Source organism: Ochotona princeps, chromosome 4 (assembly GCF_030435755.1).
Source record: "Ochotona princeps isolate mOchPri1 chromosome 4, mOchPri1.hap1, whole genome shotgun sequence".
NCBI classification, from domain to species: Eukaryota; Metazoa; Chordata; class Mammalia; order Lagomorpha; family Ochotonidae; genus Ochotona; species Ochotona princeps.
This window is the reverse complement of record NC_080835.1, coordinates 16,309,220-16,380,046: the sequence shown is the minus strand read 5'-3', so window position 1 is coordinate 16,380,046 and position 70,827 is coordinate 16,309,220. Positions and strand designations below refer to the sequence as shown.

At 52.8% G+C, this 70,827-nt stretch overlaps 1 protein-coding gene and 1 long non-coding RNA gene across 3 annotated transcripts; both read right to left on the bottom strand.

The window, feature by feature from the left end:
* Window positions 1-43,612: 43,612 nt before the first annotated feature.
* On the bottom strand, window positions 43,613-57,905 carry CHST1 (carbohydrate sulfotransferase 1). Of its 2 annotated transcripts, none has more exons than XM_058663127.1 (4): window positions 57,457-57,905; window positions 47,069-47,161; window positions 46,609-46,738; window positions 43,613-45,761 (listed from the first exon to the last, which is right to left on the bottom strand). In XM_058663127.1, the coding sequence occupies exon 4, from the start codon at window positions 45,717-45,719 to the stop codon at window positions 44,481-44,483; it is 1,239 nt and encodes a 412-aa protein (XP_058519110.1). In that variant the 5' UTR covers window positions 45,720-45,761; window positions 46,609-46,738; window positions 47,069-47,161; window positions 57,457-57,905; the 3' UTR covers window positions 43,613-44,480. The 2 variants fall into 2 exon arrangements, with proteins under 2 accessions (XP_058519110.1, XP_058519109.1); XM_058663126.1 differs by having other exon boundaries at window positions 46,609-46,709.
* Window positions 57,906-59,058: 1,153 nt separating this feature from the next.
* Window positions 59,059-60,010, bottom strand: LOC131480070 (uncharacterized). Its single transcript, XR_009245233.1, has 3 exons — window positions 59,867-60,010; window positions 59,651-59,757; window positions 59,059-59,178 (listed from the first exon to the last, which is right to left on the bottom strand). It is a non-coding gene; the product is annotated as an uncharacterized LOC131480070 (long non-coding RNA).
* Between the last annotated feature and the right edge of the window lie 10,817 nt (window positions 60,011-70,827).

Below are 70,827 nucleotides of genomic sequence, written 5' to 3'. Positions count from 1 at the left end.
CCTCCACTGCTTTCCCAGGTTGTAAGCTGGGAGCTGAACAAAAAGTGGAGCAGCCAGGACACGAACCAGCATCGCTATGGGATGCTGGCACTGCAGATGGAGGATTAGCCAACTGAGCTCCCACGTGGGCCCCCTTTGTGGGCTTTTTACCTCTCAGATCTGGTGCCCACAGACTATCCCTTCACCTGGGTATGACATGAAGGTTTGCCTTTCATCTTACTTGATCAAAAAGGGTTTCAAAGGAAGTTTCCTTCTTCACAATTCAGCAAGAGTCCAACAGAACATGAAGCCAACAAGAAACCTGTACTTTGAGAACCAGTGACCTGACTCTGGTTCAGGCCATCAGCACCTGTGGTGGTCACTTCTCCCTCCTGGAGGGTTGTCACGCCCCTCACTCATGCCAGATCCTGACATCTGGCACACAGCAGGTACTCAGGACTTTGTCCTATGAATGGAAACTTGAGCTAGGGGGAGGGGCATGGACTCCTAGCACAACCAAGGCTGATTTTTATTTCTCTCGTTCTTTTTTAGTAAAGAAAGTGAGTTTTCTTTGAGTTTGCATGGGAAGCACATGCCCTCAGCACCCTATTGTGGAAGAAATCAGCCTTTATTGTAAAAACAATTGTGCCAAATTTAAAGCAGGGATTGAAATCAAGGCGTGTTAAGTGTGGTCGTTAATACATCAGGCTTTTCCTTCCCATTGAGCAAGGCAGCTATTTCACGCCACTCTGCCAGCTTGCCTGCCTTCCTGTCTGGGGACTGGGGAGCTGGCGGGAGGAGGGAGCCTCTTCCAGGCACCAGGAGGTTTCTGAATCCCAGGGGCACCAGGCTGAGAAGGTGAGAAACAGAAGCAGCCTGCTTGAAAGTACAAGAGAGGCCAGATGGTCCCTGGGGGTCTTTTCATCCGTACCTCCCCCACCCCACCCCCATCTGCAGAAACATTCCCAGGCAGCGGCTCACACTCTCCTGTCTTTTAAATCAGTTGCGGTCATCCAGTTCTCAAATGCCTCATGCCTAAAATGAACGCAGGAGTTGTGAAGAGGGAGTGTTCTCCGTGGAGCAGGGCTGAGCAGCTTGCTGTCTGCACCTGCCATTGCCTGTAACCCACACACCGACCCCCTGAGGCTCATTGTCCCACGTCACAGGGGCACTTGAGAAGGCGGGTCAGCTCTGGAGATGGGGTTGTAATTCCGATCTGGCCGCCACACCCACCTCCCTCACAGGACACACCCAGATCTCCAAAACTGCTTTGGGCGAGCAGAGTCCCTGCAACACTGGGAGAGGGGACAACCGGGCAATGCCTGAATTCCACGGGGTCCCAGGGACGAGGACAGCACCAAGAGGAAGACACCACGAGTGCCTGCCCACCCACAGCCCTCAGACCTCCTTCAGAAGGGCTGTGGGTGGACTTCAAGCCCCAGAATTGGGGGGTCTCAAAAGGACCAAAAGAAGGGAGACAGCTGAAAAAGAAGGGTGCACAGATAGGCAAGTAGGGCAGACTTGAGCGGAGCTCCTGGCTGCAGTCCAGGAGGCAGACATTTAGGGGGAAAAGCATCTGAATGCTTTGGGAGTGTTTCTCTATCTCTATCTCTGTATCTCTATCTCTATCTCCTATTTCTTAGAATAAATGAATAAACTTAAAAAAAAACCAGTCTAGGGACCCTGCTGCTCCCAGCTAGATCATATTCACAGGTGTATTGAGGCGATGCACCTGTTCGTCCTCCCAGGTACTCTAAGAGGGAGGAGCAGGTCATCTCATTTTGCAGGTTGGGAAAGCAGCTGCTCACACAGGGAGACCCTTGACTAAGGCCAGGCAGCTCAGAGTCATGGGAAGCCACCTTCAAGTTCATGGCGAGCCTAGAAAAGGTTCTGGCCTTGCTCCCACCCCATATGTTGCCCATTGTGTGCTCAGCAGTTCCCAGAGGCATCAGAGCCCTGCTGATATAGTGCCCTGTTACTGGGGACCAGGGCTCTGTGGACTCCCCTCCCCTCGGTGCCTGACACAGGGCAGCTATCATTAGCATCCCTGCTCCCTAGAGATCCTCCAGAGGGAAAAAAAATGGCTACATCCATATTCCAGTGTCCAGCTTGGACAAGGCATGTGGGGAGCACTCTGCAAATGTTTCATGGATGTCCCGGCAGCTGAGAGAAGGGACAGAGGAAGTGTGGCAAGCTAGCCCAGCTACTGGTGGCCTCTCTGTCCCGTCACCCACCCTGACTCCATTTCCACCCCTTAATCGGATGCCCAGCTCAACGTGATCCGCTCCTGGCCAGGCCCCTCCCCGGGATTGTTTTGTGCAGCGTGAATTGGAAAGTCGTATTGGATTAAGACCCGCTCCGCGCCTGTCACCCGTGTTGGGAATGCAGCCCAGGAAGGCCTCGGTATCTAATAGAGATTTGCTAATAAGATCTGAGGTGGGGAGCTGTGCATCCTATTAACGTGGGGGAGGGCAGGCCTGCCTGTCTGTCTGCTGGAAAATTGCAAACACAATAGAAAAGTCGCTTATGAATATTAATGAAACTGGAACAATGCTGAGAGAAAATGTTGACGTGAGGGGGAAGCCGGGAGGGGGCTGGAGGAGGAGGCCCCCCTTCACTCCCACCCTCACCTGTCTCTCCAGAGCTGCCTGTCTGAAGGGCTGCCAAGGCTGGATTAAGAGCGACCAACAAGGCGGACCCGGCAGGAAGGGCCTGGCACAGGGCCGGCATCCTGCCCGACTCAGGGACCAGCATCCTGCCCAACTCAGGGACCAGCATCCTGCCCCTAGGTTCTTGTCTGGTGGTCAGATGCAAGGAAGGTATGGCAAGTGTTTGAGATAGAACTCAGGCCCCCTTCTGTTGACTCCCAGCCTTCTTGGATACAGCCAACATCCCTTTGGATTCTTGCTTCAAACCCAGACCTGTCCCAGGGAGGCCATGGGTTCTAGGACTCACAGACTGAGATGGGGGGTTGGGGAGGGAGAGGAGAATCCTTAGTGCCCCACCACCGCCATCACCAAGGAACATTGGAGTCCCAAGGAACCTTCCTGAGCATCCCTTGCTCCCAATAGCACTTTCATCACCACATCCTTGATGGCCTCAGGCCCAGGGGTTGGGAGGATCGCAGGTACTCCCAAGGGATACCCTACATGCCAAGGAAGCTGGGCATGGGGCCACAGGTTCCAGATCTCCTGGCCTCCAGATTGCAGCCTTCAAAGCTGGCACAGCCTGTAAAGGCAAGTGAGCCAAATGCTTCCTCACCAGGACATCTCAGTCCAATGGACTGGCAGCCACTTATGTGTGCTTATTGGTACAGGCCTCACCAGATAGGCTCCAGGTAATGGCTGGTTTTTATTCTGCCATTCAGTGAAGCAAAGGCAGAGACCCCGGCAGGATAAAGACCACGAGTTAGAAGGTGTGCAGGAGAGGAGCATGCAAAGGGTGCAACATAATACCCCAACTGTCACGCTTTTGCTCACTGTCAACGCCAGCTACAAAGTCCAGCCGTTGGGCAGGTGAATGGCTGGCAACGTGGAGCTCCAGCTCCCACACTGGAACACGGAGCTGGAACACTTGCCTCACAGAGTCATGAAGGAAGATTGTATGGGGGGCAGGGAGCAGGGTGCGGGGCATTCTGGCACCCAGGAGGTACCCCATGTCCTCGCCTTCTTTTTCTTCTGTGGGGGTGAAGTCTCCCAGGGAATCTACCTCCTCAGAGTGGGCTTAGAAGCCAGGCCTGGTCAATCAGAGTGTGGCTGCTGCTGGCTACAGGGATTGGTTCAGGGATGGGCAAGGATCCTGATTGGGCTGATTGGAACCAATGGAACTCAGTTTGAAGACTTTGGTGCTCCCTCAGGTAAGGTGGTCAAGTGGGGCCAGGATGTACAGCCTTCTTGTCCCTGTGGAGCTGGTGGCTCTGGGAATGAAGCCTCAGAAAGGAAAGCAGAGCAGGGCTATGAAGGAACATCAGACTTCCAAAGGCATTCATTGGGCTCCTGAGTCCAGCTGCACCTGAACCCAAAACCAACCCCTGGGTTCTCATCTACGACACAAGCCAGCATGGCACATTTTCTTTTCAAGCCAGTTGGGTTTAACGCACTGGTGCAACGGAAGGAGTTTTAACCAGTTCAGTGGATCCACGCGTAGACCCCCCACAGTAGACCTCACAGTAGATCCCACCTGAGCCTGAAACTAACAGACAGCCCTCCCCCACTTCCAAACTGCTACACCTGTTCAGCTCTAGCACCCAGTGGCCTGGGAGGTGACAAGCCTTTGACCCCAGGTGTTTCTCAGCCCTCAGCTGGAATCCAGAGGTGAGCTTGGTTCTCCCCCACCAGCTCTGGGAAGGAGGTCCCCACACAGTCACCTGCACCCCGCTCTGGGCCTGGCTACCAAAACTCCACATTTGTGCCATGGGGGCAAGGCATACAGCCCAGGCCACCCTCTCAAACTGATGGCTCATGGCCAAGTCAGCAGGGTCTGCCCAGCTTGTGCTTATACTTACATCTTATGCCAGGGGTTCTTTTTAAGATTGATTTCTTGGAGGGCTGCGGGAGAGGACGTCTAGCTCGGATCCCGAACCCAGTCCGCCATGTGCCCATGGCTCATGGCGGGCTGGGCCCGGACATGCCTGGGTGCGGGGCCTGCTTCCTTCTGGGGTGAGTACGCCGAGGGGGGAGGCCTCCATGACTGGGAATGTCCGGGGCCCACCCACCACCCTCATTGGGTGGTGAACGGGATTGGGGAGGGGCGCAACCTTGGGCCTGCAGGATTACACCTCCGGCTGCCAGAGGCGAGCCGAGGGCTGCGGGAGAGGACATCTAGCTCGGATCCCGAACCCAGTCCGCCATGTGCCCATGGCTCATGGCGGGCTGGGCCCGGACATGCCTGGGTGCGCCATTTGGCGCCAGGCTGTGCCTGCTGGCCGCCCGGCCGGGGAGCTCTGGGGTATTGGACGTCTGAATCGCTGCTGAGATAGCTCTAGAGTGACCCCACTGTTTCTGGGATCTGAGTCAATCCTAAAGATTCTCAATGCCAGTAACTCTTCCTTTGAAGAACTTCCAATCCCTTAATAATGCTGAGCTTTGAACACCTATCAAGTAAAAGATAAGCTCCGGCTTGTCTAGCAGGCTGGCACCTAATGGTCCTCGGAGCAACCACGTGCAGGTGCGTGATTTACGGCTAGGAACAGGCCCAAACTGGGATGCCACAGCTGGGATGAGGTTCCCACCAAGGGGTGTATGTGCTGGAATGGGGGCTGCGTTCTATCTAGAAAACAGTTGCAGTCACCCGAGGCACTTGTGTGGGCTGGGATTGGATGCACCAGGCCGGTTCAGATCCCAGCACCATCTGGTGTTATGGAGAAACAGGGTAGATGTGGGACTGACTAGGCTGGGTCTCAATCCCCTTCTGAGCCATGTGTGAGCTGTATGTGGGTATGGACGAGCCATGGCTGGGCTGAAACATCCAACAACAAGAGTCAGAATGGGGTGAAAGCCAGCCAGGAAAAGCCACTGTTCCTGCTAGGACAGGACGTGAACTGAGTAGGGTTGGCTCAAGAACCCCCTGGCAAGCGCAAAATCTGGCATTGGGAGGGGTTCTGATGGAGGAGCCTGGGCAACTCCTCTGGCAGGACACAGTCCCTGCAGGTAAGCGCGAGAAGCATGATAGGAAACAGCCCAGAATAGGCCATGGAAAGTTTCCCACTGGCATGCATTCGGCATGGGTCAGGAGCAGACCAGGCTGAATCAGTTCATGTCATCCTCTGGCAAATCCGATCACCAGAACAGAGTGTGGAATGGGCCGGGTTTGGTTGCGACAAAACCAGTACACATTATGGAACGCCAGGGCGTGGTTGCCTGTACTGGATATGAATGCAGCACCCATCCAGCACATGTGAGATCCAGGAAGGGAGGGGCAGAGCTGGCGGGGGGGTTAAGGGGCTGGTCCCCTCGCTGGACAGCCACTCCCACTGGAGAGCGTGGGCTGGGATAGAGACAGACACGACTAAGCAAGGCTACAACACCTGTGCGCTGCATGTGGACTAGATCAGGGCCACAGCATCAGCTGGCAGAAGCTGGCACTGGGGACTAATTCTGTCGAGTCAAATCACAGGACCACCTAAAGAGTGCATAAACCGGGACAGAGAGACCTGGGAGGGAAAAAATGGGTTCCCCCTTCTTGGGTCACTATTCCCGTGGGAGGGCATGAAAACTAGGACGGGGGCTGGGATGGCTAGATAGAGAGGTACCCAACAATATCTGTGAGGGCTGGATGGTTGAGTTGGTTAGATAAAACTAAGCTTTAATACCCATTGACAAGTACCAGAGCCAAATGGGATGGGGGACAGATTGGTCTTCTGCTACACATACTGGCAAACCAGGGTAGGGGGCAGTCTGGTGGGGGTTATTGTGGGTCGCCCCAACTAGGCTGCAGCTCCCACTGGTTGATGTAAGGGCCGAACCAGACTGGACTGCAACACCCATTGGTTCCAGTGCAACTCGGGACTGAAAACAGAACCAACACAGCAATTGCAACCACCAGCTGATCAGGGTGATGGACTGTGCCGGGCCCTGTGCTTGCTAGAACATACAAGAAACTAATCTGGGAATACCTCAAAGTATCTTTGGAGATCTCCCCACTTGAACTGCTGGACTCAGAATTCTAACCAAGAAAAGACAGAAGACAGAATAGGACAATCATTCATCTCAGGTACATGTTGGCAGCGAAATATGGGACAAATGGAGACTTCATGATGGACCATATCAATCAGTGGACCACCTCATCGAGCGAAACTGGCAGTGACTCATAACTGGAGAACTATTAACTCCACTTGAGCACATATCTCAGAGCATGCCCCACATCCGGGACTTGGGGTGGGCGGGAAACCAGGTGGGGCTTCTCCCTCAATATCCCCCTTTACCTCAGATACATGATGGAAACAATATGGACATAATAGCATTGCCCACCTCCCTATCCCCCTGAACCTTTTTTTTTCTTTTTCTTGTTTTTCCTTCAACTATAGTTAACTATGTAAAGATTGTCAACAACAATACAATAAAATGGATAAAAAAAAAAAAAGATTGATTTCTTGATTTCAAAGGCACAGTGACGGAAATAGAGGGGGAGAGAGAGAGAGAGAGATCTGCCATCCACAGGTTACTCACCAAATGCTTATCACAGCCAGGGCTGCTAAAGCCAGCAGCATGAAGCTCCATCCCAGTCCCCCATGAAGGTGCTCCAGCATGGCCTTTCCAAGCGCATATGCAGAGGGCTGGATTGGAATTCAAACCAGTACTCCCAAAAGGAATGCCAGCAACGTGTTAATCCAATGTGCTGCAAACCCAGCCACTCCTCACAGGTCTTCAGGAGAGAAAGTCATCTTCTAGCATGCCCAAAGCCTGCAACTCCTTCTCACCTCACCCCTTGACATTTCACACAGCTCTGTGGCCTGCCTGGGCCACTCACCCACCCACCCTCCTCGGCTGGAAGGTATCTGAGCCTGCACCCCTGGCTGAGACTCTCCTGCCTTCGCTGCAGAGCTTCATGCAGAGTGCCTGATTCTGTGGCCAGCTGTTTCTGGCTTGCAGGGCTACAGGGCAGGAACTGGGGGGTGGAGGGGGACTATGATTAGCTTCAACACACACACACACACAAGCCTGGGATCCAAGTTGAAGGCCCTTCCAGTCCTTAGGCCTGGCTCTGGTCTTGTATGAACTCCAGAGCTTTGCCTCCCTCAGATGCACCTGTTCTTTGCAGGTACAGCATTGCGATGAGGGGACAGGGAGTGGGTGGGGGAGGGAGGGAGGCCATCCCACTGTGCCCTGGACCTGGAGAAGAACTTCTCCGGGCAGCTAGCCCTGCAGATCTGTCCACTAGTTTGCATTGTATTTGTGGGATAATTACTAATGGCACAGATCATTTTTATTAGCTGAGCTGTCTGCATTAAAATGATAGATTTTTTTTATTAAAAACATCCAAGGGAGCTGCCGTGGTCACAGCAGGAGAAGGATCATTGTCCATTTAGTTTAAGAGCAGATGGTTACCAAAATGTTCAATGTAAATACATTGGGGCTCAGGCCTAGGCATTAGGTAAACCTGTCGAAAATTTCCAAGCCTGGGGCCCGGCAGCTGTGGCCTAGCGGCTAAAGTCCTCGCCTTGAAAGCCCCGGGATCCCATATGGGCGCCGGTTCTAATCCCGGCAGCTCCACTTCCCATCCAGCTCCCTGCTTGTGGCCTGGGAAAGCAGTCGAGGATGGCCCAAAGCTTTGGGACCCTGCACCCACATGGGAGACCCGGAGGAGGTTCCTGGTTCCCGGCATCGGATCGGCGCGTACCGGCCCGTTGCGGCTCACTTGGGGAGTGAAACATCGGATGGAAGATCTTCCTCTCTGTCTCTCCTCCTCTCTGTATATCCGGCTTTCCAATAATAATAAAATCTTTAAAAAAAAAAAAAAAAAAGAAAATTTCCAATCCTGCTTCAAGCTTCCTGCCCTCGCTGGTTCTCTCAGATGTACCCTGATCCACGGAGGGATTATCACCCCACCCCAAACTTCTCAGAAGAATCTGGACTGCAGATATAGAGGCTGGCTAGGGACTGATGACCAGCTAGGGTTCATCCTAGAACTTGGGGCTCTGCCCCCAAGCACAGCCTGACAGCAGGTGCAAATGGCTAATGGCGTTGGAGGTCAATAGCAGGGCAGAGAGAGTCAAGGGCAGCGGCTGACCACGGAGCCATGAGCCTGGTGGACCTTGACCTTTCACCCCAACATCAAGGGCCTTGCCACAGCTTCCAATGATGCTTTTCATTGAAAAAAAAAAAAAAAGACTTTAAGTTATCAGCATGATTGAGGAACATCGAGTTAAACCTTAAACAGATTTCTTTATTGTAGGTTTCTCAGCACATTTACCCTGTTAATGCAGATTTTATTTCCCCTAAGGGGGCAGTTGTAAACAGTTGTCTCTCAACTTAATACCCACTGAGCCCTTTTTTTCCCCCAAGGTGCATTGTGGGGGGTTGGGGAATGCTGGCTGCTAGGTTTCACCAAGGCCTCAGTGTTCTCTGCTCTGTGTGCCCTTTTTTGTTTTAGACAGCCCCTCCCTGGCACCCGGCTGGGCCTGAGTATCCAGGGATACCAGAATGCAGCTGCAGTGAGCACTCCACCCCTGGCCACTGGCCTGGCCCGTGGCTGCCTGTAGAGGTTTCCTGCACCTCTGCCTGCCCTGGCACTGCTCTGTGTGAATACACTTTCCACCCATACTGGCAGCTTCCCACCCCCATCACCAGGAGCCCTGGGTTTACTTCCTCACATACACACCCCTAGCCCCATTCCCTATCCCCATCCCCACCCCACAAGGAGCAATTCTCAACCAACAAAGGGCAGGAGTCTCACCTCCAAGGGGTGTCCTGCACACTCAGAGGTTGTCCCCACAAGGCTGAGTGCCCACTGCCCATGGCAGTACCTCCTTGACTGGCTCACCATTCACCTGCATCGTCCATTCCCTGCTCACCCACACTGTGTTGATTGTCCGGGGTCGGGGAGCCACCTTCCAAATGAAAGCGCCCAAATCCCTCAGCTCAGGTTCTGCTTTGTGGGCCACCCAGACTGAGACAGCTCTTGCTTGCTTGGATCTCATCATCTGTTGGCAGAGGCAGCAAGAAATGAATATCGAAAGAAGCCAACCAATGGTCACAAATCGCCAGGGGAGCAATGAGGTGGGAAAAACCCTAGCAGCAGAGCGCCGTGTGGAGGCAGGGAGCTAATTCTGAAGGGTTTGAATACCGCTCACTTGGGACCAGCTTCAGAGGCACTGAAGACTCAGTGGCTACCACGAAGGAGACAAACAAGGCCCCGATGAGAGAAGCGATAACAGAAAAGTTTGAGGGAGCAGGGGAGAGCAGTGACCACATGTGTCAGACAGAGACGAACCTGGTGCCTGGAACTTCACCCCACCACACTGAAGATAAGCTCTACACCCCTCATTCAGACTACAGTGTACAAGCTTGATATACCTGTACACAATCTTTCTACAAAAGTGACGTTATTTGCTCAACATTAACTCTTGGGAAAGATTAGGGGTCTTTCAGGTACTCCCAAGGAATTTCTTATGGATAACTGCTTACTTTACCAACAAGGCTGTACTAGCCCATTGCCACCAATTCTGGTGTTGAGATGAGCTATCCCTACCCAGCTGATTGCATGCCACCTGCAGGGCCTTCCACGAGATCTGGGGAGGAACTTGACAGCTTTTTCATTGGTTATATGGCTCTCTTTCTGAAAGAGGCTGGCCTAGGTGCTGGTAGGCTTACAGAGATGCAGAGAAACAAGCAGACCTAGAGAGAGAGAGAAAGAGTGAGTGTGTATGTCTAGAGCAGAGACCGCCAACACCGACCAACTCTAATGAAATTATTGATGATTTTTGCTCATCGGCAGATGACTGTGTTTTCCCAGTTTTAACTCCTTGAGTACCTGCACGTGTTCTCCAGAAACACCAAACTGCTTGCAATAGACCCCAAGCTGGCCCAGCACATCCCTGCAGGCCCCTTGTGTCACAGAAAGGGGGGGTTCCCGCGAGCCCTTGGGACTCATGATCCATGAGCCAGCACTCCCCACCCCTGCCCTGCAGGTACGCCCTTCCCTTCTCCTCAGCCTGGCCCAGAGCATAGGAGTCTCAAGTCAGAGTGGGAGAATATTGAGCTCCAGAGTGGTAATGGGGAAGGGTCCATGGATGATGCCCCAGAGCAGCCCCAGCTCATCTGTGGGCTAGGATACGGGAGTGTCTGGATTGGGAGAAAACTCCTGGCGGGTTGACCTTACTCTGCGGTAAGTATGTGTTCCTGAGAAAATTGCACTCAAATTGAATTTTTATAAATGGAATCCTATTTCAGCCATGATTTACAACACAATTTCCCAGATACTTTATCTTCATTTTGGAGAAGTGCTCCTCACACTGCAGCTCTAGAAGTCCCCTTCTTTTTATAGGTCCTGAGAACATGCCCATCAGATGAGTCCTGGGAGATCAACCCTGTCCAGCCATTACAGGTAGGGGAAGCTGAGGCCCAGGGCAGAATAGGGACTGAGTGTCACGTGCCTGCCGGGTCCCAGCGATCACTTCCCTTCTTTGAGAGCATCACGCAGCCTTGACTTGTAGCAACACCATGAAGTGGGGCTGGCATCACCACTACATGACAGAGGTGGAAAATGAGCTTCAACCAGACTAGCCAGTAAGAACCTCCATCCAGCTGGCAGGCAGGTGGCTCTACAGTCATGGTGCCTGCAAGGGTCTATGGGACCAGCCCTTCCCTGCTTCTCGAATCCCATCCTGCACTCACCCCACAGTCACTCATGCCTTTTGAAACGGCTCTTCCCTCTGCCTGAGCTGTATCCCCCTGTGGCCCCCATTCACACCCCCTGAGTTCTCTTTGATTCAAGCTACACACCTCCAGCAGCTCACACCTGCCTCACTGCTTTAATCTTGGTGCTCCCTCATCGTGACGTGGAGTCATCTGAATTCATCCACTTGCTTGTTTGCTGTCTCCTCCACAAGAGTGCGGATGATGATGCCTCAACTGGACTCCCTGACACCCACAAGAGACCCAAATTGAGTCCCTCAGTCATAGTTTCAATACGATCCAGCTCCAGTTGTTGTGGGCATTTGGGAATGAACCAGTGATTGATTTTCTCACTCTCTCGCTCTCTTTTAAATAAACAAAAATTGTATTAAAAAAAAAAAACCTTATCTGGGAAATGACAGAAGAAAAGATATGTTCAAAGGCCTAGTCCAGAAATAATCCTTGCTCTTGAAAAGACTTTTCAAGAACCTCAGAGGAAGCAAAATTCTTCCCTTGAGCACGCACTCATATCTCATCCATGCTGCCAGCACTGGGCTAGATCGTAACTCACCGGCTGGGCTCCCAGTAGCTGCCTTCCTTGAAAGGTCAAGAATAAGGCTCAGTGATAGGGCCTGCAGGGTAATTGTAGGCATGAATCATTGTCAAGAGCCCTTGGTGTGTGCCCTTGGAGGAAGATCACAGCACCCGGGCTTTAGGCTTGGCAGTGAGCACCACAGCATCCATGGAAGCCAGGCTCCAGGCCAGATACTTCTACCTGATGATCATGCCACAGCATAGCTGTGTGTAAATCCACTTTACAGATTGGAAAAGCCAAGGCTGAGAAGATAAGTGACAGTGTCCACATCACCCCCTCTACATGTTAACTGAAATTTTAGACCATTCCTTTATCATGAGAATCATGAATATGTTTGGTTTAAAATTACCACAGTGCGAGTTAATTTACCACTTGCATTGTGCGACAGCAAGTGAAGCTGCTACTTGCAATGCCCAAAGCACTAGTTTGAAGCCTGGATGCTTCACTTCCCCAACCAGCTCTCTGCTCATGTTCCTGGCAAAGCAGCAGATGATGGCTCAAATGCTTGGGCCCTACAATCCACATAGCAGACCTGATGGAGCTCTAAGCTCCTGGCTCTGGCCTGACCCGGTCCTATCACTGTGGATATTTGCAGAGCGGGGAGTGAATGAGTGGCAAGTAAATACCTCTGTCTCACTCTTTCACATTCTGTTTTTCAAATGATTAAATAAACATAATAAATACACTTATCATCTATGTATGTGTTTTCTAATTGTCTCGCATGTTCATTCTTCCTTTTTCCACTTTCCCTCCATTGGCTTGAGTATTTTTTCATCTTATCTCCACCAGCTTCCTAATTATGATTCTTGTTTTATTTTTGGTGCTTGTCCTAAAGCTTGAGAGCTTCAAGTTGTTGGGAAAGCTGGGAACAGGGTCCCTGCATTTCTAGCCCATGTCCTTCATACATACTGTACATTTTACTTCCATCTGGATTATAAAACACACCACACAAATAAATCATCTTCTAAGGAATATTATCTAAATGTTTTATTTTCTTACATATTTAAAATATGAAGAAACAGAGATCTTTCATCTCCTGACTCATACCCTAAATGCCTGCAACAGTCAGGGTTGGGGCTGCCCTGAAACCAGGAGCCTAAACTGCATTCAGGCTTCCCAAATAGGTGGCAGGTGCCCAACAGCGTGAATCAAAACCACAGCCTCCCTTGTGTTTGCAGAAAGCTGGAAGTGAAAGCAGGGATTTGAACTAAGGCATCTGATAAGGGATACAGGTCCTTGAACAACATCTTAACCACTGTACCAAGCATCCACACTGGTTGAGGGGAGCTTTTCAAGGCAAAACTCTGATGCTGCTCCTTCGTGGGAATCCAGCCTGCCACCTAGAATCATTTTTGTTGTCCCAGAAGAATTTCCTTCAACAATTCTTATTGTGTGCTACAGAAATAAAATCTGCTTAAGTTTGGTACATCTCAGATTATATTTTACTTAAATTTTTGGAGGATATTTTCAATGGATATGGAATTCTTGATTGGCAGATTTCCATTATCTTTTGACTTCCATAGTTTCTGACAAGGAATCTGTGCTCATTTTATCTGTGTTTCTCTGGTTGCCTTGAAGATGATCTCTTACTTAGTAATTGTGTGTGTGTGTGTGTGTGTGTGTGTGTGTGTGTGTGTGTTCTGTTTGGGATTCATGAACTTTATTAATGTGTGAGTATGCAGTTTCCAACAAATTTAGAAAGGCCTTAGAGTCTCATAATTCTCCTCCTGGATGTGTTCCCAAAGGAAATGAAATCAGCATGTCAAAAAGACAACTGCACTTCTGGGTTCATTGCAACACCCTTCACAAAAGACAAGATACAAAACCAATTTCTGTGGGCCACCGGTGATGGGCAGGTAAAGAAAACATGATGTGTACTCACAGGGGAACACCTTCAGCCATTTAAAACAATGAAATTCTGTCGTTCATAATCACATGGACACATAGAGGTCCTGGTGCCAAGTGGAGTAAGGCAGACACAAAAGGACAAATGCCATGTTGTTTCACTCATTCCTGTCTTAGAAGCAGAGAATAGAGCAGTTCTTAGTAGAGACTAGGGAGGGGCTGCAACAGAGCATGGCGGAAGATGGGCCAGCAAGTACCAGATGATAGTAGGACAGGAGACGTTGTGGCCATTGTCATACAGCGCAACAGGGCAGCTGTGACTATAGTGACATGGTATAACAACATTATGAATGTTAGGGAGACATGACTGAGACTATGACTAGTTTAACCTGATTTGTTACATAGCATGACCATGCATCAAAGTACCACAATGTACCCTGATATGTGTGTGTAATTATTATGCATTAATTAAAAATAATTTTTAAAAAATCGAGTTTGGGGCCTGACATGTTGGCTCCATGGCTAAATCCTTGCCTTGCACATGCCGGAATCCCACATGGGCACCAGCTTGTATCCCAGCTGCTCCACTTCCCATTCAGCTGCCTGTTCGTGGCCTGGGAAAGCAGTCAAGGACGGCCCAAAGCCTTGAGACCCTGCACCCATGTGGGAGACCCGGAGGAAGCTCCTGGCTCCTGGCTTCAGATCAGCTCAGCTTCAGCTGTTGTGGCCATTTGAGGAGTGAACCAGTGGATAGATCTTTCTGTCTTTCCTCTCCATTAATCTGATCTGCCTTTCCAACAAAAATTTTTTAAATAAAATATTTTTTTAAAAAGTCAGGTTTTTGCTCCTCCCATCATCTGGAAAGCAGATAGTGGGTAGAGGCTCTCATTCTTCCCCTCAAGACTCCTGGAGACATAGGTCCTGCTTGGAAAAGAGGGCATTGGTGCAATTGCTGCCAACTGCTCTGCCACGACTCCAACACCCTCGCACACCTGCAGCACCTGCCATGACAACTGGAGCAGGGCACCACCACCCACAGACCCTGGAGCAAGAGAGCTGGCAACAGCCTGGAGTTTACTTAGGATACACATACAGGCGGAGCTCTGTGTCTCTCCTTGTAACAGCAGATACTATGCGTAACATGCTCATCGCATGCCAGAGCCCATACAGCAACCTACCACATGTCACAGTCCAAAGAGTCCCCACACAGAGGTATCACCAATCACAAGCAATAGGGGGGAACTGGAGCTCAGAACAGTCCATCATCTCCCCTGAAGTCACAAAGCAAGTGATGAGCAAAACCTAGAGTCAGCCCCTAGCTGGGCTGCTCCAAAGACAGGGGAATCAGGGAACGAAGGTCCTGCTCCCAAGCAACTGTCCCATGTGTCTTCCTAACCTGATTAAGGGGTGTCTAAGGCAAACTTGGGTTGAGGCGGGTATGACTGTCTATAACTGCTAATCCAGTTTCTAAAGAAAAAACGTGGGTTTTTTTTAAATGACTGGGAAAGCACAGAATATCACAGATGAGAAAGGGACAGTCACCACAAGTCCCTTGTGTGAATGATGTTAATGTTGAGCTAACCCTGAACCTCCAAACCCCTGTCCTGGAGACTGCAGGGTCCCCTAAATGTCGCTCCTCTACCACGAAGGCTGATTAGCTTGTGACAGAGCACAAATGCCCCCCAGCCCCTCAGGCAGCACATGGCTTAGGCTGCCCAGGAGTCCACAATGAACAAGAAGATGCCTAGAATGGGGCCCAGGGAAGGAGATGATATGGAGGAGGCAGGGCCCATGCTGGAGAGGACGAGATAATTCAAGCCCCTCCCCGGGTGCCCCAAGTCAGAAGAAGGTCCAGTAATGGGTTTATGTCATCTGGATCTCCTGTCCCAACCCCCAGCCTCAGGTCCCAGGAGCAAGGGCTGGGGCTGGGTGGGGGAATGAAGGGGGAGAAGACATCTGCCATGAACAGAGCTACTCTCTGCACAGGGGAGCAGGTGCACTGGGGGAAACAGGGAGAAGAGGTTGGATGTGGACACACCTGGAGCAGGAAGGGTAACACCAGAGTCCTGACAACTCCAAAGAGGCACAGCAAGGCCCCAGATGGCCACAGGAGACAGACAGGGAGAAGGAGCAGAAGGTAAACAGCCAACCAAGAAGTAGCAGAGGCCAGGGCGCCGGGGTGGGACTGCAGCTCTCCAGAGTTGGAGAAGCCTCGGGGAGGCCCATTGTCCAGGCTGCTCTGTCAAGAAGCAGTGTATTCAACAAACCAGCCATTCAGTATACACACTGTCTTTAAAAAAAAAAAAAACTACCAATGAATGATCATCCGAAAGCTTCCTCTAGATGCTTCCTCTAATGGGGAGATCACTATTTTAAAAGGGCAGCCCTTTGCACTGTGGGGTGGCTGGGAGAGCATGCCGCCTGGGATCCCTCAGTGCTAGGAGTCTGCACTAGCCTTAGCAGCAATGTTTCTTCCATACACAGCTGTCACCGGCAGATTAGTTGATGGATTGGGGTTCAGGCTTCCTCCTGCAAGCCTGACACACAGCCGAGTCTGTGTTCAGGGTCAAGGCTTAGCGGATGTGTACCTGGCCAAGGCTAAGGCTCCCAGCTGTGTTGAGGTCAGAGATCCACGAACAGGCTTTCTGCAAGTGAAGCTCCCAAGCCCTCACAGGGGTCATGCGGCAACCTTGGCCTTGTTAGCATACCACTCTCCCAACCAGCTGGGCCCATCTGGCTTCTTAGGGATGCAGACATGAGGCTGAAGGAGCAAGTGGGGCTGAAAGAGCATGGCACACATGCCTTTAAGTGCCTCTCTTGCTCTGGCTGCCCTTCAAGGCTCTGGCGACCAAGCCACACTTCCTGTAAGGACAGAGGGAGGCAGGTGGGAGGACAGGAAGGTCCTGGTGGGGCGGAGATGTGGGGAGATTTGGTGGGGAGCAGAGGAAATGGGTGTCACGAGGTCCTGCCACAGGCCAGCTTGCACCCAGCTGTCACACCCACCTGTGCCCTTCGGGTAGATGCTTTCCATGTCACACTCCTCACGTGTTTCCCCGGCGGAAGAAGGAAAGAAAGAAAGAAAGAAAGAAAGAAAGAAAGAAAGAAAGAAAGAAAGAAAGAAAGAAAGAAAGAAAGAAAGAAAGAAAGAAAGAAAGAAAGAAAGAAAGAACCACTTCCATCCCATAACCACATAAACAAACTCCATTTCCCAGCCCTCATCCAGCAGGGTTCACGTCAGCAGTCTGCCTCTTCCTCCAGGAGCCTTTCTCATCCCCTCCTTCTACACTAATCACTCTGTCTTTGGACTTGCTTGTTGGGGCTGCTGGGGCATCGATCTAATCATTTTATGACACTCTGGGGTCCTTGAGGGTGGGGCTTATGTCTCGTTCCTGTCTGTATCCTTGTCATGCCCAGTTCTTAGACATAGCAAGTCCATGGGGTTTGCTTATCACAGGGAAGGATGTGTGGAGGGGGGAAAGCATTTGTGTGTGAAAGGATGGTGTCAGAGTCATAGGCAGAATCCCAGGATGCAGTCCTGAGCCAGAGGGTAGCGGACAGGATGCTTGTTAAGCAGTGTCCTTGAGATCAATACCTATGGAAAGGAATGGCAGGAAACAGGAACAGGCAAAGGGCAGGCTGAACCACAATGCAAGCCCCGAACAGCTTTGGCCAATGCCTGTGGGAGCTCTGCAACTAAAGCAATCCTCAGAGCTGTCCTGCTGGGCAAAGCTGACCTCCATTCTTTATACTTGTACACTCAGTAGTCACTGGATGCAGCCGACCTTGGAGAAGCACATGACCTTGAGCCATGTATCTTGTTGCAGCTGGGATCATGCCTGAAAGAACTGTCTGCCAAAGGCGCTGACCCCAGTTGAGGCAGCAAGGCCTTCACCATAAGGGGAGCAAGCAGCACATCATAGTGGTCACACCCAATGGAACTATGGATGATGAAAAGTGCATGGCTGGCTATACAGATGATTGGCTGGAGAGAGAATCGGTCCATAGATAACGTGTGAATGGATTGGATGGATGGATGGATGGATGCATGGATAGATGGTTGGGCAAATAAGTATCCAGATGAAGAATGGATGGATAAATGAATGGGTAGATCCACTGAGGCATGGATGATGGATGACTGAATCCACACACATGCATGAATTCACAGAGACTGCCGGAGTGGATGACCAACAATGGTGGCAGAAATAGATGTTTTCTCAAGTTTGTATGCCATTTGAGTAACCAATTATCCACCTGCTTCTTCCTTCCCTCTGGAGCAGATTCAAGGAGGGCACCCAACCAGCAATCCTGACTACAGTGAGACAACTCTCCAGCATGGTCACACAATTTCTAGGGCTTCTTGTGGATTGTCATGACCACATGACAAGCACAGGAGTGCAGAGAAGCAGCACAGAGCTATTGCAAACTCTGCAGCAGACAATGACCTCCCTCAACCATAAGAGGATGGGTGAGTCTGACCACCTACAGGGTGTTCACCTGTCACATGAAGGTCAAATTTTCTGCCACCCTTGCACCTGGAAAGACACCACAGACTTCGGCCAATGGCAGCATGCAGCCAGGCTTCTACTGTCAGTTTCCACAGCTAACTCCCCACACAGCTCCTACACAGCTCAGTAAGGGGGAGGGCACGTTTTCAGAGCTGTCTCAGACCTCAGGTCAGCTTTTCAGGGCCACAAAGACCAATGGCATCCAGTAGGAGCCAGTGACATTGGCCAAGGCCTTTGTTACTCCATATCTGGGGATTGGGGTGGCTTTTATATCAGGTAAGACACAGTCCACAGGTTCATGTGCACGGTGAAGGAGACCCAAGCCTAGGGGTGAGGACTCCAGGGATGGCGTCTTGCTCTCTCTCCCTGGCCCACTTTCCTCTGAGCACATATATACCACAATACCCTTCCAGAGCCTGGCCACCTGGCATAATCTTCTCCCAATTGTTTTGGTCTCTGGAGGGAGCCTAGAGGTGATGGAATACTTGGAGGGTCTTAAGACAAGCAAGAGAACTCATCTCACCTGATTCTGGTGAGAATCTCTCAGCCCCTACTCACACAGACTCCTCCCTACCCCCTCTCTGCCTCTTCTCCTTCCCCTCTTTCCTCTATTTATTTTTCTTCTGTTTTTCCTCCTTTCTTCCTTCTCTCCTCCTCCTCCTTCTCTGCCTTCTCACTCTCTCTCCTCTCCCCAAAGGAAGCCATGTCACAAGCAGCTTCTTGGAGAGACCCTCCTTCTGCAAAAGATCATGGGTTTCCACCATAGCTCACACAAGTACCTTTGTAATTGGATCCTCCAGCCCTGGTCAAAGCGGGGATGACTTCAGCCCATTGTTGTCTTGACCATAGCCTGAAGCAGAACCAACCACCAGCTCTGGATGTCTGACCTTCAGAATTCCCCAGAGACTGTTGTCATCAAAGTTGTTTGAAGCCAACAGTCTGGGATATATGCCACCCCATTCACCCACTTGCAGAGAGGAGGAGTGGAGAGGAAGGTTGCTGGCCCACAGGACAACGTTAAGCCACATGCCTGCAAAACATGCTTTTGGCACAGCGCTGGAGACACCACTTGGGACATCACATGCAAGTCCCAGTTGGGCTTCCATTTCCAGCTTCCAGCTAACGCACACCTCAGAAAACGCCGGGCAGTGGCCCAAGGACTCAGAGCCCTATCATAAGTGTGAAAGACCCAGGTGATGGAATGTCTATTGTTGATTTGGGTCTGATCCGGACCTGATATCATTTGTGGGCATTTGGGGCATGATCCAGTGATGAAGGATCTCTCTCTCTCTCTCTCTCTCTCTCTCTCTCTCTCTCTCTCTCTCTCTCTCTGTCTCACACACACACACACACACACACACACACACACACATACAAATTTTTGAAAATTTATTTCCTCCTCCTCAGCCCATGTCATCTGACACACTGGTCATTCTAAAATCTGGAGCCCAGGAGCAAATTTTGGGGTGCGTCTGCTCATCTCCACTGTGCCTCAGGAATGAGCAGAGGCTGAGGCCTGGTCTCCAGAGGCGTCTCAGAACCTGAGCACATGCTGTACTTGATTTTTGGAGAGGTCTAAGTAGAGGCTTAAGGGAAGTAAAGCCCTTCCCCATACAGCCCCTGCTCAAGGCTACCCTACATAGTCCAGCCCAGGCTACCCTACACAGTCTGGCCCAGGCTACTCATCACAGTCCAGTCCAGGCTACCCATGCAGTCCAGCCCAGGATGCCCCACACAGTCCAGTCCAGGTTAACACACAGCAGTCAGCTACACAGCAAGTACTAAAGCTGTTAGCCTTCCCGTACTCTTTTCCTTGAAAACCTCACTAGAGATCAGACCTTCCCGGCCTCTGACCCAGGACCTTCCCCACCTCTGTGTGTGGGAGCCTTCCAGCTATTGGCTAGAGATAGGTTTCTGGACACACTCCCATGCGAATCCACCCTCTGAGGCCAAATTGTAGCTCAGGAGCCAGAAGCTGTGACGAATCTCCTGGCATCTTCTGGGTGAACTGGCCAAACATGAACTATGTCCACCAGTGCTAATAGGTAGCGGTGGCAGTCGACAGCATCACTGTCCTGTGCAGTTATCTCGGAGTGATTTCTCCCTTCTCTATCCTCATTCAAGTCATTGATCAAAACGCACAACAGATCAGGGTCAAAGACAAAAACCAGCGGGCAGACACCTGCCTCCCAGTGGACAGCGTGCCATTCATCAACTCTGTGTGTGTTTGGTCTGATCACTTCGCCACATCTGCACCTCTCCCGGTTCTGTTTCTCTAGCACCCGGTCCAATACTTGGCTGATTTTTTTAAACACAAACAGATGAATATGGGCAACTGGACAGCACCTGTGAGAAGAGGATCATCTAAGCATCACACACCCTCGGTACATGCACAGCGCCACACACAGTCTTCCCCATGCTCGGCCCCCAGGCCCTCACCCCCTCCCCACTCCCTCCACCCCTGCCTTGAGACACTGGGGCGACACTCAACAGAACACCTGGCGTCATCCATGTCCATTCTGCTAAAACAGAATGCCTGAGGAAAAAAACTGGAAAAGAGCTGACTTGATTATGGTTCTGGAGCCTAGCACACGGCACCAGCATCCTGCCAGCACCTTCATGTTGCATCAGTCCCATGCAAGATAGCAAACAAGCATGACAGGTGAGAAGGATCAGAAAGGAAATCAAATGTATATTTTTAAAATATATGTATTTATTTTATTTTTATTTGAAAAGCAGATTTACAAAGAGAAGGAGAGACAGAACAAAAAGATCCTCCATCCACTGGTTCACTTTACAAATAGCAGCAATGTCCACAGTGGAGCTGATCTGAAGCCAGGAGCTTCTTCCAAGTCTCCCATGTGGGTATAGGGGCCCAAGGACTTGGGCTATTCTCCATTGCTTTCCCAGATCATAAGCAGAGAGCCGGATTGCAAGTGGAGCAACTGGGACTAGAACTAATGCCCATATGGGATGCTGGCCCCCACAGATAGAAGCTTAGCCTATTACTATATCCCAGGGCTCTGCCTCTAAATACATGCTTTTTGTCAGGAGTCCATTCTTGCAGGAATAGCATTGATCATCTCTTAAAGGCCCTGCCTCCCAGTTTGGTTATGCTGGGGGTCAATCCCTAATACATGATCTTTGGGGCACTCATCAAACCTGAGCAACCCCGCTACCCTTGGCTGGCTGATTCTACAGTTCATAATAAGGATACTAAGGAAAGGCTGGGAGGGAGAAGAGCTTAGGGTTTCTTGCTGGCATGGTCCATTCTGTCGCCACTTCGCTATGTCCCCTCAGGGGACCCCGTGTCAGCTGGGTGGTGCCCCCTGGAAAGTCTGAGCCCCCAACCTGCAGTTCCAGAATCTATCTTCTCAACCTCTGCCCCTTGATTTCTGTTTATAGAGACAACAGCATCCTGTGGTTATTGCTTCTGCCAAGATGCCACGTGTGACCTCTATGAACCAGATCCCTACAGGGTGCAAAGACTTGGCCACTGTTTTTCTTTAAAAGAGAAACAAAAAGCAATTGAACTTGAACCTGCTCAAACTTCTAGCTCCAGCCAGCAGTTCAAACCAGAGTGTTTGGTCCTCATTTTTTACCCGGCAGTAAACAACTCATACAGGTGTGAAACCGTGTAAATTGTGGTCATGGTGTTTTCATGCAGAGTGAAACATTGACACAGTGTCTAGAATTTGCTTCAAAATGACAGGGAGGGGTGGAATGGGTGAGAGGCCATGGTTGGGAGAGAAGCCAGGTGGGTCACCAGTGAGACGTTGTTGAAGTGGGGAGATGGACACATTGGATTGGTTCTACTGCTCTTCTGCTCTTGGCATTAATCAATCCTGCAGGGTTTGATCTTGGGGCAGTGAGCTCTCTGCCCAGCCCCCATGCCATATTTGTCCATGTTTGTACTTGATTTGCCATTCTCAAGAGATGGGACAAGAGCAACAGTAGAAGACAAAGACTTCAAATATAGACTTATCTTTTAATTAAAGGTTTGTGGGGAAAGGTTTGCTGAAGTCGCTAGTGCTGCCCAAGGGAGACACTATGCCATTTGACAAACAAGCTGTGTTCTTTGTGAACCCAGGCTGGGCCACAGGCCTGCCTACTTCCCAACCCAGATAAAAGCCTCATCTACAATCATCCTCCTCATGCTCTGTGTAGAGGGGAGTGTGCTGGTTTGTGGTTTTTTGAGTCTACCTCTTTCTGTTGAAGATTTATTTATTTATTTGAAAGGCAGAGTTGCAGAGAGAGAGAGATCTTCCATTCACTGCTTCACTCTCCCAAATACTCACAACAACTGGGGCTGTGCCAAGAGCCTGGAACTTCTGGTTTCTCACGTGGGTGCAGGAGCACAAGCCCCTGAGCCATCCTCTGCTTTCCCAGGCACGTTAGCAGAGAGCAGGATGGGAAGTGGAGCAGCCAGCACCACAGACAGTAGCTTCACGCACTACACCACAGTGCCAGCATCCACATGCTTCTTCCTTCTGAGAAGAATGGCGTCTGCTCCTCACCCACAGGCATGTTCAGAAACATTTCCTAACAGTGAAGTCGCAAGGACAGAGACGATGCAAGGTGACCCTGAGCCCTCTGCTCAGCCTGAAGCCTGAAGCAGCCAGGTTCACCTGGGGTCCCCCAATCCATAGTTTTCCTACCCTGATCAGTCCCAAGAGGAGGCACGGGACTGAGAAAAAATGAGCAATTCCATTCTCCACCACTGAAGGCTATAATTTCATGTTCCCCAAGGAGTATTGGACACAAAGCATAAATGAAACAGGAAAAGGGGACCCACTGCAATGGATGGGCTATATGGATAACGGACAGCATGAAACCCAAGGCAAAGCACCTTAAATAAAAACAAAGAGAGTCATTTGCTATTGACAAAAGTTACGATCAATAATGAAGCCACGGTCCGGTCCATGAACTTTAATGCAGCCAAGAATATAACATCAAAATACATGAAGCATAACTCTTACGAGTGTGAGGAGAAATGGACAGAACGCAGTGGTGATGGGAGACATTAACCAATCCCTGCCCATTCACATACGATCAGGAGGCAAACCTCTTTGAGCACGGGGAGGCAGAGATTGTGTTAGTAACAGCAGAGCAACCTGCAAACAAGCACGATATCTTTTGGCCAAGTGTTGGTACTTAGGAAAGTGATCCTGTACCAAGCCACAGATACAACCTCCTTCAAAATGATCCAATTCCAAATAATACAAGGCAGGCTCCTTTCTCTGAGCAAGTGTGATAAAATCAGAAACAATACATTCTAAAAATGGGACAGCTTTCTGAGAAAGCCTTCAATTGGGACTTGTGTAGACACCCATCTTCTAACCCAAGCAGTGACCCCTTTATCATTGATTTTCTTGTTGCAGCAAAATCAACTAAGAGTCCTTGTTTTTGCCTTGAACTATTTAGAAAGACTCAGCTCCTTGGACTCTGTGGATTCCTGACACTGGCTACACATGCGGTCTAGGGCAAGCATTTACTTTTCTGGCCACCCAGGGTCCATTTTGCCCTTTCCAGTATTGGGGGCTTGGTTTCCTTCTGGGGGGTGCCCTCCCCCAGTTTCAGCTCACAGAAGGAGCTGATGTTAACCTTCCTCTTTGGTGGGCATGGAATACCACTACGATCCATCCAAGTAGTCCATGCCCTGCCCACAGCAGCTAGTCCAAGAACGACCACCTGACTCAACCTGCCCATAATACATTTGCTGGGACTACTGAGCTCTTGGGAGCAAAATTCTGGAAGTACAGCGCCACTGGTACCTGACCATTCTAACAGGGGCACCCATGTGAGAACAGAATCACCAAGGCCCCTGTGCTGTGTAGCCCATCACATCATCTAAGCCCTGAATCAAACCATGCCTGAAACAAGCCCTCCTCCTGGACTTCAGTAGAATCCTCGTTTGGTCTAATCCACCTTAAAGGGAGCTTTCAGTTCCTTGTAACAGAAAACTCAAGCCACACTTGCGTCCTTTCGTTTTGTCTGTCTTTGAACTTGCCCTTTTAAACCTGGTGTCTCTATTCTCTGTTCTTTCTTCAATCCCCTCTAGTCATCTCAGGGTTGAACAGTACAATTTGCATTTTTTTTAAATCTCCCAACCCTTTCTGAATGAGTCTTTCCCTCCAGCATGCCGGGTCGCAGATCACTTGCATCCACCATTGAGTGTGTCTGCCACTCTCATTGTGTTACAGTATGCTCAAATCTGTTCATCTGAGACAGTGTTTTCCACCTGGAGATTGAAGAGGGTAAATTCTTTGGCAGCGACTCCCTTTCCCTAAGAGAAAGAGCGGGGTAGACAATGGAGACGGCACTGGGGGGTGGGGGAGATGGACTCGAAGGTTAGGAGCTCCCAAGGGTTTGTCAAGCCTGCCCTGGTAGAACTTACTGATTTCCCCTGCATTTTCCAGGGTGGGAAAAAGCATTAACCTTTGGTAAAAGAGAAAACTAAGGCTGGGAGTCGTGATGCGGCTTGTCCACAGTTCCAACGGGGCTGGCATCCAGGGCTCTGACTCTACAGCAGGAGTCAAAGCTTCTTTCTCTCTCTCCTGCACTGAGGAAGGTGGGCTGCCAGCCTTAGGAAGTCCCAGCTACAGCAGGGGTGATGCAAGCTATTCCTGTGAGCCCCCTGGAGATGTGGAGCTTCATGGCAGGACAGTTGGGAGCCTCAGGGGGCCAGGTGTCCATGGGAAGACTTGGAGTTGCCTAACTTTTCCTTTTTAAAAAGCAATGGTAAAGACTTTCTGAGTACCTCCTGCTATGCCCAAGCCAACAGAGCAGTCTGGATGTTCTCCATGATCAAGGACGTCCCCAACCTAACACGATTCCCCTACCCATCCCTGATTTGTCTGTTGAGATCCAGTCCACAGTGTAATGGCATCAGACAGCTGGGCCTTCAAGAGGAGTGAAGTCGGGAGATGCCAGCCATCACACATAGAGCTAGCACCCTTCTTGATAGCCCCCTTGCCTTCTTTTCCCAACCCAAGATGCCATAAGGTAGCAGTCAGCAACTAGAAGCATGCCCACCACACCAGGACCCACCCATGCTACCAGTCTAGCCTAGCACTTCAGAGATGTGTGCTGTTTGCAAGCCACCCAGTGTCTGGTATTTGGCTTAGCAGACTCCAGAAACTAAGACCACGCTCCCTCCTGGTCCTCCTCTATCTTCTTTCCAAGAGCTCCTGTACTCTGCTCTGAAAGAGTGATAGTCCCCCAGGACTGAGAATGGTGGGAGACACCAAACATGCTGGGCTGCCTTTCTGCCTCCTCGCATCACACAGATCCCACTGAGATGCCTGTGCCAAGGACTCCAAGCAGAGACTGCTGGAGGAGGAGCCAAGACTTCACTCCCCACTTGTTGATGTAACCCTGCCCCTGTCTGGGAGGCCAACGAAGGAGGTGTCAGAATCCCAACTTCTGCACAGTTAGGGTTCATACCAGTCTGGACCTCCAACTCAGAGGATACTGGCCTACATCCAAGGCCCTGGCTTTTGTTTGACTGGCCAAGTGCTCCATTTCCTGGCATGTTAGGGTTGAGAGAGGAGAGTTCAAAGTGTAGCCAGCCATATGGTTTGAAGAATGCAAGGCCCTTCAAGTACAGGAAGTGTAAGTCAGTTTTCATCAAATTAGGTATGCAAACAAGCCACTACAGAAACTCTCTCCTAGGGATAGATCAGTCAGGAGGCTGTGGGCTGCTGGAGGGAGGACAGGGGGAGGAGGAACGGAGAGGGAACGCCCAAGTCTGTGTTTGTCCATCAAGGAAAAGAAGAAGGCACAGCTCCAAATGGGGAGAGGGCTGCTTGCTCAGTGCAGAGGTGGTGCGACCTCAGGAGCCACTATAAAATCCAAAGAGACCAAGCAGGTCTCCAGGCCCCACCTCAGCCTCAATTTATCTTCAGTGATGAACCCCCCACCTCCAGAAAATGTGCAGTCCAGGACTCTCTTGCAGGAAGGACATGGGGTCCCTCCAGCTGAGTGTGTCCTCTTCAGCTGCCATCAAACTCCAGGTCACACCCTGCCCAAGCCCTGGCCTACATCCATTGCCTAACCACAGAAGTGGGTGGACAGGATAAAGACCTGGCCACCTTGGATCTGCAAACAACTCTGTTGTACCATTGCTAGCTGCAGTGCTGGCCTGAGGTACCTCTGCAGCTACATGCAGCTTGCCACCAACCCCTCTGCCCTGGTCCTGCTTTCTCTCCCACCCCTCCATGAATGTTTCTGGGGGCACTCAGCAAACAGCCCACACACTAACTCATCTCTGAGCCTGCTTCCTAGACAGCCCTACTGAAAACACTACTTGAAATAGGAAGCTTTGCTTAGAAAACAGCAAAACAGCACAACAAAAGCATCAATGGCGAAGATGATTGGCTACATTGTGTGCAACCTGCCAGAATATAGCAAACCACAGTCAGATGGGCTCACCTCTGCTCGAGTCCAAACACGCAATGACAGCAACCACAGAGTTGGTCATCAAACACAGCTGGCCATGGTAGCATGGCTGCCCAACCCCATATACCTCATGGTTACACAATCATCAGGAATTCTAATTTATAACGTGTAAGGTTTGGGGAATTTTCTTGCCTTAGGATATGTTTTCTCTCTTTTTTTATCTTTTGAATTTTTTATTTTTTGATGGTGTTTATATTGATCAGGGTGGAAAGGATCAAGGAAAAATGGGTGTGATCATTGTTACCAAATGTTTATATTTCTTCTTCCTGCTTCTGGGGAAGTGGGGGAGATAAAGGGAGAAGCCATACCCAGCCTCCCTAGTACCCAAGGATGGGGAATGGACACCCAATATCTACCTAGGGCCCTGGTATGTCACATGTGCCAAGGGTTCTGCCCAAGTGGTTTCGATAGTTCCGAAATGTTGTTGGTCTCGCTGATTCAAGGATGAGGGAGCACATTCAATGTCCATGGGCTGACATAGTTGACCTTAGAGTCTCCATTCGCCCAGATTTTTGTTGCCATCGTTTAGCTGGTGTAGTTGTTTCATTTGTTCTGTTATTCTTCCTCTGCTATGCTACCAGATGTTCTCTGCAGGCCCCAATGGACTGCTATATCCTCCATGTGCATCAGGGCCTGCCGTCCACTGTTCTGTCTTTTCCACTGAGGAGGACCAGTTCTGACACATGCACTCCACAGTCAGACCACAAATCCTGGATGTGAGACCCCAGGTCCACACCTGTGCCATCCCCCAGATCCCCTGCAAGCCCACACACTAAGTCCCCACAAGTATGCCACAGGGCAGCTAGTGAGCTCCCCCCAGTGCCACTGGCAGACTCCTGCTCCTGGGGCTCAAGGATCCAGTATTCACCTTGGAAGCTGGACCCAAGGACCCTGCCAGATTCTCTTTTTAAAAAGATTTATTTTATTTGAAAGTCAGCACTACAGACAGAGGGGGTGGGAGAGAATTTTCATCTGCTGATTCACTACCCAAATTCTCTCCCCGATGACCAGGACTGGACCACACTGAATCCAAGAGCCAGGAACTTCTGGTCTCCTATGTGGATGCAGAAGCACAAGTCCATAGACCATTCTCCACTGCTTTACCAGGCCATGAACGGGGAGTTGAATCAGAAGTAGACCAGTCAGGATTAGACAGGCTGGATGCCGGCACTGAAGGTGGCAGCCTTAAATGCTAGGCCACGTACCAGCCCCACACACTGTTTCTTAGAGAGTCAGATTTAGAGGTTACTAAGACCACTCAGCCACCTTGATCCCAAGCAGGGTTTGGTTGTGGACATTTTATAAAGGAAGGAGGTAAAGAAGGACCAGAGAGGAAAAAAGACAAACAAGCAGGTGGAGGAAAATCAGGGAATATGTCAATCTTTCCTCACTAAACACTTACTACCTCAAGGCTCTGGGCTCAGAAGTTTGACAAGGCATCACCATGCACAGGTGTAGAAGCACCCCTTCATGGGTGGCATGGACACTGGCCCTCGGCATGCCTAGGGACTTGCACAGCACCAAGATTTGTCAACAGCAGAGTTCAGACTTGAACCCACATCGTCCTAACTCTAATGCCCAGGCGAAATCCCCTCCCCCCCACTGACAGTACAGCCAAACTTCTCTGTGAAACCTAAGAGAACGCTTATGGATGAAACCAGGTATACCCCTGGGGCTCTAGAAGGAAAGCCAGCTAAAACCAGCTGTGATCAGGGTGCAGTCTTTTCGAGAATTCTCTGAAGAGCCCTTGAAGCCCCAGGGGTACGCCTGGAGGTCCTTCTACAGGCTGACTACAGGTGTCCCAAGCAGACTAGGTCATCAGCCCCTGTGGACTCTTAGCATAAGTGTCAAACATCATGACTTTGTCCCCCAGAGAAGGACACTAGGAAGCCCACTCCCCAAATCAGGCCAACCAGGCTCCTCCCAGGGCTGGGGTTGCCATGGCAACTACAGGAGGCTGCCAAAGAGAAGGACAAAAAATGGGGAAGGTGAGGCACCTGCTTCGACATCCCTACCTTCCTGAGGGCCTAGGGGCTTAGAGACCCCAATCAGTGCAAAGGAGTGGGGAACTCAGCAGGACACAGCAAGACTGCCCCGGTTGCTTTATGCCTCAGCACACACAGAAAATGACAAAATCTTCACAGTGCATTGGGCTAAAGTGGAGGTAATTTGGACTCATCTGCAGGGAGCTGGGTTAAAAAAAAATTTACATTTTTTTATATTATCTAATTTTGATATGAAAAGTAAGTACAGCATGATAGAGGAATATTAAACACTGAATATGTATCAAGCTTCCCAATAAAATCTCTTCAAAAAATTTAATGAGAAACTTGAGCTCGCTTCCATGAGCATGATTTTTTTTTTTTTTAACATGAGGCTTTAGGCGTGAAACAGCCACACACAAGTCTTGATGGGGCTTTTTTTTAATGATGATCTCTTCAAATCTTTGAAAGCCACTATCGACAGGAAATTCCTGTTCACACAAGTACAAGATAAAAAATGTAAGACCATTTTCTAACCACATTCAGAAATGTGTAACACTTGAAATTACATTAGAAGAACCTAATAGCGCTTCCTTTTCTTTCTTTGACAAACGCGATGCTGAAAAGCCTCATGATGATGTGAATGGATTGTGAATCAGACATTTCCTAGTGAGCATTTCAAAATAATGATGCCGTTCTCGCTTGGGGTTTGTCCTCTCCTTGAGGCTGCGGTGGATGTCGCTGGAAGGGCACCTCACAAGAAAAGAGGCTCAAGGGACCAGGTTAATTAAAGGAAGGATTGGGAAGTCTCCCCCTGGAGCTGCCCCACCCAAAGAGTTGCCACCCACCTGGTCACAGCGCCAGGCTTCCAAGCCACCTTAAGTAAGTTCCTTGCTCCCCCTCACCCCCACCACCCACCCCGCCTGTGCAGGAACTCCCTAACCCACAAAGGAGTCAGCAACTCGCCTTAGCTGTGGCGTGCATGTCCCCAGCAAAACTCACGTGGAAACTGTTGCAAAGAATCAAGAGGTGAGACCAGATTGGAGCTTTGAAAGGGATGATGAGGAAACAGTTCTTATATGAACGAACGAATCTGTTCCTGGGCTAACAGAGCCCTGGATGTGTGGATTGTTCCAAGGCTAGGTCGGCGATTCCAGCGGGCGTCTCTGTCTCGTACCTGTACCACGTACCAGACGCAGCCATTCGATCCTGAACTTGGCAGCCTTGTGCACCAGAGGTACATCTTTATTTTGTGATAAATGACTCTGTCACCAGGCTGTTGTGGCCATGGCAAAAGACAGAGGCATGCAGGAGTCCAGGTGGCCACATGTGCCCATCACCTGTGTGTGCCACCCAGCATGCTGCCACCAGTGCTCGTCATGGCCAGTCCTGCCAGGACCACAAGGCAGGTTGCATCCAGCCTGTGAGAGAGGAGGATGCCCTCATCTCACCTGTGGCGGTGACCACCACCCCCACACACCTGCGACTCACACAGCTTCCACAAATGTGGTGTTTCCCCTGCTAAAACAGGGGACAATCGCAGGCAACCCCAGTTGAGTGGGTCATCCTGCACAGTCACCTGCAGATGGCAAGATTCCGTCCTTCACCGGACACCTGTGAGTCCTTCACCGCACACCTGTAACCTGCCCCAGGGGCATGCGTATCAGAAAGCTCTGGGCTAGAGCAGCGCGTCTCAAACTTTCACGCCCATATGAACAATCTGAATCGTAACAGAAAAGGAAAATGCTGGATCAGCAAATCTTAGTCCCACCCCATCCTAGTGCCAACAATTTCCTTTTCTAGCAAGTTCCCTGGCGATGGAGCTGCTGCTGGGCCAATGGACCCCAGCCCCCAAGAAGATGAAGAACAAGACTTCATCCTTGTGGGATTTGCTGTCCCAGACCCAAAAAAGAAAAAGACAGGAGAGAGGGCTCATAGCAGCCCATCCCTAGTAGAAATCATCATCCCCTAAGGCTCCCAGAAATATGTTCTCCGTACAGGACAAGTGCACCCACAAGTTGAACTTCCCACTGGACATCCCTATCACCTTAAGCCCAAACCAGGTGACTTCTAGACCCTGACGAGTTACACAGAGTTCCAGACAGCAGCCAGCTCGCCAGGAGAGGTCTCTGATGTTACAGAGTTTCCAGGATGGCTACCTTGTTCATTCACCCTCTCCTTCCTTCACCTGCTTGCCCGCAGTGTCTGAGGGGCTCTTACAGGCTAGGAAATGTGACTGGTAACCCTGTACCCCTGCTTTTCAGTAGTAAAAACTGCTAGATGTCTAGAATGATCCGTCTGTTGAGAACAACTTTAGAAGTCTGGATAGTAGAATAATAATAAATTAAAAATCTTCTTCAAGGTAAGATAAGCTGTCAGGGAGCTAAATAATGCATGAGGCAAAAACTGCCGTAAAAGCAAGAACCAGCAAGACAAGGCGAGTGCGGCTGCTGCTGTTGGCACTGTTTGCTGAGCACTGGGGGGCATTCCACAGCTGAGGCAAGAGCAGGCAGAGCCCAGGCTTTCCCAAAGCCAGGAGGCTGAGTGCTCCTCCCACCACAGGGCTCAGACCCTCTCCAGGCTCACTGTCAGGTTCAGGACTCAGAAACACCAATTCCCAAAACCTTCTTCTCCATAAGAGCCAAGGGGAAATGGATGCCTCCACGCTAAGCACTAAGTGGCAAATGAGAAAAGTGAGAATTTGGAAGCTGTGTCCCTCGCATCCACGCATTTGTAACTGAATCCCCACCATCTGACTGTTCCAAAAAGCCCCCACAAACCAAGACTCTAGCTTTGAAGGATGGCTGCCAGATCCAGACTTTGGGAGGAGCCCTGCAATCCTAACTCTCACAACTCTTCATCATTAGAAATCCAAGGGGAAAAGAGCCACCCATGCACAGGCTAACCAGACACGCGAGGTAACAGGGACGTGAGAGACTCATCTAGCAACAGCACCATTTATAAAGACTTTGGCAACTGGCCTTTGCAAACAAATTGTAAGATGCCAACACACGCTGCTTTTAAAGAAAAGAGAAACTTGTTCAGGGACTAAGAGAGAGTAAGGAATAACTACACAATTAGAAAAAAAAGAGAAATTCCAAAAATTAAACACATTAGAGCTGAAATTAATTTCTGGGCAGACATACTTAAGCCACTGTCTATGACACCAGCATCCTACATGAACATGGATTCTGGTCCTGATTGCTCTACTTCTAATCCAGTTCCCTGTGCCTGGGAATGCGGTGGAGGATGACCCAAATATGTGGGCCCCTGCTGCCCATGAGGGAGACCACATGGACTTCCAGGCTCCTGTCTTCCACTCTGCCCAGCCCTGGCTGCCTAGCTGTTGCAGCCTATGGGGATTCTCTCTCTCTCTCTCTCTCTCTCTCTCTCTCTCTGCCTTTCAAATAAATAAGAAATTACTTTTTTTTAAAAAAGAGTTCCAAAAAGAAAAGTGTAAGCAAATGAGGCAGAGGATACTCTAAGAACTAATATCTGAGAACTTGCACAGTATTGAAGCACATCAATCCATGGGTCCAAGAGCCCAGTATGTTTAAGCTGATGACATAAACTGAAGGCCACACCCAGGACCATCATCGCAAAACTGAAAACTCCAAAGCCAACTGGAAGAGTTTAAAGCCACCAGTAAGAAGAGTGATGATTTTCAGAGAATCATAAGAGTAAAGCTGATGCTCATCCGTAATCATAATCGAATGGTGGCATTTTTGACATGCTGAGGAAATAAATAAATGTCACCCAAATCCCATGCCCAGAGAAGATGTCTTAAAAGGACAAATGCATGAAAAGATACTTTTAGATATTTAGAAAAGAGGGACGTGAGGGAACTCATCACCCTCACATTTCTCATTCATAATTCTTTATCTTAAATTTTCCCTGTTCAAATTACTGATGAAGCTTCTTACTTTACCTAGCCTTTGACTGATGCATCCAACATCCAATCAAAACTCATCAGACATGCAAAATAATTAGATGTGATTGCAATGGGGGAGGAAACCTAACCAATAAGACAGACTCCTAGAAATAACAGAGATGGTAGAAAAAGTCACCAAGGAGTCTACAACATTCTAAACACTCAAGGACATAAAGGAGAACATAAATGCAATGAGTATAAAAATGGAAGATATCAAATCTAAAAACACAAGATGCAGCACAAATGAAAAATACATGTTTCTAAATATTTATTTAGTTATCTTTGGAAAATCACATATACAGAGAGAAGGAGAGACAGAGAGGAAGATCTTCCATCTTGATTCACTCCCCTAGTGGCCCCAATAGCCAGAGCTTAGCCGAGCCAAAGCCAGGAGCCAAGAGCCTCCTCAGGGTCTCCCACACGCGTGCAGGGTCCCAAGACTTTGGGCCGTCCTCAACTGCTTTCCCAGGTCACAAGCAGGGAGCTGGATGGGAAGCAGGGCTGCCAGGATTAGAACCAGTACCCATATGGGATTCTGGCATGTGCAAGGCGAGGACTTTAACCACTAATCTACTGTGCCAGGCCCTAAAAAATGCATTCTAACATGAAAAGAAAACCACATGGGATTAACAGCAGATTAGACATTGCCAAAGGAACAACTAGTCAACTTGAAAACAAAGTATAAGAAACTAGTCAAAGTGGACATGGACAGGGGAAATTCTGAGGGAAAAAACAGACAAAAGCCCAATCCCATATGGAACACGGGCAAGGAAACCAAAGTGTGCAGAATTAGAGAATCAGGTGCAGCAGGCAGAAGAACAGAAAAAATATGTGTATTTGAAGGAAAGTGACTGAAATTTTTCTAGGTTTAAAAGAAACTATAAACACACAAATACAAACGACACAATGAACCTCAAGCAGGATACAGGTTAAGAAAAATACAGCAAAGCCCATCATAACTGAAACTGCTAAAAACCAGTGATACAAAGAAACCCCAAAAGCAGCTGGAGAATAGCCCTATTACATAACTAGCCAAAAGGTACAAGAATCAGATTTCTAATTTAAAAAATAACATAGGGGCCTGGCGGCGTGGCCTAGTGGCTAAAGCCCTTGCCTTGAACGCAACAGGATCCCATATGGGCGCCGGTTCTAATCCCAGCAGCTCCACTTCCCATCCAGCTCCCTGCTTGTGGCCTGGGAAAGCAGTCAAGGACAGTCCAAAGCTTTGGGACCCTGCACCAGTGTGGGAGACCCGGAAGAGGTTCCTGGTTCCCAGCTTCGGATCGGTGCAGCACCAGCTGTTGCGGTCACTTGGGGAGTGAATCATCGGACAGAACATCTTCCTCTCTGTCTCTCCTCCTCTCTGTATATCTGACTTTGTAATAAAAATAAATCTTTATTTTAAAAAATAACATAGACAAGAGACAACAAAGCAAAAACTTTTGTGCTGAAAGAAAAACTATCAGTGTGGAATTCTAGATCCAGAGGAACTTCCTTTGAGAATATAGAGGCGAAAATGAAGACTTTCTGACACACAAAATCTAGGGGAATTTACCATCAGTCATCCGGCACCCCAGGAAATGTTCAGTGAAGCTCTGCAGGCAGAAGGGGAGTGATCCCATGTGGAAATTCAGACCTGACACAAAGGAACGGAGGATGCTCAAATCACAGCACATCCGACACAGTTGAGCCAAGGAACTTCCAAGTCAGGAAGCCAGGCACAACGGGCTACACTGGCACAGGAAGCCAAGCAGAGAAAATACAAGAAGCAGTGAAATCAAAATTACAGACAGTAGTCATTCAATGATTGCCAAGGTCTGGAATGAAGAAAGGAGATGTGCCCTAAGGGACCACAGGGAGTTTGGGAGGTTGACAGATTCTATAGATCTTTTTGTTCATGTATTTGAAATGTAAAGTTACACAGAGAGAGGAAAAGAGACTCACTAGTTCACTTCCCCAAATAGCTACAACAACTGGGGCTGAGCTAGTCTGAACTTGGGTGTCGAGAGCTGCATCTGGGTCTTCTATGTGTGTGCAAGGCCTTAAGCCCTTGGGCTACCTTCTACTCTTTTCCATGGTGCACTGGTAGGGAGCTGGATAGGAAGTGAGACAGCCAGGACTCAAATCAGCAGCCACGTGGGAAGTTGGTGTTACCAACGGCAGGTTAACCTGATGTGCCACGATGCCAGTCCTGAAGACAGCCTACATCTTTTGTGGCAGTGATCGCATAATGCTATATTTATCCAAATCTCTCCATCAGTGTACTTGGGGAATGAGGTTAGTCTATCAGTTAAGATGCTGCGTAGTGCTTGGGGTTCCTGCACCCAAGTGGGAGACCCAGAAGAAGCTCCTAGCCTGGCCCAGCTCTGGTCATTGCAGTCATCTGGGGAGTGAAGCAACAGATGGAAAATCTCTCCTCTCCCCCCGCTCTCTCTCTCTTTCTCTCTCCCTGTAAATAAATAAGTACAGTATACTTAAAATCAATTAATTCAAGCATAAATTTCTGGCACAGTGATGAAAATAATACTTAGGAAGCCCAGATCTCCTATCAGACTGTATGGCTCTGCTTCCAATCCAGCTTCCTACCAATGCATACCCTGGGAGAGAGTAGGTGATGACTCAAATGCCTGGGATCTTGTTACCTAAGTGGGAGACACATATGGAGTCCCAGGGTTCTGGCTTCGGCCTGGCCTAGCTCAGGGTGTTGCAGACATTTGAGAAATAAGCCAGTGCATCTCTCTGTCTCTTTCTGCCTCTCTTTCAAATTAAATATAATTTAATCTATTTTAATGACTGAACTGTATTGTGTGCAAATTATCCTGCAATGAAGCATGCTATTTACAAAAAATAAAAGACTATGTGTAATGTATTAGTTTAAAAACTGCACCAGATGGGGTGCTGTGGCACAGCAGCTAAAGCTGTCACCTGTGATGCCAACATCCCATGTGGGTGCCAGTTCAAGTCCTAGCTGCTCCACTTCCAATCCAGCTCACTGCTAATGTGCCTAGGAAAGCAGTGGAAGATGGCCGAAGTGCTTGGACTCCTAGAACCAATGTAAAAAGGGGCACCTGACTCCTGGCTTTGGTCTGGCCCAGTAGTCATTTGGGAAGTGAACCAGTGGATGGAAGATCCCTCTATCTCTCTTCGCCTTTCAAATAAGTGAAATAAATATATATTTTAAAGAACTGCATCATGGTAACACATGGAAGTTTAAGAGAAGGTGAATGAAACTAAAGTGTGTGCTCCCACTGGTGAACATGAGAGATGGGACTTGGGGCAGATCAGGCTGGGCAAGGCTGCAACACCCACTGGCCCGCATGTCAACTGGATTGGGGGAGAGTGGGACAGGGCTCAGCTACTGTATCCACTAATGCATTCATGATCCAGAGAGTAAGCAGGCTTGTCAGTATTTGTCACAGCATCAGCCAGCAAGTACTGGAATGGGGGCAAGTCCTGTCCAGCTAGACCACAGAACCACCTGGAAAGTGTAAGATCTGGGGCTGGAAGTAGGCTTAGTAGGAAAACCATAAGCACCTCTCTAATGGGCTATAGTTCTCACCGGTAAGCATGAGAATCAGGGCTGAGAGTGGACTGACTAGATAGGCGGTAGCATCCACCGGCGTAATTATGGGCTAGACAATGGGGTTAGTTGAGCTGTGCTAAGCTGCAGCATCCACTGATGTGTACAAGAACTGAATGGGATGTGAGATCAACTGGACCAGTCTGCTGCACATACTGGCTGGGGTAAGACCTGGCGGGGTGTTTTGGGAGTCAAGTCAGTTAGGTTGCAGTTCCCACTGGTGTGTATAAGGGCCAAGTGTGTGATGGGCAGGGTTAGGCTGGGCTGTAGCATCTGTTGGTCTGCATATGAGATGGGGCTGGAGACAGAACTAACCCAGCAACTGCAACCACCAGTGTGTGTGTAGGCTGATGTGGGAGACAGACTGGACTGGACCATGCACTGGCTGGCACACACAGGAGTCAGGTTTGGAGTCACCATTTCTTTGGGGACCCCTCTAACTGGACCACTGGTCTTAAAACTCCAACCACAGGGAAAATCACAGGATCTATAGTCTGACTGTGGAGTGCATCTGTCAGAACTGAGTCTCCTTGGTTGCTGAAGCTTACGCAGTGGATGGCATGCCCAGATGCACATGAGAGACATGACAGTCCGTTGAGGTCTGCAGAGGACATTTAGTATCATAGAGGGCAAAACAAATTGGACTAATCTCTCGGTCAAGCTTTGACAGCAAGTATCTGGGCAACTGGAGACTCTAAGGTAGACTATGTCAGCCAATGGAACTTGGAAGGATTTCCTCAACCTTGGAGCAACAAAATCAATGCCACCTCCGAACTATGAAGCCACTTAAGTAGCACTCTTGGAATACGCTCCATATCGGTGACCCTGGGTGACACTAAGTGGCCGTCCCACATGCCCAGGTACTGATGCAGTTAGGATGCTGGATACAGCTCTCTCCCCTTCTCTCCTCCCTTCCTCCAGATACAGGAAGGAATAAAATAAAAACAATTGTCTCATCCACTTTCCCCCATTCCTCGAGCTTTCCACCCTAATCAGTGGCTCACATGAACGTCCATCCCTCTCAATTATGTAAATATCATCAAAAATAAAATTTAAGAAATTAACATGTAGTAATGTAGTTTCCAGAAGAAAGGTACCAATGATTGACTACCTTTAGACTTGGATAAACTGAGAGAGGAATTTTTTACTTTTAAGTCTACCACTAAAGGGGCATACACAGACAAATAATTTTCTAATTACAGAGGTAAGAAAGATGGAATCGAAGCAGGAGTTAAGAAATGACATGGCTGGTGATGCAAACAAGAAGCTCCAAATAAGTCTGAAAGTATAAATGCACTGGACGTGGCCAGGCTTGTATGTGGACTGTAAGCTGGAACCATAAATCAAGCAAACCTAAGCAAAGTGGGCCAGAGCCGCCAGGTTGCTGTTACCAAGAGCATGCTAAGGTAAGCAGAACACTTCCCTGTGCAAAAGGTGCAGGTCACAAGCAGCCTAGCCCAGTTTGAGACAAAGCTGCAAACACAGGCTCAAAATTACAAAGAATTAAAAAAAAAAAAATCCCAGGACATTGCAGGGAAACCACTCAATCCTCAGTCCTTTCTCAGGAATCCCAGGAGTCATCATAGTTTGTGTTGGTGACACGAGGAGAGGTGTTGGCTTGCTGCACCAAAGCTGACTTCCCACACATCCGCGGCCCATGCACAGCTCATTTCTGCAGAAAACACTCCTCCATTGATACATCCAGGCGCCAGCCAGCAAAGGAGGGCTCCAAGAAGAGCATGACTGCAGGGGTCTCCAGCCCGGGGTCCCCTGTCTTTCTGTCATTGCCTCCCTGCAACCCTTGAGGAGGGACCTCCACTCCAAGGCCAGCCCCAAGACCAGTGTGACATTGCTGAGGGTTGAGGTGTTGCTAAGGAAGGAAGCCAGCAGGAAGCAATCCAGAGAGAAGACATTGTTGCCTAAACGCGTGACTGCCGGAGCGTGCCAGAGGAAAAGCTCCCAGCAGCTGGGTGTGGTTAGCCAGCAGCTCCCAGCAGCCCTGCCCAGGGAAACCTAGGGGATCGACCATGAAAAAAAGCCTAGATTTTCCATCGCCAGGTTTCTTAGGCACCGGATTTCCCTGCGCCTCTACAGGAAGGGAGATGTTCAGGCTTCCTCACTGAATGGGATCTTTTGTGAATGGGGACAGTTCCTGGAAGCAAACGCCTTGAGCAAGCCCGTGTGGCCTGCCCAGAGGGGTGGCTGAGCAGCCTGCATGAGCCACCCCAGAAGCTGCTGCTCCAGAATCTTGGGCCTGTAGTCAGAGAAAGGCAGCCAACTTCTGTTCCACCAGGCCAGCCCTCCTACCTAGAGCCCGCCAGAAGGCCATCTTTTCCCCATGCTCAGCGATCAGTCTATGGGCCTCCCATCTGTCTCTTCTTCCCTTCCCTGAACAAGTCCCTTGGCTCTAGGCCTTTGCTACTAAGGGAACTGCTCTGTCTGCTGAGTTGTATCATTCAGGGGTGACTTTGTGCATGGTGGCAGCAACTCCAACTTGAAGAGCTCACCGAAAACATACTTGTTCAACACATGTTAGCTAAATGACTGCCATGTTCCAGGCACCTTTGCTAGGTGCAGTAAGACAACAACAATGATGATGACAATGATGATGATGATATTAATGATAACAATAGTGGTGGTGGTGGAGGCAGAGGCTGGGTACTTTTGTGCCAAGCAGCACTCTACAAACCTAAATATCCAGCCATAAGCAGCCTTGCTGGTAGCCCTTGGAGCCAGGTGTGCTTTGACAATGAGCTCTCTATAAATGAGAACATGGAGACTCAGCAGGGTGAAGTGGAGTGCCCAAGACCACAGAATGGAATCCAGAACTCTGATATCCCAACGGCTCCCAAATGGTTCTTGATTCAATCACGAATTAGCAGCAGGGGGCAAATCCCAGAAGCAGAGATGAACTGGGTGGCAAGGTCAGTGTTTTGCTGAAGGAACTGGAAGTCAGAGAAGGCTTGCCACGACCCCATGTGTGACCTGGGCAGAAGGCTACAGGCCACTCTGGCCAATCGGACTCCCAACATGCACCCACACACAGATCCAAACCCCACAGTAGCAACCACTCGGCTAATGGAGGCAGACTCCCTGGTAGGCCCGGATCACTTGCCTGGCAGAGGGGAGGTTGGGGGAACGACCTGCATTCATCCTGTTTTGCAACTTCTGGAAGCTGAAACTCGTGCACCTTCCCACTGGCTGTGAGAAGAGACTTCCTCCCCATCTGCTCCTGGCCCCGCAAGGAAAGCCACTCCTGCTGGGAGAAACCCTTCTCGGCAAGGGATCTTTCCAAGAAGGCCATGGACCAGGAAGGCCAAGTCTGTTCCTGGACAATATTCTCTTGGTATGACAGGAAGTGGGGCCCAGCGAGCTCCCTGGGATACCAAGGAAGGGAAGCTGGAAGTCTTTGTGGCTTTCAAGGAGCAGAACCAGGATGAACAGGTGGTGGCATACAAATGACGGAAGCCCACAACAAAAAGGAATGGCTACACCTGAACCCAGACCCACAGTGAGAAAGGGGCCTCGAGTTAATGGACAAGGTCAGGAAGTTACTCCTCACTCTCCAGGCCCTGAGTATCCATACATAACACAGAAGGAGTGGGAGCTGGGGGCAGGAAAGGGGCAGTCCTGGCTATGTGGCGCTCTGACCGTGACTTCCAGTCTAGAAAGCCATGTCTGTGTGCGGCAGGAAGCAGCTGCAACAAGAAGTGAGTGAGTCAGAGGAGGATTTGTCCAAAAACACCTGTTCACTGCCTGCCTGCCTCTCTCTCTCTCTCTCTCTCTCTCTCTCTCTCTCTCTCTCTCTCTCTCTCAGTATGAGCCTTAGAGGTTTAACAAGTGACAAGGCAGGAGATGGCAAGGCAACAAAGAAACAGGACCAGCATGTTGGAGGGTGGAGTCAGTTGGACTGAACTTGGGGCAAGGAAGTGGTACCCTGGGGACAAAACTCAGCACAATCTCTTGGGACATGCTAGCACCAGCCTGGGAAAACAGTGGCTGTCTCAGGAGTCAAAACTTGTTGCTCCCCCCTCCCCTGAAGGTAGTTCCAGCATCCTGACATTGGCATGGACCACCTCTGGCAATTGCAGCCATTTGGGGAGTACATGGAAGGTCTCTCTCTTCTCTGTCTGTTTCTCCCCACAACCCTTCTCAAACAAAATACATAAGCCCAAAAAGACAAAACAAGCAACCATTTTCAACCCACAGTGTCATGATCAGAAAAGTGAGCAGGTTCATCCTGGTGGTCTGAGGAAGACTGTGATTGACCTTGACTGAGCCTCACTCAGGCACCTTCATCATGGCCAGGCAGCGGAACTGGCTGGCTAATGACCACTTCTTCACCTTACAACCTTTCCATCTCCAGCAAGCTCCTCTGGACTCCCTTCCCATGGTAGGTCCAAGAGGCAGCTAGGAAGGACAGGTGCCAAAGCCTGTTCTTTGCATAGCTGCCCTTGCGACTGCCCAGTGGCCACAGCGAGCAGTGTTTTCGTCTCCGCGTCCGCGTAGGAGAACGGCAGCCAGCGATGTGACTACCAGCAGGTATGAACAGCGGGTGCTGTAACTCCACAATCTTGCCCAGTGTCATCTAGGAATCAGAAAAAAGAAGGAAGCCCAGGGAAGGAAGGGTGAATGGGGAGCTTGGCATAGGAGGAGGCTAGAGGAGGGAGGGAGCGAGCCAGCACATCCGAGGCCTTAACGAACACTCCAAAAGCCTGGTCTTTATCCTTTATCTGTCAAGCCCTCTTCTCGCTTGTGATTCTGTCTTGTGGGTTTGGCCTTAAATCCCCTGATAGGCCAATTTCCCTTAGAGAACTGACAAAACATCCAAGCTTGGGAAGGCCTGGTCTTGCCCACACCGCCTTTCCACAGTCCACGTGGCCACACATGTCCCCAGCCTTCCTCACTCTGGGTTTCTGCACCTGCTCCTCCCTCAACATGGAACATGGATCTCGCATTCCTCCACAGGGCTAGCCCCTAGACTCAGGGCAGGCACCACCACCCAAAAGAGCCCTTCGCCTGTCTAAGCTGCAAGCCCAGGGACACTTAGAGGAATAAGGCTGCAGTTCGCTATTTCTAGGACCAAGTCATTGTGGGGAACAGGCCTGCCTTTGAACAGACACCCTGTGGCTACTATGCTCTGCCTACAACTGGGCCATCTATCTGTCTGTTTGCCTCCACCAGACAGTGGCTCTTAAAAGAACGTCTGTGGCCTTAGTACCCACACCTAGGGGAGGCAGGCAGACTCAAGGAAATGGAAGAAAGAAGGGAGGAGTCCATCTTTGGAATAATCCAGCCAACTCCGTTAACGTCTCCAACCTCAGCATTTGCCTGGAGGACACAAGATATAATCCTTCCCAACTCTTCCAGGGCTCCAATGTTTCTCCGTTCCAACACGAAGCCAACGCACATACATACACACGGCACCTGCGGCTCAAGAACCAACTCACAACAGAGCAACTAGAGGGCAAAGGGAAGGGTGTTGCTTGGGGGACAGGTGCACAGCCCCACTTGTGGCCTCTATTGGAGCATGTGTTCCAGAGCAGCCAGGACAGGCAGTCAGGTGTGCTGAGTGAGACACTTATGCCAGGATAAAGCCAACTGACCATCTGACTTTCTTTCCACAGTCAAGAACAGCTCCTATGAACCAAGAGCTAATTTAAAATAATAAATAAATAAATAAGGCCCAGGGATCTTCCAAACCAGCTTCCTTGTTCTGGTACAAGTGGTCTCCCTTTTGCAAAAGAGAAATGTGTGTCCCAGGATGAGACGATCGGCTTGAGACCCATCAGCCACCTTAACTCTTACAGCCTCCCAGATAAAAGACTACATTTCCCAGCCTTCTTTGCAACTAAGCCACGTGACCAGATTCTGGCCAATGAGACATGAATGCAAGTGATTCTAGGTTCAGGGATGTGCATAGTTGTGTACCCCCATTTCTCATCTTTCTCTTTCTCAATGCCTGGCAAACCATCCTGGACCGCAAAGCCAAAGGCAACACCTTAGAGAGATGGAGCAGCAACAGCACCCAAAGGCCAGGGCCCCCATGGGAACCACCACACTCAACACAAATCGCTCATGCACTTCAAGTGAGAACAAAAGAAAGCAACTTATTGTTCTCACGCCTACCCATTCAGACAACTACTATCAAAGAAGGGAAGGAAGGAAAAGCAGACAAGAGCGCATGTGGGCAAGGGCTTGAAGAGCTTAAAGCTCTTATGCACCACCGGGTGAACTGTGAAATGAAACAAGATGGCAACTCTTCAAAACACCAGGAACCAAACTGCTAGCAGACCCAGAAATCCCACTCACAAGCCAGTTCTCCAAGAGAAGTTTGTGCACCTGTGTTCTCGGAAGCACTGTTTCCCAAACACAGAAGCAGCCCAAGCATCCAGCGAGAGAGAGGTAAATGGCTCAGCTCCCTACATCCATACTACCAGCTGTTACTCAGCTTTGAAAGAAGGAAATTCTGACCCTGGGGACGTCACCTGTGTGAGATGAGCTGCCACACAAGTGCGCCTACTGTACCATGCCACTTAGAGTGGATATCTGAAGTTGTAGGATTGCCAGCGGCAGAGGAGTGGGCAATGCAGAGCTGGTGCTTCCTGGGGGCAGGGCTCCAGGTATGCAAGCTGGACAGAGCTCTGGGGACAGCCAGCTGCAGTTGTCACACTGCACTATCAGAGCTTTAACGGATTATGCACTAGCTAACGGTGAAGACAGCAGATGGTAGGCAATGTGTATTTTACCACTGTAAACCGAGACCGGAAAAAGAAAAAAATCCTAAGCAGATAAGGTTCCTCAAGGAAGCTACCACTAGCTACAGCTCTGCTCCAGCTGCTGTGCCCCCATTTCCTCAGGAAGCCCTTCTTCCGACCAACCAGTCCCCCCCACCACCACCTTACCCTTACCACCAGGCCACAACGCCAGGACCCCAGCCACCCTGGAGACAGAGGGTAGACAGCTACTCTCGTGGCTTAAGAACTGCAGCTGCTGTTCACAGGGGCCCACTGGACTACCGAGGAGAGGAGGGGAAGTGGGCCTGACAGGTATCCCACCAGTGTGGATACCCCACAGAGGTGCACCCACTGCCCTGAGCAGCCCAGACACAGCTATGGTGGCCCCTGGGACAGGGAAGGGACCCCAGGATCTGACACAACCTTACCTCCTATCGCCCCATTTGACATCCATGCCACAACGGCACTGTGGGGTCTCTGGTTCCAGCAAATCCTCAAGGTCGGGGACAAAGGAGTTCTGAAGGGCAGGCTTGCCAGAGAAGTCCCCCTCCCTTTCTCTTCCTCCTCCTCCTCCAAAGCCAGGAGCACCCAGACCTCCGGAGCACCCAGACCCCTCGAGCACCCCAGGCTTGTTCTGGCCCCATCAGAACACCGTCACACCCGAGTGTTACTATGGCACTCTTTTATTTACAGAACACACAAATAAAGCATCTCAATGTTCATTTAGCAAACTGACCCACGCGTGTTTTGCTTTGTTTCTTTTTGGCACAAAGAAGGATCAATGATGGATCTCCCACCCCTCCCACCCCACCCATCCCCCCCAAAAAACAACAATCAATCAGAAACTCCAGAAGACTGGGCAGGTTCCCGGAGGGGTGGGGGGAAGGAGCAGCCACAAGACCCAGACAGCATCACCACAGACTGGAAAAAACGGACAGGTCACGTTCACCTCACAGTAAAAGCCTGCTGGCCGGCAGGCAGGCAGGCAGGCAGGCAAGGGCAGGGGCGGGTGGGCAGTTTTTCCACACTTGTGGGAGTAGGAGGTGGAAAGGCGGAAGGGTAGCACGTGACTCCTGCCAGAGGGAGAGAGACAGGCCTTGCCCCTTTTCTCTCTATCCTCAGACCTCCGGGAAGGAAGACAGTGCAAAGGGGGAGTCCCCCAGGCTCAGTGTCTTGGCAGGTGCCACTCCCCGTGGGGCGCCTATGTACACGCCAGTAGGGTGCTTGTAAACATCACCATGGTCCCCATGCAGACTCCGCCTCTGAGCTGGACTGCACGAGGTGGGGGTGGGGGAAGTCCATGGGAGATACCCTCTGACTTCGTGAGCCCCCCACGTTCCCCACCCCCTCCACATAGTGCAAATTCCAGAGGCAAAAAAAAGGGGGGCTGGGGGAGTGGGCGTGGGGTGGGGTGCAGGGTGGAGGCAGGGTAGTAAGGCAACAGTTAGAAACGGTCCCATCCATTGTATCAAAACCTCCTGGTCCCCCAGCCTCCCACGTGCCCACCCCCAGCCCCACCCCCAGGGTCAGTGGTCACGAGAAAGGGCGAAAGTCCCGCTCCTCCACCAGGCTGATTGATGGGTTCTTGAGCTCCTCTTCCGAGGTGGCCATCTTGTAGCCCAGCTGCGCCAGCACATGCTGGCAGGCATTCTGGGCGAAGGCCACAATGTCATAGGAGAGGCGGAAGCGCCACTTCTCGGCCGTGGCCGCTGAGTTTCGCACGGTGCCATATTTGTGTTTGCCCAGGGACGGGTCGCCCCGCGTGTTGTTCTGGATCCAGCGGGTCACGTGGCTGTCCAAAGGGATGCCCAGGAACCCATAGATCTCCTCTGTCTTCTTCATGGGGTTCCTGGCCAGGTCCTCGTAACGCACCAGCATGTACTTGCCCTTGAGCCACGGGGGTCGTGTGAGGCCCGTGGCCACGGAGTTGGAGAAGTCCTCGCACACCGTGGTCAGCTGTGTCACGTCCAGATTGTAGGGCTTCCTGCCAGTGCCGTACCACAGGCGCCAGAGCCGGTACGTGTCACGGAAGGTCTCGCTCCGAGATGCCAGAATGCCGCGAGGGTCCCGGACCAGCTGGATGACCTTGAGGTTGAGCCGGGGGTCTTCCACCAGGGCCCGCAGGTCATTCACTTCCGGCACGCGCACCGTCTTGATGGCCACATGGCTGCGCTCACGGCAGGCCTCTGCGGCCACAGTCAAGTTCAGCAGGCCGCACTTGCGCACGCAGTCCCCCTCTTCCAGGACGAGGTCGGGGGACACCCCGGGTGGGTCACACACGGGACGCGAGCAGAGCACCCGGCTGGCCCCACGCCGGAAGACCCTGTCGGTGGTGTGGTTGATGGGCGGCGGCTTGATGTAGTTCTCCAGGAAGTAGAGATCGCAGTCATACAGGCTGCGCAGGAGGTCTCGGCTGGCTCCTAGCATGACGCGCCGGTCGACGGGACTCTTGCCTTGGGTGAAGCGTGGGATGAGTGTGTTCTGGACGTGGTAGAGGGGCTCAAACAGGTAGAAGACGTCCAGGTGCTGGTTGAAGAGCTGACCCACGAAGGAGGAGCCGCTGCGTGTGGTGGCAAGGATGAGGATGTGGGTCTTGCGGGACGTATTGTAGGGAAAGGTGGGGCCCTCCTCACACAGCCGCTCGGCCAGCCCGGCCTCACTCAGCCCCGGGCAGGTGTGAAAGGATTTGGCAGTGAAGGTGCGAATGGCCGTGTACTGGATGGCTATGGAGGCCAGGGCGAGGAGGAGGACCGCCTTCCAGGAACATTGCATGGCTGGGCACCTTCATGGGGCTGCTTCTGCACGGCTCAAGGGCTGCAGACACAGGTGGCTGGGGTCAGGTACCTGCCCCGGGGGTTGGGATGCTGGCCTGCTCCCCAGGGTGCTCCCCCACCCCCGCCACACACACACACACACACACACACACACACACACCCTGATCACTGCTCAGACACACAGCAAGAGACCTCAGACGCCCTGTTCCCTGAGGGGTCTTACCTACACTGGCTGCAGAGGCTTCCCTGTGAAGTTCTGAGTTCCTTAAGGGGGACCCCCAGTTCCTACACTTCAGCCTACCCTGTGACTGCATGTCTCCACCAGCTCTCCCAAGTGATTACAGTGGCTCTTTCCCACTCATCCCTTTCATCCTCTGCCCCCCACCACTCCACCCGCACACCACCAGACAGAGGAAGGATCCCTGACAGTTGTCTGCCCAGCCCATGCCCCAGGGCAGGAAGGAACTACTCACCAAGGGCTGGGTTGGGCTGGGCTGGGGAAGGGGACCCCATGTGTGCACCGTCCCCCCCCCTCCGTACCCACCCACCCTGAGATGTGAGCCTCTGGATTCCTGCATAGACGGAGAGTCCATCTGCTGCATCCCTTCCCCCGGCCCCAGAGTCTGCTCTGACCACTGAGCCAACCAATCCCCAACAACACCGAGTGAACTGGCCTGCAAAGGTCTTAGCCCAGGGAGACAAGGCCTGGCCAGTCCCCTGGGGCTCCATCTCTAGCCCTGTATTCTCTGTGTGCACAAAAGGGGGTTGGGAATGAGGCTGGGGGTGGGGAACAGGAAGGACCCAGAGCAAGGAGCCGACTTGAGCATCTTGGCAGGCCCCAAGGTGGGGCAGGGCACTGGACTACCACGGGCAAGTCAACCACTTACCAAAAAGGGTCGGCTCCGAGTGGCGGAGTCTGTAGGCACCTGCGTCGTGTCTGGGCCTAGCCTGTGGTTCCAGCCTGTTCAGCAGCCCTATGGTCAGCAGACTGCAGGAAGGAGAAAGAAGGGTGGAGCTCTGAGGATAAGGTTGGGCTATGTGCCCCTGCCCCCTAGAACCAGGCAGTGAGGGTTCTGCCTATCCCCCACCCCACGCCCACCAACTATAGGTAACCTGGTGCCTGCTCTGACCCCGCCCCTAAGTTCTAACCCATCTAATCCACCCATTCATCCTAAAGAGGCATGGTGTCTCTGCCCACACCAGGGCTGAGTAATGGCCCAAGCACAGCCCAGATGGATTCTGCAATGAAGAAAGCATGGCCTTTTACAGTTCAACTTGTTCAGTAATGTCCACTCCTCCCTGCCCAAGACAGGGATAATGGAGGTGGGCAAGAATAGGGGAGCTCACCCCAGGTCTCCAGGTCCAAGGTCAGCTCTGGAAGGATGGCCAGGGAGGGAGTGAGCGACTTCATCCAACTGCACGGAGGAGGAGGCCAACTACCTGAAATGCAAGGCAGCAGTGGGCCAGGGTGCACTCCTGACCTTGATGTTGTTGGCAGTGGTTATGGAGACCAGAGCACAGAACCGTGGGCTGCTCAGCACCTGTCAGCACTTCGGGAAGTCTGTCCTGGAATCATCGAAAAGCCTGCTAAACCCTCACCTGGTAGGTTCCCCCAGCGCTGTCAAGCAGCCCTCGTTCAGCAGCAAAGCCATGTCAACAGAAGAACACAGCATCCTGCAGGTGGACAGTGCGGGCTGGGCTGCTGTTCTTGGCACCACAGTTGAAACGACGACCAGGAAGACATGTGCGAACTGGGCATGCCCTTGCTGTGCAGGCATCAGCTCGTTTTGCCCTCATAGTGCCCCATTTTACGGACAGACAGACCGTGGCTGTTCCAAGGCTTCTAAGCTCAGCCCACAAGGGAATGGGCGGAGCCAGGATCCCAGCCCAAAGAGTCTCCCCTTCTCCCCTAACCACCATCAGGACACTCCTCCCATCCCCACCAGTGTGGGAAACAGAACCCCTACAGTCTTCAACTTGACCCTGGGATCCCACTGGCCAAACTACAATTCACTGCAGGATTTTGATTTAAAAAAAAAAGCCGGGGGTGGGGTAGAGGCAGAGGGAGGGTTGGCATCTTGCCATCCAGCCCACTCCTCCACCCAGAGACAAGTCAAGTCCTGGACTGGGGGCTGCTGCTTTGCTGCTGGCTCAGATGTCACTGAAGGTGACAAACCCCAGAGGAAGTGACACTCAGCTCCACCATGTAGCTACAGTCTGGCCACCGGGGACAAAGGTCCGGCCACAGGCAGGCAGGGGAGGGCAAGGCCAGGGTGTGGGAATGGGCGGATGGGGGAAGCCGGGCTCTCCTGGCGGTCTCCCTGCTCTCCTGGAAGCCTGGCAGAGCTGGGCCCCAGGCTGGCCAAATGTCCTTGGTATGCAAGAAGCATCTGCCCTGGAAACCAGAGACCCCAAGGCCAGGGCCACTGCCAAAGACTCCTCAAGGGCCTCATCTTCCAAGCCGGGTGGTGGTTCTCAGAGGTCCCACCAGGGTACTGCATTCAGTCGCAGGAGGAAGCTCAGGTTTCAGCAATCCCTGCATTGGTCAAACTCCAGAGCCAGGCCCCTGCATACCCCCGACTTGCTATAAATGCAAAGCTGAGAGCTTGAGCTGGGGCCGGTCCCCCTGGCATTCAGCAGATGTATGCCCCAGCTACAAGGTGGTTTCAAAAAGTCAAGTGCATTTTTGGTGCAAAACCTTTTTTTTTCCTGAAATCCAAGCATAGGTTTTCCATAGTATACATTTTCCATGCGCTGTTTGAAGATCTCTCCTATGCTGAGACTTTCAAAGTTTTGGGCACCAAAGTAAACTTAGCTTTGAATTGTATATCCCATACACGGTTTTAGCTGGGATGCACTCGTGGGCTCTGGAACCAGCCCTGTGGAGCTTGATCCAATTAGTCACTGGCTGGGGGGAACGCTGGCACCAATTCTTTCATCTCTCTGGCAGAAGCGAGTTTTAACAAAGGTACTGTGAGGACTAATTAGTCAACAGAACAGCGAGAACAGCGCTGATCAACGATCAGTACATATTCTCACTAGTAAATGTCTGGCTTGCTTTCTGTCTTGGGGGAGCACTCACTCAGCCAGGGCCTCTGTCCACCCACGCCTCCTGTTTTCCTGTCGCCCCTCTGCCGCCTCCTCCTCGGGGGACCGGCGTCGTGGGCTGGACCACCGCAGTGGCTTTTCTGCTGCCCTCCGGTGGCCATCCCCGGCAGCGCGGCCTCTGGGCCGTGCATCTCTGAGCTGGGAGTCCGCGGCCCTGCTGGGCTGCAGCGGGAAGCGAGGTCGCAGGATGCGGCGAGTTGTGAAGGCGCACGCCCCTCCCCTCCTCGGCTGGGCCGAGCAAGCAGCAACAGGCGGCCAGGCCAGGCCACCTCCCGGGTCTCATCCGCTCCAGCAGGGGAAGGCACCCTGAACGGAATGCCTCAGGCAGGAAGAGCCCGCACAGCCTTTGCCTTCCTCGGGCCGGCGACCTTGGACTCACCCCCCCCCTCGCCTCTCTGCGCCTGGGTTTTTCCATGGATCCTGCCGGCTCTGAGCATGGGAATGCTCTGAATCCCACCCGGCCACAGCCCCCGTTGGAAACACAGTCTCTCTTTTTCCACACATGATCTACAACATTCTTGGACCTTTTGAAGGCCACGCACAGACACCCCTGCCCAACAGCCTCCCCGACCCCCCGGGGGCCTGCCCCCAGGACTCCATCAGGAAAGGTTCCATGAAAAGGCTCACAAAAGGTAACACGGGATAGCCAGCCAAGATGTGGGATGACTGAGCTCTACATGCGTGTGAAAGCCTGCCACTTGTGGTTTTCCAAAAGAGGGGGGCTGTGAACACACACGTGTGCACACTCATGTATGCCGAGCCACCAGCGGCAGAATCTGGAGTGAGCTGGGGACGGCAGGTGCCCTCAGAGAGGGTGGAGAGGGCCGGGCCCCTGGGGTCGGGGTGGGGAGCAGTTCACACTGAGCTTCCTGGGTCAGTAGGGGGACACCAAGAAGTCACACCACCCAAAGCTGGAGAGGTGACAGATCGTAAGGAGCCATTGGCACCTCACTGCACCTCTCCTCACAGCCTATGCCCAGGGCACCACAAACCAGCTCACCTGTCCCCTACTTCTACGAGCCCGGGGCTGAAGTTCTTGCCTTTTCCCCTGAATGGGGCTCTCTGCCAAGGTGTGCCACTAAGGACAGGTGCAGACTGCGGGAGGGTGAGGCAGTGGAGTGGCAGGGGACACCCAACAGACAACAGACTTTTCCTCCCGTGAGACCCCTCCCACAACAATAATAATAATAACCTTTTGAGAAAAGCTGAAATGGATGGGAGAAAGATCAGTGCAAGGAAGTGGAGTATGATGGGGACTGGACCAGGGTGGATGAGCCCCAAGGTGCTGGGGTCCCAAGGACAGGATGGGGCAGGGCCACCGGGCAGGGAGGGAGGAGGTGCAGGCCTCTGGGGTGGAGCCTGCAGAGCAGGGGATGCATTATCCAGGGTATTCAGGAACCAGGGCTCATCTGCTCCAGATGCTGGTTCAGTGAAGGCTAAAAAACACATAAGGCAGCAGGGGGTGGCTTTTTTTTTCTTCTTAAGAGGGGAGGGGGGACAAGGCAAGGGAAGAAATAAGCAAGGGTACGAAAAGTCTGCAAGAGTCAAGAATCAGCTGCGCATATAAAACTCAAGCCACTGGCCAGCTATACGAAGGGCTCAGAGCTTCCCAGCAGCCAAAGGGAAAAGGGAAAGATGTCACAAGTTTTTGTGTACTCAGTCCAGCCCAGGAGTTCTAGAGGGACTCCTGGGGAGCCCCCTGTATAGACCACCCTCCAGATGTCACACCCACTAAAATGGTAGGACAGGTTTCCTGGGGGCATGGCCTACAGCATACTTCTAGGGGTGTGTGTGGTGGCAGAGGTGGGGAGCGTGGTCTGATGAGCTCTGTATACCAGTTCCAGGGTTCCCAAGTGCCCCAGCCCAGCCCAGCCACAGCCCCTGGGGGTGTCCTCTGAGTATCCCAAGCATCCTTGAGCAGTTGTCCACAGGCACCAGGGAGGGGGGCAGCCTGTGGTGGCAGCTGGACGGTAGGATGGGATTGGGTTTGAATCCTGCCACCCAGCACCTAACTCCAGAAGCACCAGGGGATCCTGAGCCATGAGCTGGGGAGAGAGGCTTGCAGGCACTGCCAGTGCTGGCCACATAACAGGCTGCTGGTGGAGAAGGAGCCAAAAGTATGGCGTGCAGGGACTGCTCGAGGACGCCACCCTTAGTGGCCCTGGTAGTGACTGGGAAAACTGAGGCCATAGGCTTCCTCTACTGAGGCATTCCAAGCCGTGCCCTGATCTCTCTCCTCCCCCTCCCCTTATTACCTCCCCCTACAGGCCTCACCCTCCTGGGGGCTCCTGGCAAGTGGGCAAACAGCTGGCCTGCTGGCCCCACACACGGCCCCAGTGTGCCCGGTTCCTGTCGTAGGGAGGGATGAGTCACAGGCCTGGTTCCCTGTCTCAGTCAGGCCTGTGATAGGCGGAAAGGCCTCGGTTTCCTGTCTCCGCGCCCCCGCCACTCCCTCCTCCCGCCCCCACAACCCTGTGCAGCCACAACAGTACCGAGGCCCCGCCCGCTGGACCCCAGGGCCTCTCTTCCCATCCTCCCAACTTCCAGGATGGGAAAACATCAACAAGGGGGAGAGCGCAGGCAGCTGCAGAGGCGTGCCCTGCTTGGGGAAGGAGCTGACTGTCTTGCCAGCCACCTGCAAGGGGCCGAGGGACTGAGACCTCAGGTTAGGCAGAGAAGGGGCAGATAGTTGGCCCAGCAGTAAAGCTGGCCACTTGAGTCATGTGGAAGTCCCCACTCTGTTCCCAACCCCAGCTTCCTGCCAATTTGCACCCAAGGAGGCCACAGGTGATGGCTCAAGGCGCTGGGTCCCTCCCACCCCCTTGGGAGACCTGGATTGAGTTCTTGACTTCCAGGTTTCCACCAGGTCATGGCTGTTGAAGGCATTTGGGAAGCAAAGCAAGTCTCAACCTCTCTTTCAAGCAAGCTAAATAGGTAAACAAATAAAAGGATAGAGGAGCTACTGGAAGTGAAGCCAGGGATGGTCCCCCCACACACCAGGGTACCAGGTGCCAGGTGCCAGGGCTGCCTCTCTCAGGTAGACTGCCCAAGCAGGTAGACCGGCCAGCTGTGTCCAGGCAGCCCACAGTGAGGCCGGGATTCAAACTCAGTTTTGGGAACTTAAGCTATCCTCGGTCCCAGAAAGGGGAAGAACAGGGGACATCAGAGCCCAGGTGACCACCATGGACATCAGGACATGCTGATGCCAAGATTTTTTTAAGCTTATTTTATTTTTATTTATTTGAAAGTCAGAAGGACAAAGAGAAAGGGATAAAAAAAGAGAGAGAGAAATCGTTTTATCCACTGATTTACTCCCAAATGCCCACAACAGCCAGGGCTGGGCCAGGCCGAAGCCAGCAGCCAGAAACTCCATCTGGGTCTCCTATGTGGGTGCCAGCTTGAGCCATCAGTAGCTGTCTCCCAGGGTGTGAATTAGCAGGAAGCTGGAGCACAATTGGCAGCAGGATTCCATTCCAGGCACCTGATATGGGATGCAGGGGTCCCAAGAAGCAGCTTCACCGCGGTACCAAATGCCCACTCCCTAGGCACCTCGACCTCGGCACTCCCTCAATATAGATGATGGCTCATCAAGTACCTGCTCACTATCTACAAGGAACAAGTCCCTAGTTGGGGGGGGGGGGGAGTACAGGGAGGGACCCCTTGGTCCCCAGGTGGGTCTTGGGCCAGTCCCTGGGTTGCTCTCCCTACCCAGCTGGAATGAAAATCACCCCGTGGGGCAACAGGGCCCAGCAACACCCAAATTGCACACAGTCAGAAAGACACTGGAGCAGGTGCTCACTGCCACCTGTTCTCAGAGCATAGAATGGGGCACAGGGATTGGGCTCTGAACCCAGTCAAGCCCCACCTCCCACCCCCTAAACTCATCACCAGCTTGCAGCTGGTCCCAAAAATGCCCCTTGCAACATGATTCACTTTGCCGCCCCTCTCTTCTGGGGTCTTACACACAGTGTGGGCCCACCCACTGGGCATACAGCCACCCACAGGAATGTGTACACCACACCATCGGGGCAATCCTCCCTATGAGCCTAGGAGGTGAAGGAGGGGACCAAGGTCCAGAGAAGTCACTGCCTTGACCAGCCAGCTCAGCAGTGCAGGAGGCAGAGAACTGAATTCCAGCCTTGAGGCACTGTGTGTGTGCAATCCCCGGAGAGCTAAAGCTCTCCCTAAGTGTTTCCTTCTTACCTACCCTGAGCCCTAAAAACGCTTGCCTCACCTCACCCCTTGTAGCTCCTGGCCAGCTCAGCCCACACCTGGGCAACCTTGCAGGGGAGGCCGCGCCCACCTCAGACAGGTGAGAGTCTTAAAGAAGATACACCCATAAAGCAATTATTAGCAGGGTGACCAGCCCTAGGTCATCACTCCATCCCTGGAAGCTTCAGGACATCAGAGTGGGACTTGCTCTGGAGGATAGTTCAGGCCCGCCCCCATCCCTGGTCTTCCTTCCCCCAAGGCCCAGCTTGTAGCCCCCAGCATCCCTCAGGAACTTCAGGGAGATCCCAAACAATCCAGCCAGCACCAGCAGAGCCCTCACCCCTCCGGGGGCCAGGGTTGCGGAAGAGAAGGGACCGGGAGGGCTGAGACAGCAAGGTCCACAGCCTGCAGCCTCCCAGCTCTCACGGAGGAGTCAACACCCAGCAGGAGCTTCCAAATGTTTAGTAAGCGCAGGCACCCCATGCCCCCACAAAACACCGTGGGGATTTCTAAAGAACAAATCATGCCTGACAAACTTGATAGCTTTCTTGATAGAATTACAAGCCTGGTGGATGAAGGAAATGCAGGCAGGGTAATATATCTTGATTTTTAGCAAAGCATTTGATACAGCGCCTCAAGTAATCTTACAAAATTAATTCAAACAGACTTGGCCCTAAGCACTTGTCGTGAGGCCTACAAGTAAGAGAGGGCAGGTCCCCGGGGTGCTTGGTGAGGGGAACGAATTGGGCGAAGCAGGGGCTGGCAGAGAAGCAGTGTTTGGGAGTCAGGCGGAGTGGGTGGGGGAGCAGGGCCTGGGTCCCATCTTACCTAACGTCTTCATTAATGACCCTGAGAGAGGGAGTAAACAGCCCGCTAATGAAATTTGCAGAGGATATTAAATTGGAAGGTGTTGTGAACACCAATGAGAACAGCAAAGCGGTCCAGGGAGACCCTGGGAGTAAAGCCTTGGCAGGAAGCTGAGAGCCGGGCCGGGTGGTGGGGGAGATTGCTGGGTGAGCCTGGAGGAGGGCATTCCCATGACTGGCTTGGAGCCGGGAGGGGTCCCAGCTGGCTTGGCTCCTGGCCAGCCCCAGCAGGCCTCAGGAATCTCAGTTTCCCCATCTGTAAAATAGAAGGAAGGGCTGACAGGATGCTGTGCGGCTGACACCTGCCAGCGATGGGTGGGAAGGGGGCAGCTGCAGGAAGCTGGAAGCTGGAGTTCATCTCAGAGAAGAGGGAGGGGATGGGCTGTGTGAAAGATCAGGGCTGTGGAGGGAATCTCTGGAGGGACCATTACTGCCTCCCACATTTCATACATCTCCCCATGTAAGCCTTGCTTCTACCCCAGCTGGCCAGGCAATCATTGTTCAGCAGGTAATAGCCAGGCTGGGTGACCTGGCGGGGACAGGGGGAGGGGGTCAAAAGGAGTGGAAGGTGGTGGGAAGAGGTAGTGTCCGTTAGCATCCTTCTGAAAGGTTCTTGATATCATTTTAGCTGATCACCAGCAGGGAGATGCTTCTCCAGGTAGTGAACTAGAGTCTGTAAGATCAGGGACAGTGGCCTGCCCCACCCCATCCTCTTCTCTCCACCAGAGAGGTGCTTGTCCCAGCCCCAGAGGCTCCAGGGCCAACAGGAACCCTGAACCAGGGTGGGAAGCCAAGGCAAGAAGCCACCTGGCCATGGGAACTTGGTGAACTGATTCCTTTAAGACTCCTGGATAGGTAAGCTCCAGCAGGCAAGAGGCGGGGGCTCTTCCCACTGGGGAGGTTGGCCGAAGGATGCTTCCAACAAGACAACAGCCCAGGAAGATGCAGGACCCATCTGCTGGGACTGGGCACCAGATAGGTGTACCCATAGTGGGTAGGGGAACTCATAAGGAGGACATAAAATTGATACTTCCTATGGCCTCAGGCTAAGCTATCCCCATAGTAACCCCCCATGATAGACACTCTTCCTCCCACCTATCCCCTGCCCTGTGTCACAGAGGAGGAGACCGAGGCATGGGATGGTAGCCAGGAACCCAAAGGCCCAGTCAGGGGCTGCTGGACAGCACTCCAGCGGGTCGCCAGGGGGGCCTGTGCCCCTCCTCCAGGGGAGGTCAGGCACCTGGCCATAGCTCACAGCGCCTCTCCTTCAGTCCATACTTGTGGTGCCGGATTTTACTATAAGGTTTCCCTCCCCTCCCCAACCCCCATCCCCATCGCAGCGCTACACCGAGTCCTCCCAACGAGTCTGTTTCCATGGAAACCATACAGTGACTCAGGGCTTCGGGACCTTCTCTGAACCAGATTATGAATATCAATGCTCTCCTCCCCACACAGTTGCAGAGTAGAGTTGGGAAAGTAGAGAGTGGGCAAAAAGGAGGCAGGTGGGGATGTGGTGGGCCTGGAGAATCCAGCATGGTGGGGTAAGGACCCCCTCCCTACCTCCAATGGAACTCAAGGGAGACCCATTCTGGCACAGACCTGGTACCCACACACCCCTGGGTTGGCACCACCAGCACCACCCCTCCTCTGGATCTGAGGCCCTGTGGAGCTGGAGTTAGGGGAGAGGAGGAGACAGGAGGAGAAAGTGAACAAAGGGTCCTACACCCTTCTTCTAAGAGGGGCCTACAGAGCAGAGAAGCCTTAAAGGGCCCAGGAGCTGTGGGTGAGGGGGTGGGGGTGTGAGAGGCCAGGAAGAGCTATCTACAAGAAGAGCTTGACTTTTAATCAACTATTCAGCAAAGAATGAAATGTGGATTTGGTGGGGGCAGGGGTAGGGGTAGGACTGTGTTCAGCGAGAGAGAGCCTCCCCTGCCCCACTGCTTGGGGGATCTTTAGCAGACACATCCTCCTGTCCCTCTGCCCCTCTCTCCACCATGGCTAGCCAGGCCTCAGCCAGGAGTAGCAGGAGTAGCCAAGAGCAGGTGAAGGCAGCGAGGCAGGGGTGGAGGGTGGTGGCAAGGGCATGGGGCGGGGGATGAAACTTTGCAGTGTGAGGCTCCTGCACACAGGGGCCTCAGGCCAAGGGCAAGTCCACCTCCCATTCCCCCACCCACCCCCTTTCCCCAACAGCTCCCTAGAGACCCAAGAGGGTGAGGGGATGCAAGCAGTGGGAAGCCTGATAGCTCCCTGGTGAATTCAGCCCTGTGAGTCATGACGGTGAAAAGCACTTTTTGGAAAAGAAAACAGGGTCACGCTGACGCCTGTGAGTGTTGCCAGCCCAGGATGCCAGCCTGCCAGCCTGCCAATGGCCTACCCAGGTAAGGCCTCCTCACCTGAGTCTACCCTGAGAAGGAGGAATCCCTGAAGCTCCAGCCAGTGCCTGTGAACTGTGCTCAACAACTGTGTGCCTCTTACCCCTACTGGCTTGTCCAGTGGCTTTGCCAAAAAACAGCCACCTGCCCAGTTCAGGGGGCCACCTCCCCACCCACCCCAGGGCCCGCTGCAGAAAATCCTGGGCTGGATTCCGGTCCCTGGTTTGGCCCTGCACAGCTTTCACCCAGACGCGGTCTCTACTCCTGGTCAGTGGTTGAGCCTGTCCTTTGGAGGAGCCTCATACCAAACGCACTTCAAGTCCACCACAGCAAGCCGGCAGCACAGGAGCCTAGGAACCTCGCCAGGGGAAAAGGCAGGATGGCTAAGGGATGAGGGTGCGTGGGGGTATTAAAACCAGGCTGCGGTGCCCGCTGCGAGGTCTTTCCAGCGTCTCCCTCACCTCCCTCGGGCAGCTTGGCCTTCGAACCCACAGCATGCCTGCGGGGACCACTTGGGGCTGGAACTGCGAAAGCCAGCTTGGGTCACTGGAGCCCAAGAGAAGCTCCTCCCCGATCCAATCCCCCTGGAAAGCAGCAGAAGGGTTTGTTCTGGCTTCTCGTGGAGGGGAGGAACTCTGCGCCATCCGGCTGTACCATCCTCCCACCTCCTCGCCCAGCGTGCTTGGGTAAGGATGCGGGGTCAGAGCCCCAGGCAGGAGTAAAAAGACTCCCCTTACCACCAGCCTGCAGAGTGCAGCCCGGGTTTGCAAAGTTAGTGGCGGACGTGGGGTCTCAGGGGCAGGCTGTGGACGGGATGGTGAGCCCGGAGCAGCCACCCCGGGTGCGCTCGTTGGCACAGGGTGCGCTGCACTGGGGCGGGGGGCACCGCACCTCTCAACTTTGCTGCCCTCCCCACAGCCGGACAGGGAGGGCCGGGGCGATCGCGGCACTCCCTGGCCACCAGCGCCCATCCCTGCCCTGGGGCCAGCAGCACAGCCACTGGTCCCGTCACCGACCTCGGTGCACTGCCGCTGGCCACCAGCCCCGAGCCGAGGGGCGTCTCCCAGCGCACTCGCGCCCCTCCCGGCAGCTGCGGTGGAGTCCGCTCCTGCCTGCCTGCCTGCCTGCCTGCCCGCCCGCCGGGGGGTGGAGGGGGGCCCGCGGAGCTGGCCGATACCTGGTCGGGGGCGCGCCGGGAGCCGCAGCGGCGCCCAGTTCCGGCTCCATCCTCGGGTCTGGAGTCAGGTTCGCCGGGGGTCCACGGGTGGCGGCGGCGGCGGCGGCATCCTCCGCCTCCCGCGCCCTCCTCCTCGGCCCCCCTCCTCTCCGCTTCTCCTCCTCCGCCTCCGCGCGCCCCTCAAGGGCCCCTCTTCATGGCCCAGGAAGCGAGCCCCGGGAGGCTCCAGCAGCCCAAAAGCGTCCTCTCTCCGGAGGCTGAGCGGGGAGGAGGGCCGGGGCGCGGGAATCGGAGAGGTGCCGGATTGGGAAGGGATGGGGGGCGGGGATCAGAACCCTAGGCCCCGCAGCCCTGCAACCCCGCAGCCCGGAGCAGAGTAGAGCAGCAGCCGCAGGCACCGGATCCTCGCGGAGCACTCGCCTCGCGTCCCCGAGGCAGCTGGGAGCAGCGGCGGCAACAGCGGCTACATAACGGAGCAAGCGAGCCACGGGCGCTGCTGCGGCCCGGCTCCACCCCCTCGAGCCGCCCGCCCCTCGCCTGCCGCCCGCCCCCGACTCCCCACCCCTTCGCAGCCCCGATAGCGAGCGCTCCGGGACACCCCCACCACAGGCTGGCACTGGCCAACACCCCCCTCAACAACACCCACCGCCGTGGAGCCACGCCCCCCACCCGGGCCCTGGGAGGGCTGCGGGCAAGAGGGAGGGTGCAGGCTGCGCACAGGCCACCTCACCCTGCCCGGTCCCTTCTACCCCCACCCAGCCCGAGGGACTGCCAAAGCAAACGCCCCCGGGTCCCAAAATGCGGTCCAGGACCCACTGACCTTTTGTGCCCCCTTGCCCAGCCAGCACTAGGGCGGGACCCACCACCCACACCACAGCCCTCATCTACCGCCCCGCCCCTGGACTTCTCAGCCGCCCTTCTGGGGGAGCAGGCACCGGGGGAGCCTAGGGGAGCCTTAGGGTGGGTTTGCAGCTGAGCGTCCTGCGCGCCCACCCCTTTTCCCTGCCAGACTGCGGCTGGCGCTCCCCACGGGCGGGATCCACAGCCTCCGCCACAGCTGTTAGGATGCCACAGTGCCTGTGCCAACCTGAGACACCCACCCCACCCCCCCGCAGAGTGCCCTAGACCTTCATTCTGTGCCCAAAACAATGAGCATGTCCCGGGCCCTGTGATCCGCGGCCCCAGGTCTGCGGCGGGAGGACGGGTGACTGGCTAGTTAGGAATCCCAGCTAGGCCACCAGCACTTCTGACCATGACCGTGGCCAATCCAGAGAAGGGACAGGTGTTTTGGCCCTCAAGGCCTCTGACCTCTTCACCTGGGACCCTGCCCTGATCTTCCCAGGCGGTGGCGGGTAGAAGGACATCTAAAACTTTGTGGTTCCACAAGGGAGGATGAAGGGTGGTGGTAATGGATGGCTCAGACCCCTCCCCACCAGGAATGTCTGCAAAGCCTCAAGCAGAGTATCACAGTGCAGAAGGTTGGCACAGGCACTGTGGCATCCAAGCAGCCCGCCACATGTGTGCTGTGTGACTTTGTGTGAGCAGGACAGCCTCTCTGTGTGCCTCCCAGTTCCCACACATTACCTAGCAGTCCTCACCCGGTGGCATTGCTGGGGGCACCAGATGGTCCAATCACAAGTGCTCAACAGTCACACGGCACCCTTACCCTTCCAGGCTGGTGGGTGCGCAGGGTAGCAGGGAAGGGGCCTCGGACTCAGGAACCTGCAAGGGAAAGTGAGGAGGAGGATTAGCAAGAAAGGCTGCCCTTCCCCTCCCTCTCCCCCAGAACCAGGTAGCATCAAGGCACATGCCTCAAGGGTCCCACCAGACCCAAGGGCTGCTAATCTTGGTCGGGAGGGCAAAGCCATAATTATGAACTGCCCCATCCACCCCGCCGCACCACACTGCCTGCTGACCTTGAGCTGGTTCCTGGACTCTGCGGAGTTGGAACGGCTCACATGACCTGTCCAGAGTCTCCCTAGGCCCCAGCGACCCCCATCCATCCACTGCAGTGGGTGGAGCCTGACTTCCAAGGCGGCCAGAGCTGTTTCCTCACCTGTCCCCAAAAGCTCTGCACCCCTCCCTAGGGAACCAAGCTTTTGATGATGGTTCCCCTACCTCACCCCACCCCCCAAGGCTGAGCTACCAGAACCTTCCGTCTCACCCAGAGCTAATCCCTGCCCACATCTCCAACCTGGCAGAATAGCAGGAGTTAAGAGAAGACTTCCTCTATCTCACACGCTCAGATCCAGCGCCTCATCTTTCAAATTCTTGTGTATTTCGAGCGAGGTGTGCATCTGGCTGACACGGGAAGATTGGTGCAGTTGTAAAGATGGAGCGAGGGATTGGGAGAGTGTTTTTTCTTATTTTTAATTTCCAAAAGGACATTTAAAGTCTAAAAATAGAAAACCTGAGTCTCGGGAACACACTGGGGTTCTGTTGCTCGTTTCCCGGAGTCTCCTACCAGATGAATGTGGAGTTTCTGAAGCTCTGTGCTCCGGCAGGTGCTGGAGTCCAAGGAAGGAGGCAGGGGCAAGGCACTGAGCTGCCACCCAGTGAAGCAGCAGAGCAGAACCAGCGGGGCATGTGAGGAGAACCACCCATCATTATAGCATAGGAAGCCGAGAAAGATGGCACTTTGGAGAGCCATTCAGGGAGGACTTCTTGGAGGAAGAAGAGATCGACTGAGATTCAGCACCGGGATGGGGCTTATTAGTGAGATGCTCAGGCAAGTAATGGCTCAAGTTCAAGGTCTCACCCTGGGCCAGTCACTGTGCTGTTTGTTTTGCGGGAGTGGGTTTTAGAATTTAGCCCCTACAACAGCTGCACTAAAGAGGCATGACTGTTCCCATTTTACAGATGAGGGAATCGAGAGCCGGGGGTGGGTGGGAGGGGCAGAACACCTCGTCCTTGTGTGCAGTGATTAAAGAGTGCTAGACCAACTGTTCCCCTTGGCCAACCAGCCTGACCCCCAGGGAGGAGTGGGCAGGAAGACACAAGGAATCGGGCAGGCCTGGTAGTGGAACCTGCAGCAGCCCTCCGGCAGACACCCCCCTCCTGGGGTCCTCTATGAAGAGACGTTTCTCTACACCCCTAGGCTCGCAGGGACCTGGGAGATTCGGGGCTCAGGAACCAGGCCACTTGATATCTTGCAGCTGTCCGTGCAGTGACAGCAGTCTGTGCCACCCACCTTGTTATTTCAGTCTGCTCCCGGAGATGGATGCCCCGGGGTTTGATTTAAGATCCGCCGCCGCAATCCTCAATTTCCCATGTGTCGTGGGGCCTGCTGACAAGGCAGCCTGCGCTCGGGCGATGGCTGCCGGCTCTTCCCAACTTCAGACCTGGGAGACCGAAGCACCTGGCCAGAAAGTTCCCAGGCAGAAGAGCCCGCAGCATGGGCAGGCGTGGAGGTTATAGTGGCGTAAAGATGCCTGCATCCCGGATGGGAGAGCCTGGGACGGAGTTCTGCTTCCACTTCCAGTGCAGCTCCTGCTACTCTTAGGGGACAGTGCAAGTACTTCGGTCCCTATCACCCACGTGGGAGACCAGGATGGAGTTCTGGGCTCCTGACTTCAGCCTGGTCCAGTCCCAGTTCTCTCTCTCCCTTGCAAATAGATACATAACTTTTTTTTAAGTTGGTAGACATCGAGGACTAAAAAGTTTGCAAGAGAGAAAGGGAGAGGGGAGGGCCCAGGCAGAGATCAGCAGGCCCAGCTTTGCTGCTTGGAAGCCCACTCAGGAATGGGTGAGCCAGCCCCCTCTGGGTGATAGCCAAGGCCACGTGGGAAACCCAATGAACCTCCAACTCTCAGACGGCTCGCATCTTCTGCCTCAATTCTGCCCTCTTCTGGACAAATCGAGGGACTCCAACCTGCTTGTGGTTGCAGTTAGCTGGAGTGTTTTTGCAGCCCTGCTTCTGGCTAGACTCTCAGATCAAGGCCATTTTCTCCCCTACCCCCATGCTGCTGCCTGGGAAGCGTTGGACTCAGAGGTTGCCAGGCTGTGACAGCCTGCCAAGAGTCTACTTCTTCACAAAAAGCCACTTTGCTGCCCTGTCAGTGCCTCCAGCTGAATCCCCTGGAAAATCTAGCTCCCTCCACCAGCTACGAGGCCCCGTACAGGTCTCAGGGGCACCTCTGCCCTCCCGTCACATTCCCTGCTCCTCCAGCCCTTCAAAACTACCAGAGGCCAAGGGTCTACTTGCAGGTGCAACTGCCACTTGTCCATGGGTTCAAGGCCCAGTTGCTCTGTTGCCAATTTCTCTCCCTGCTAATGTACCTGGGAAAGCAGCAATTGGCGTGGTGCAGGGAGGATGGCCCAAGTGCTTGGACCCCTACACCCTCATGGGGGACGCAGATGATGTTCCAGACTCTTGGCTTTGTTCTGGCTCAGTCTTGCTTGTTTCATCATTTGGGGAGTAAACCAGCAAATGGAAACTTTCTGTCTCTTTCTGAAATAAAATAAAAAGTGTCCCCTTCTTTGCCAAGCCTCCCTCATTGTGGATCTTGTTGTCCAGGTCAAGGGGAAATACTTCATACAGTTACAGTCACAGGCCTCAGGCAGCTAGAGACCAGGAGAGCTACATCTCCCCTTGACACTGAGGCTGGGCTGTAGTGCTTGCCTGAGAACCCCTCAGCCACCTTGTCCAGCTGCTAGTGGCTGGTCCCAAATCCTTGCAGGGCCTCCAGGGTGTCCTTGCCCCCCTTCCTTAAAGCCCCTCCCCACAGAAGGTACCCTTCCTGTTCTAGTGGCCGACCATTACCCCAGGTAACTGAGAGGAGACCAGCCAATCCTGGTGAACAAGAGAGTACAGAGCAACTCTGGGACTTACAGGAGTCAGGCTTCAGGAAGGGGCAAAAGATAGGAGTATTCTGCCATATAGGAGATCTGGCCCTTAGCCAGTGCCACCCCTAGGCTTCCCTATGTGAGGCAGCCCAGAGCCTGCCAAGGCCAATGCTAGCCTCCCCAGAGGACCCGAGGGTCTTCGGAGAAAGGAGAGAAAGAGGAAGGCTTTGTCATGGTCTGGTCCTTGCTGTGGCTGCCCCCTGTCCTCTCTGGCCAGTGTCATACCCACCCAAGTATGCAGACGCCTCACCCCTACACACCTGGCGCCAGGGCAGATCCTGAGATACACAGGGTGGGGGCAAGGCCTTGAGGCAGCCTGACCCAAGGCCTGGTGGGCTAGAATGGGACAGTGCAGATGGAAGATAACTGTCCAGGCCTGGGGGCTGGGAAGATGCTAATGGGAGTCAGGTGGACAGCAGAGCAGGCTTAGGGAATGCAATTAAACTCCCCATCCTGAGCCCCAGGCAGAGGGGCGGGGAAGGGGGAAAGGCTGCTTCCATAGCTAAGAAGGCTGGTTCCCCAGGGAAGATAGACTCCATCCTGGCTCCTGCTCCAGCCCCAGTCCAAGGCAGGACCCATCAGGACAGGGTACATGGCCCGATTTGACAAGGTGCTCGTGGAGACCTGGGACACGCCCACCCCGGCTCCGTGAGCTAGCAGGTGCCCTGGTTGGTAGCAGAGGCAAAGAAGGAGTAGCACAATGATTTGTTGTGGAACTCCAAGTGACCACAAGGGCCCGGGCCAGACTCCTGGGCCATGACCTACCTGAAGTAGCCAGCAGCTCCCACCCATTCTCTTTGCTGAGACAGGAAGTCACTTCAAGCCCTTCAGAAGTCACATCTTGGTCTGAAAACTCTTCCTTCCTTGGACTAGGCCCCCCAGTATTCTCCCTGACCAGCCCCTTTCTACTGCTTACACTTCTCTTCCTGCAGCTCCTATCACATGCTGCAAGGTGGGGGTTCATTTCTGTACAGCCCCCCACCGAGACCACCCTTTCTGCAGCATGAGTGGTACCAAGCAGGCTGAAGGCCCTGGGGCAAGCATAGTTTCCTGTTGACAGCAGTGGCCACTGGGTCCCTACAGGCTGATATCAGAGGTGGCAGGGTCAGGAAAGAGGGCAGGCTAGGATTTTCCCTTAAAGCCTATCCTGCAAGGGATCTAGGGAGGGTTTACTAGCTAGGCAGACTGACCCACAATGGCCCATGCACAGAAATCTTCCATCTGAGAAGCCCTCCCAGAGGGACAGCCCAAGTCCCACCCTCCTGGAGGCATTTCCAGGGTCAGAACAGCCAGGAAGCCAGAGGGCTGGGGAATAGGGAAGGGGAAGAACTGTAACTTCCGGAATGTTCCCCAGGGACTGGTCCCTCGGATCTCTCTGGCTGTTTGCAGGAGAGGCATTCCATATCCACACCCCACCTCTTGCCCTGTCCTCTCTTCCAGATGTGGTCACAGCCTCTCAGCTCTGATGCACCATCTGCCTTGACCCTGCTCCTGCTGGGGCAATCAGGAGCCACAGGCCAGTGTGTGACAAAGGCAACATCCGGGCAGAACCAACACAAACAGGCACAACCGATGCTCTTTCTTTCCTCTCTGGAGAACGGCAGGGACAGTGGATGTTGCTGCCAGGTGTGGTCAGCCTTTGGTCAGAGACCCACGGGCACCTCCCAATGGTCAATGCCACACTGGCTGGCTCTGGAAATTCAGCCTAAGAACAATGGGGCCATTCACTCAGCTTGGGCCTGGTGCAGTGACCTCTTGGTCTATGTCCATGGCTGGATGGTATGTGTGTGTCTGTGTGTATACATGTGTGTAGGAGAAAAAGAGACAGACATTGCAAAGGTACTGAAGGTAACTGCCATGCCCAAGCAGAGGCAGACAGGAAACCCAAGGGACTTTACTATTGATCTTGATCCCTTCTGTTAAATGTTCACCATGTGCCAAGTCCCATTACCTGCATGGTCATCCATCACTTTCAACATAAACACCACGGTAAAATGTAAGGAAACTGAGGTAGGAGCATACAAGCCAGAACAACCTCAATTTCTTTTTAAAGATTTATTATTGAAAAGGCAGAGTTACATAATAAGAGGGAGACACAGAGATCTTCCTTCTGCTGGTTCTCTGCCCAGATGGCCACAATGACTGGAGTTGAGCTGATCTGAAGCCAGGAGTCAAGAGCTTCTTCCAGGTCTTCCATGTGGTGCAGAGGCCCAAAGACTTAAACCATCCTCTGTTGCTTGCCTAGTCATACATAGGGAGCTGACTGGGAAGTAGAGCAGCCAGGATTTGAACCAGCACCCATATGGGATGCTAATGCCACAGGTGACGGCTTAGCCTACTGTATCACAGGGCCAATTCCTCAACCATAGCTTCTTAATATGGAGTGTTGACCAGGAAGTGACAGGAGGGAACTTTCTGGAGCAGTGGAGAGGTTCCCCATTTCTGCCTGGGTAGGGGTGGGATGGGGTCTCATTAACGTGTACACCTGTGAAGTGTCCTGGGACACTACCAGCTGAACACCTATGTGATTTGTTCCCTGCAAACTACATACTTGTCCCTGTGAATGGAACATTGCCCAGCCCTGATGGAGGAATGAGGAAGTTCCTTTATGTACCTACCTGGGTCTCCAGGACCAGCTGTGACAGGAGCAGCAGCATTGGCCATGACATCACTGTCCAGTTCAGGTGCACCTAGAGAGGAATCTTTAGAAAGTTCATGGAACATTTGGAAAAGAAAAAAAAACTACATCTGGCTTTCAAAAACATGGGGCGCCAAAGTGAACTTGCCTTTCCATCCATTTTCCCACCATCTTTTTGAGGGCCATGGAATTTTAAACATCATTGCTACAGATCTGCTCATGCATGCAAGTGACCTCCAAAGTGGACATTGGAACCAGGGAGTGCAACCATAGGGATGGGAGGCATGGGAGTAGCATTCTACAACATGCCTTCTTCCAAGCCCAGGGGAGTGCTCTACATCCTCAGAAATGAAGTGAAATTAAAGCATGTGATATAGGGGTGGCCGAGTGGCTAATGCCCGAGTAGTTGTGCCAAATGCTTCCATGCACTCAGAAGCAAACAGCTTCTGTCTCCACACTTATCTCTTCCTCAACCCGGGGAGGTTGCACCTGCCTGTGGCTGCCCAGCTGGGAGATGGTCATGGTCAGGCTCCACCATGGCTGAGAAGCAGGGACCAGAGCCAGTGAGACGCCGCCACCCTCACAGAGTCAAGCTTCCCACAGATTTTGTAGAAATGCCCCCTCCTCCCCAGCTAACAGTTGTTCCCCCAAATCCTCCACCAGTTGTGCTTCCCTGATGGCATGTGCAGCCAAATCCAGCCATGGCCAGGTTCTGAGGAAAAACCCAAAGATTGAGAGGCCACCCAGGGTGTACCAGAAGAGGGTGACAGGTGGCTCTCCCACTGACATTTCCTCTAAATCCAGCTGAACCTGTGGCTCCTTGGGAAGAGCTAGCTTGCTTGATGATTTTGGGTTCAAGCCCAGACTAGCCTTTTCTTGGCCACTGGACCTCAAACAACTAGCTTCATCCCCCTCAGTGCCTTGGTTTTTTCATCTGCAGAATGAGAACAACCACACCTACCTGTTGGCATTCCCTGGGGAGAGTGGGACACCTAGGAGTCCAAGACCTGAGCCTGCAGCAGTGTCGACGAGTCTTAAAAAAACACCAGGAGAAAGAGCACTGAGTAGAGATTTATTTCCAAGAACAACAACTTCCTGTGGGAAATCACGGCTGCTTGTGCCAGGCCCCTAGGCAGGTCTCCCTAAAAGTTCACAAAGCACTTGCCCCGGCACCCCGTCCAAGAAGGGACTGCGATGCCAGGTTCCTACTGGGTTTCTCCCTGCATCAGGGTTATCAAAGTAGAGGAAAGTCCCCAGGAAGCTGAAGACCTTCCAGGTGTGGGACCAGTAGTTTAGGTTCAGATGCCCAAGCATGACCACCACAAAGAAGACCACGCCACTGAAGGGTGGCAGGGGTATGGCAAGAACAAGTCTCAGAACAGCAGATCAACATTACCCACCTGGCTGTCCCTCATCACAGATGGGGTAATAGATTCCCAGGCCTGGTGGACATGGGCCAGTCTGGCCTGCAATCCAAATTCCTTTGGATTCCAAGTTTGATGCAAGTCATCAAACTCACAAGTGCTATTTTTACATACGTGGATTTTACAGATGTGGATCCCACATCTGGCCTTTTGAAACTGTTAGCCCCTCTGGTGGTAGGCAGTGGTGCCCTTCCATCCTCTCTCTAGCTGGGCTGGAGTTTGTGGCCCTCAGTAGTCTTCACTCAGCCAACACTGAGGACCACTTCTGTGTGGAGCTCTACAGCAGGTGCAGGAACAGGTGCAGTGGCCGCCCTTGGCCTGAATGGGCTCTCCTGATGAAGTGATGGGAGCTGAGACAACCCAGAAAGTCAGGAACCAAGGAGACATAGTGACAGATGCTGAAACCTAGAGGGACCCAAGTCCCCGGGGAACCTTACAGGAAGGGATTCATTCTGCGAGGTAATGACGGCTGCCGGAAGACCCCACCCAAGACCTTGCACAGGTCTGCCCTGAGGGCCACTCCCATTTCTCCTACTACCTTCAGGGCAACCAAAAAGGAAGCATAGAGTTGGGATAAAAAAATAATCCCTCCCAATCCAATTTTCCAGATGACAACACCAAAGCCCAGAAGGGAAGTGGGCTCTGTACTAGGATGGGTGCCCAGAATCCCAGTGCCCAAGGCCAAATGGCACAGCTGACATCCCCTCTACTCCAAGGTAGGTCAAGGTTCTTGCAACCATTAAAATAACCTGCCTACCCTAGTATCAAAGACAAGAAGAAGCAGGTGTTACCCAACTGCAGCCTGTTCATCAGGTGTAACTTCATTTCAGGGCTAATCCAGGCAGAGGGGTGCCCCAGATTGGCTTTAGGGAGTCCCTTTTCATGGAGGAGGAAGCTCCCCTACCAAGGAGGCAAGACAGCTCCTGCGGCTGTTCCCTAAGCCAGTCAACAAAATAACAGGCACGGGCATACTAAAACTGTCCAACAAGAACCTCGTGGCCAATTCCTGTTCTCTCCTGCCCAGCTCCCATCCCTCACCCGGCTAGGAAGAGGTGTGCACGGCGTTTACACAGCCAGCCACAGGTGCCTAGCAGGTGTCCGAGGAAGGAAACAGAGAGAAATGCAGGCTGCAGAGAGGAGCTGGAATTGGCCCCTCAGGAGCTGAGCAGAAGAGAGCTCAAACAAGTGACAGTCTGGCAAAGCCAGAAGGACTGGCAGCAGGCCATGACCCCAGAGGCGTGCCCATAGCACCAGAAATCAAGCCCTACTTTTTGCGTCCCACCTTCTGGGAAACCCAAGTGCAACTGGACAAATCGGGGAGATGTCCCAGGAAAGCAGTGGGGTACCAACAGCACCCTTGGTACAGTGCTGGTGATCAGGAGCCTTTCCATCAACCTCAGCTTGCCCTCTCCCTGCTCTGGCCCCCTTCCATCCCAGGCCTCCTCCTTTCCTTGTACCTCGTCAAATACCTGCTCCCACTCCCACCCTGGGACGACAGAGGGTGTCCTGACAATTCCCTAGAAAGCCAAATCCAGACAAAGCCCCAGTAACAGTAACACAGTAAGCAACATAGCAGAGTGAACAAACCTTTGGCAAACACCCTACCCTCTCCCCCAGGTGCCTTCCTCTGCACCCCACTCCTCCCTCCACCATGGCACCCTGGCTTTCACAGGTGACCCTGGGCAGACCTTGACGCTCCCAACCCCCCACACCTTGGTTGAGACTACATCAGCAGCTCCCTGACTTCCCCACCACCAAAGACACCCCAAGCCACAGTGGCCCTCTGCCTACCCCACAGACAGCATAGTGGAGCCAGCTCCAGGCCAGCCTCCTTATCTCACCTCACTGGCTACTGAGCAACTACTCAGCTTTGATGTCTCATTTCAATCACCTGCCCTCCCCACCCCACCCCTGCCCCAGCAAAGTGGACTTAATCCCTCTCTTACCATCACTATCCACTGCCCCTTTCCTCTCAGCACCTGTCCCCTTGGTTGCACCTGCCTCTCCCACCAGACTGGGAGCTCATTGTCCGAGGGTCCCAGTTCATTCACCTCCAGCAGATCAGAGGTGACAATCGCTAAACTGCCATAAAATCCATCCTGGAAATTGTCCTGCAGTGCAAGGTCACACATGAGCTAGCAAGTAATTTTTCCCACAGTAGGCAGGAGTGGGGGTTAGGGGAGTGAGGGGAGAATGTGCCCACAGCCCCGCATCAGCCCCCCACCACCGGGAGGCTCTGGTCCAGCTTCCTGATGTCTATGGTGAATGTCAGAAATCCTAGCCAGAGCCTTACCCTCACGACTGCAAAGAACCTGCTGGCCTATTCACCATGCCTTCCCCTGCCCCACATACACATCCTCTTGGTCTCCTCAGGGACAAAGAAAAGACATAGATCCAAATGGTGACCTGGGCAAACCCACATGTTTACCGCTCTCTAAACTGCTCCTATGTCCACTGCCTCCACCTCATCCCAGGGTAGGGGCTGGAGCTCTGGGTGCTGCTTCCCCTAGCCCTGGGGGAGCCAAGCTGCGGCTGCACTCTTTGCACAGAAACAGAATCTAGCGGGAGAACTGCCGACTCTATCAACAGTGTTCCGGGGGGCAGAGGTCTTGTGGTGAGACTGGAGTGAAGGCCCAAATGAAAGCCCAGCTGCCCGCTATGCCCAACAGCGGGCACTATTGACTTCCAGCCTCAAAAGCAGCCTCGGTTATGACCCTGGGAATCCAAGGAGTGACATGGTGAGAAGGATCCAAGCAGGCTGTTTTTTGTCTAAAGAGATCATTCATTCATTCGTTCGTTCATTCATTCAACACAGGTTATGCTTGACTGGGAAGGCCTGCATTCAGCCCTATGGGGGGGGGGATGCTCAGCCCTACAGGGGCGGAGACATCATTCCAGGGCAGGTGAAGCTTTGCTGTAGAAGCCACAGTTGGGGTCAGATCTCGCCTTCAGGCAGGAAATTCACAAGAGATCCAGGTGGACCCGGATCCGAGGCAGGTGGCATCTGAGACCCTGGTTTTCTAGTGGAAGACATGGAGTTCAATGAAGAGCTTTCTGAGAATGCAAGCAAAAGGTGTTCTCTCAGTCCACATCTGTGGGGACCCCAGGAAGGAGGAGGGGCGGGGGCAATCTCCCTGCCTCTCACAGTACTCTGTCCTCTCCAGGCACCCCCACACACACCATCAAGGAGGCTCTCATCACCCTTCCCCACCTTGCCTGTGGACTCAAGCAAACTTGACTTCTCAGCGGCCAAATCAAAAACCCTCCCATGCAGAATATTCTCACACATTCTAAGGTAAGGGATGCTTACTTGGGAAGCCACTAGACCAGTAAGCTTGAGGTGGGCACAGCATGGGGTTGCAGGAAATATGGGCTCACGGGCCTGCCCTGCCAGCCACTTCCAGCAGGCCTGGCACACAGTAAGTCCACCCTTGGCCTCCATGTGGCCTCCATGTGAAGAGGAATGTGGGTAAGAAAGGAGGGTGGAAAGGCAGCTGGCAGCACACTGCAAGAAGCCTCTCCCCCACACCCCCAGCAGGGCCATCCACCACAGCCCTTCCCTGTGCCTCCTGGCAGGAGGGAAGCCCCCAGGCAGAACTGAACCCTGAAGTATAGAAGGAGACACAGACGGTGTGCCAGGCAGGGGACAGGGGATGGAAGAGTCCCTGGGGACAGGACAAAAGATGCCAGGTGGACCACAAAAACTTGCCTAGTTTAATGACGTCAGTGGGGAGAAGCCAGCGTTGACTTGCAGTTCCAGAGAGAAAGCCAACCACTGTGCAGGTACACCGGCCAGGGACAGGGACACTGAGCTCTGAGCACAGCCCCTCCCTGAACCAGCAGCCCCCTCAGCAAGGTCACTTGATCCCACCTCCCCGGGCCTTGTTCTGCCTGGCTCCACCATGCACCCTCCCGGCTCTTGTCCCTTACAACCAGAGAGAACAGTCTCATGGTCTAGGAATGTGAAGGCAGCAAAGGAATCCCTACGGAATGAGGGAGAATGAAACCTAGACCAGGGATAAGAGGCGAGGCACAGCAGCAGACCCCACCTGAACCTATGAGGAGCAAAATTTAGGTTGACATAGAAAAATGAAACCAGATCAGTGCTTCCACTCGTGTTCGGCAGACGCTGGGGCGAGAGGGCGGAAGGCTGCTCACCCTCTGGGAAAGTGATCAGGTTTTCATAGCAGGGACCTCGTCCTCCTCCTAAAAGGGTAAAATGACCCTTCCCGCCCCTGTTCGGCCAAGGATGCCTTTATCAAGACCAGCATTCCTTAGAACGCCCTTTGGAAACCTACAATTAAATCAAAATGTCCCAGCTTCTTAGTTGTTTAGCAAAACTAGCATGAAAGCGAGAAACCCAAACTGCAGGAGAGTGGTGAGGGGCTCTGGGGAGGGGGGGCTGCAGGAGGGCAAGGGACACAAGGAGAATCTCTTAGAAGTGCTCCCCCTGCTGGGCCTCCC

Bases quoted from the DNA above. Each gene is read 5' to 3' on its own strand.
- CHST1 (XM_058663127.1), bottom strand. From the start codon at position 45,719: ATGCAATGTTCCTGGAAGGCGGTCCTCCTCCTCGCCCTGGCCTCCATA.